The sequence below is a fragment of the Giraffa tippelskirchi genome, chromosome 13, assembly GCF_054371585.1.
Source record: "Giraffa tippelskirchi isolate mGirTip1 chromosome 13, T2T-mGirTip1v1.2.pri, whole genome shotgun sequence".
NCBI classification, from domain to species: domain Eukaryota; kingdom Metazoa; phylum Chordata; class Mammalia; order Artiodactyla; family Giraffidae; genus Giraffa; species Giraffa tippelskirchi.
In genome coordinates, this window is record NC_137287.1 from 33,773,830 (window position 1) to 33,844,938 (window position 71,109).

General features: G+C 47.3%; 1 protein-coding gene and 2 long non-coding RNA genes across 5 annotated transcripts in view; 2 read left to right on the forward strand and 1 right to left on the reverse strand.

The window, feature by feature from the left end:
- Positions 1-8,209: 8,209 nt before the first annotated feature.
- On the forward strand, positions 8,210-31,342 carry TMEM114 (transmembrane protein 114). Of its 3 annotated transcripts, none has more exons than XM_081559324.1 (4): positions 8,210-8,859; positions 9,150-9,230; positions 25,983-26,120; positions 27,733-31,342. In XM_081559324.1, the coding sequence occupies exons 1-4, from the start codon at positions 8,640-8,642 to the stop codon at positions 27,963-27,965; spliced, it is 672 nt and encodes a 223-aa protein (XP_081415450.1). In that variant the 5' UTR covers positions 8,210-8,639; the 3' UTR covers positions 27,966-31,342. The 3 variants fall into 3 exon arrangements, with proteins under 3 accessions (XP_081415450.1, XP_081415451.1, XP_081415452.1); XM_081559325.1 differs by lacking the exons at positions 25,983-26,120; positions 27,733-31,342 and adding exons at positions 10,281-10,378; positions 22,247-22,479; XM_081559326.1 differs by lacking the exon at positions 25,983-26,120.
- On the reverse strand, positions 21,946-24,979 carry LOC145533004 (uncharacterized). The gene is made up of 4 exons (XR_014073754.1): positions 24,930-24,979; positions 24,069-24,200; positions 23,766-23,912; positions 21,946-23,250 (listed from the first exon to the last, which is right to left on the reverse strand). It is a non-coding gene; the product is annotated as an uncharacterized LOC145533004 (long non-coding RNA).
- Positions 31,343-69,476: 38,134 nt separating the features above from the next.
- LOC145533005 (uncharacterized) overlaps positions 69,477-71,109 on the forward strand; it is a 3,038-nt gene continuing 1,405 nt past the window's right edge. The window contains exon 1 of the long non-coding RNA XR_014073755.1: positions 69,477-71,109. This exon is cut by the window's right edge and continues 4 nt beyond it. This is a non-coding gene — a long non-coding RNA (uncharacterized LOC145533005).

The following is a 71,109-nucleotide window of genomic DNA, read 5'->3' on the forward strand; positions in this document are numbered from 1 at the left end:
CTCAGCGGCATGTGGGATCTTCCTGAACGAGGGATTGAACCCATGTCCATGGCATTGCAAGGTGGATTCTTATCCACTCTACCACCCGGGAAAGTGAAAGTCACTCAGTATATAGTCCATGGAATTCTCCAGGCCAGAACACTGGAGTGGGTAGCCTTTCTCTTTTTCAGGGGATCTTCCCAACACAGGGATTGAACCCAGATCTCCCACATTGCAGGCGGACTCTTTACCAGCTGAGCCACCAGGGAAGCCCAAGAATACTGGAGTGGGTAGCCTATCCCTTCGGAGAAGGCAATGGCAACCCACTCCAGTACTCTTGCCTGGAAAATCTCATGGACGGAGGAGCCTGGTAGGCTGCAGTCCATGGGGTCGCGAAGAGTCGGACACAACTGAGCGACTTCACTTTCACTTTTCACTTTCATGCATTGGAGAAGGAAACGGCAACCCACCCCAGTGTTCTTGCCTGGAGAATCCCAGGGATGGCAGAGCCTGGTCGGCTGCCGTCTATGGTGTCACACAGAGTCGGACGCAACTGAAGCAACTTAGCAGCAGCAGCAGCCTATCCCTTCTCCAGCAGATCTTCCTGGCCCAGGAATTGAACTGGGGTCTCCTGCATTGCAGGTGGATTCTTTACCAGCTGAGCTACCACCAGGGAAGTCCCCTGCTTACTTTTTTTTTTTTTTTGGAAATTTTTATTTATTAGGTTGCACTGGTCTTAGTTGAATCACGTGGGATCTTCAGTCTTTGTTTCAGCATGTGGGGTCTAGTTGCCTGAACAGGGATGTAACCCTGTGTTGGGAAGGTGGAGTCTTAGCCGATGGACTGCCAGGGAAGTCCCTGAATGTGTTCACTTTATTATTATTATTTTTTTGAGATTTTTTGGTGTGTGGATCATTGTCTTTATTGAATAGGTGGATTCTTTACCAGCTGAGCTACCACCAGGGAAGTCCTCTGCTTACTTTCTTTTTGGAAACATTTATTTATTAGCTTGCACTGGGTCTTAGTTGAGTCACACAGGATCTTCAGTTAAGTCTTTATTGAATTTGTTACAATATTGCTTCTGTTTTATGGTTTGGGGTGTTTTTTTTGGCCATGAGGCGTGTGGGAATCTTAGCTTCTGGACCAGGGAATCGGACCTGCATCCCATGCTTTGGAAGGCGAAGCCTTGGACCGCCAGGGAAGTCCCGTCAGCTGAACTGTTGACACTTCTAGGTAACCTACTATTTCTGTCTCGATGATGAGGAACTGCAGAGGCAAGTGGCCTGGCCTGCCTGTGGACATCAGCTACCCAGTTTCTTTTGCCCATGTTGCATGTGTAGATGTTGGTCTGGGGAACAGGGTGGAAAGTATAGCCAGGTGTCCTGCAGTTCAGCCTTAGAATGCCTAAAATGTATTATTGCCTGGAAAATTCCTTTTGTTCAAGCCTGGGCAAGTCCGGCCTAGGCTTTTACCAATTTGTATATCTACTTGTGGTTTAGTTGCTAAGTTATGCCCAACTCTTTGCAACACCATGGATTATAACCTGCCAGCCTCCTCTGTCCATGGGATTTCCCAGCAAGAATACTGGAGAAGGTTGCTTATATACATGGGCTTCCCAGGTAGCACAGTGGTAAATAATCCACCTGCCAATGCAGGAGATGCAAGGGACTTGGGTTTGATCCCCTGGTCAGGAAGATCCCCTGGAGAAGGAAATGTTAACCCACTCTAGTATTCTTGCCTGGGAAATCCCATGGACAGAGGAGCCTGGTGGGCTACAGTCCATGGGGTTGCAAAGAGTCAGACATGACTGAGTGAGCACACAAGCACGCATGCGTGCACGGTGATGCCTTCCACATTGTAGCGATGCAGCATGTAAGCTGTTGCAGGAATAGATTCCCAGAAGAGCACTTGTGCTAGCCCCTTTTACAGATGAGGAAACTGAGGCTCAGAGGGGAAGCAACCAGTCCAGATCTCACAGCAGACTCGTGGTGGAGCTGGAATCCAGATGCACTGGCTCATGGTCCTAGCTCTTTCCCTACCATGTTGCTCCCAGAATGGTTTCTCTCTGGCTGAGGGATTTTTATTCCAGTTTGGGAAGAGATTCCCTAAAATGGAAAAGGGGCTGCTTAGCTGTCATCTCTTGGTATCATGCCAGATATGTGATGGGAAAATTAGACCAGTGCATTACTGATCCCTTTTCATTCAAAGTTAATTACATCATATAGGATATGAAGAGTGGCAGCCAGCCCCTCCAGAAGTTTCTAGTGGACAGATGGAGGCTTTACACTTAAACGGTTATGCACAGGTCAGGTCCATGAAGTCAAATGACTCCTAACAACATCATGACCTCATGAGACTTAATAGATAGAGGCCATTTCCTTCTAGTGTGGTGATCTTAATAACTGTACCAACATCTTGGCTATATGTCTAAAACCTCAAGTTGATTCCTTATGAGTTTGCCACACAAAATAAGCTCTGTGCTTGCAAGAAGAGACTTTTGGGAAGACTTTTCATTTATTGAATCAACAAATCTTTATTACACATCTACTGTGTATCATGCACTAACCTAAAAGCCAGTGATGTACTTGGGATAGGACCAATAGAATCTGTGTCTACAGAGGTTCACAAGGAATTCATCTGCAAACACAGACAATCCTGAGAGAGTGGCTTAAACAAATGGGGGCTTAGTTTTATCTTCAAATAAGAATTCCTGAGGGAGGCAGTTCAAGGATGGGGCAGCTTTTCAGTGATGCTATCAGAGCCAAAGATCTGTATCTTTTGTTTTTGCCACTCACTGGGAGGTTTAGCCTCATGGTTGCAAGATGGCTGTTGTGCTTCCAGACATTACATCTTTATCCCAAGTAGGTCAAAAGCCTTATCCTCCCAGGGCCTGGTCTTTTTTTGTTTCCCAACAGACTCTGCTTCTAAGTCATTGGTTAGGATTATGTCTGTCATGTGGCCACTACTGGCTAGAGGTACCTAGAAAAGTGAAGGGGGAGATGGGTCAGATTGGTGTTGGATGAGCCATCCTATAATATCTACCATCCTGCCTGAATGTCCAAAGGAGCAGATGGTAGAAAACAACTTCATTGCTCAATAACCGTTAATTACTATGGGAACAGTGTTGTTGCCAAGATATCAAGTGTTTTAGTGTGGGTTTCTTTTGAAGTAGACTCTGAGATAAGGATTTGAGACTAGCGATTTTATTGGGGGGGGGGATGATCCTAGGACACACTGGTATAAGAGTAGGGAATTAAGATAAAGAAGGAAGGCTATCAATTGAAGAGGTCGCTGCCTTGGGTGGCTGGGGTTCACTCCCACTGGGAAACTTTGGGGGACGGAGTAGAACAGGCCTCAGAGCTTTTCCCTCCCTGAAGGAGGGAGATAGCTGAGGCTGTTTATCCTCCAACTTCTTTCACGCTTGGTGTTCTGGGGGTCTTTGCTCTCCAGCAATTCCAGCCTTCTCACCTGGGGAGAGAAGTCCATACGTGGAAAGACACAGGTGTGTGTAGTGGATGCTGTAGCCGTGCATTAAGTGATTGAGAGCCTAAGGAGCTGTGATGGGCATTAACCATACCTGAATCATCATAAATCATCATATCCTGAGAGCTTTTAACCTAACTTGGGGATTACGTAAGCCCTTTCCAAAGAGGAGGTTTCCCTGGTGGCTCAGACGGTGAAGAATCTGCCTGCAACGCAGGAGACTTGGGTTCAGTCCCTGGGTCGGGAAGATCCCCTGAAGCAGGGAATGGCTACCCACTCCAGTATTCTTGCCTGGAGATTTCCATGGACAGAGAAGCCTGGCGGGCTACAATCCATGGGGTTGCAAATAATTGGACACGGCTGAGCAACTAACACTTTCACTTCCAAAGAGGTAATTTTTAAGTTGAGATATTTTAAAAAACTGGGGGTAGGAGTATTTCAGTTAAAGGGAACAGCATGTGTGAAGTCTCAGAGGCAGGAACAAACTTCATGTGTTTGAGGTCCAGGTGTGTGAGGCTGGTGAGGCAGGCAGGGCCTCAGGGCTACACACTTGCACAAATCCAGATCTCACTGATTAAAAAATATTGGCTTTCCTGTGACGCTCGACGCTTCATAATGAAAGGAAACCCTTCTTTCCAGCATCCTTTCTCCCTCCTCCCTTTCTGCCCTTCTCTTCCTTTTAAATATTTGTTCTTTGTGTGTCTGAAATGCACTCCTCCCTGCTTCTCAAAGTGTCTCCCACATCTTCTAATAATAATATGGGTGTGACTCTGCACAAAGTACTTTAAAAAAACAAAAACAGACTTTCGTTCAGTCATTTTTGGCTACACTGGGTTTTTGTTGCTTCATGGGCTTTCTCTAGTTGAGGCGACAGGGGCTACCCTCTAGCTGCGGTGCGCAGGTTTCTCATTGCAGTGTCTTCTCTCATTGCGGAGCACGGGATCTAGGGTGCTTGTAGTTGTGTTAGTTTCCCCGAGGCATATGAGATCTTCCCAGACCAGGGATTGAACCTGTGTCCCTTGCATTGGCAGGCGGATTCTTAACTGGAAGCCTGGTCACAAAGCGTTTTTACACCCACCATCATGACACCCTAGTAGTGCCCTCCTGGGATTGGTGGGTACGATTACCCGCTTTTTACAGCTGGGGGAAAAAAAAACCTGAAGCTCAGAGAGGCAACTTCTCAGGGCTCACACAGATGCTGATTTAAGACTCAAGACCAGCCTCCTGAACCCCTGTGCAAAGCCGTTCTCTACCAGCTTGGGGTTCAGTGTGTGGTTTTAATCCTAAAGGTGGTGCTTTGTTTGGTTTCTGCCTCGGGAGCCTTCCAGTTTTATCCTGCCTCTTCAGTTGACTGGCTGAGTAGTCATAGCATCCGTTGTTTGATGTGCACCGCCCCCCCGCCCCAGATTCACCGAAAAACATTACTTTCTGTTCATTTCACAGTGACTGAGCATGATTCAGGTCGATTCTATCAAAATCCTCAGGAAAAATAGAATGATCAAAGCCTACAAGGTTGTCTTTGCAATGGGGCATGGAAGAAGGTCTCCTTATGGAGATGAGGGACATGAGACCCAGTGAAGGAAAGTGCCCGTACCAAGTGGAGGGCCACCGCCCCTTCTCCTGGCTGTGGTCATAGCGCCTTGGTTGTCCTTTGGGGACACTCCAGTATTCTGGCCTGGAGAGTTGTCCATGGGGTTGCAAAGAGCTGGACACGACTGAGCGACTTTTACTGTCGTTTGGGGAGTCAGCTACGTTTACCAGAGAAAAGACAGGATGCTCAGTTAAATTGGAACTTCAGATTAAACAACAACAACAGTTTTATTTTCTTTTTAAAATAATTAATTAATGGTTTTGCTAAGTCTTTGTTGCTGCACACGGACTTTCTCTAATTGTGGTGAATGTGGCTACCCTCTGTTGCAGCGTGTGGGCTTCTCTTGTTGTGAAGCACAGGCTCCAGGGCGCGCAGGCTTCAGTAGTCGTGGCTCCCAGGCAGCTGCCCCACGGTGTGGGATCTTCCTGGCAGGGATCGAACCTGTGTCCCCTGTATTGGCAGGTGGATTCTTTACCGCTGGACCACCAGGGAAGTCCAACGACAATTTTAAAATATAAGTGTCTCCCACATACTGCATGGAGCATATTTATGCTAAAATTTTATTATTCATCTGAAATTCAAATGTAACTGCGTGTGTGTGTGTGTGCGTTCAGTCGTGTCTGACTCTTTGTGGCCCCATGGACTGCAACCCGCCAGGCTCCTCTGTCCGTGGGATTCTCCAGGAAGGAATACTACAGAGTGGGTTGTCATTTCCTGCTCCAGGGCATCTTCCTGACTCAGGGGTTGAACCCGCATCTCTTAAGTCTCCTGCATCGGCAGGCGGATTCTTTACCTCTAGAGTCCCTGGGAAGGCCTCAGATGTAACTGGGCACCCCTGTTTTTATTTGCTACATCTGGCAGCCAGGATGCCTCTTGACTCAAATGGTGAGGATGGGACCGATTCACCCTCCCTTGGTTTCGGGAGCAGGTGGGTGATTGATCCAGGCTTAGCCAGGTGGTGCCTTCTACTCCTGTCATTCCTAGAGACTGGGTCAGAGATGGGGGTCCTGGAAATCTGACTTGCACCACTGAGAAAGACATTTGTTCTTTTTGTTGTGCTTGCTAAGTGATGAAAAAAGTAGCTTCTGGGGTTCCAACCGATGAGAATCTGAATAAGAAAAAAGCCAGGAGAGGACAAACAACTGAGAGATATAGAGAAATGGAAAGAGAAGAGATTAAACCTTAAATACGTTATTAGGGGGTCCTGGGACCCACCTCATTGAACTGTACCTTCAGGTAGGTCCCAAATGTAGATGGAACAGTTGAGGACTGTTTGGATGATGGTGTAATTGAAGATAACGATAGCAACATGATAGAGTGGAAGGCGAAATCTTTAGTGGGGATGGTTAACTGCGTGCGTTCATGCTCAGTCATGTCCAACTCTGCGACCCCATGGACTGTGGCCCACCAGGCTCCTCTGTCCATGGAATTTTCCAAGCAAGAATACTGGAGTGGATTGCCACTTCCTTCTCCAGGGGATCCTCCTGACCTAGGGATCGAACCTACGTCTCATGCATCTCCTTCACTGGCAGGCGGATTCTTTACCACCATGCCAACTGGGATAACTAAGGAGATGGTTATAGGAGATACCAGTCTTACTTAGATGGTGGTTGAAGGGGTCACAGAGCAGAATGATGTGGTAAAATCAAGGGGAGGATGTGTTCTTGCTGGTGATGGCTCTGCTCAGGGTGCTGCTGCTGCTAATGGAGATGAGGACGCTAGTGATGAAGAGTAGGATGGCGTTGGTAAGAGAGGATTAAACAAGGAAAAGAGTAGTTGCCAGCCTTAGTCTATCACCACATCCTATCAAGCCAACCCCTCTCAATTAAGAAAATAATCTATTCACTTCTCCATCTACTCCCGGCTGCCACCACCATGGCATGAACATGCAAACATCTCTTGTGCTTCTATTGTTAAGTTGCTCCTAACTGGCTTCCTTGCTTCCTGTGCTGTCTCCCTACAGTCTCTGCTCCACAATAAAATCGGAAGGGAGAGCGAGATTTTAAAAAATGTAAATTACAACATTTCACTTACTCTTTTCAAAACTGACCAGGAGCCTAGACTAGAAACCAGACTCTCTTTTATTGATGGATAGTTGATTTACAATATGGTCTTTTAAAAATTTTATGTATCTTTAATCGGAGTCTAGTCGCTTTACAATTTTGCATTGGTTTCTACCATACATCAACATGAGTTAACCACAGGTATACATATGTGCCCTCTCTCTTGAACCTCTCTCCCACTTCGCATGCCATTCCACCCCTTTAGGTTGTCACAGAGCACAGGATTTGAGCTCCCTGCATCACAGAGCAAATTTCCACTGGCTTTCTAATTTTGCATTTGATAATGTACTAATATATGTTTCCATGCTACTCTCTCAATTCGTCCCACCCTCTCCTTCCCCCACTGTGTCCAAGTCTGTTCTCTATGTCTGTGTCTCCATTAAGTGTTAGTCACTCAGTCGTGTCCAACTCTTTGCCACCCCTATGGACGTTGCTGCCTTGCTAATAGGTTCATCAGTACCATCTTTGTAGATTCCATATACATGCATTAATATACCATATTTGTTTTTCTCCCTGACTTACTTCACTCTGTATTAATAGGCTCTAGGTTCATCCACCTCATTAGAACTGACTCAAATGCATCCCTTTTCATGGCTGAGTAATATTCCATCATATATATACACACACCACAACTTCTTTATCCATTCATCTGTTGCTTCCATGTACAATGTCTTCTTAATTTCTACTCTACAGCAAAATGATTCAGTTACACACACACACACACACACACATTCTTCTTTAAACATTCTTTTTCATTATGTTTTATCATAGGATACTGAATATAGTTCCCCGTACTATACAGTAGGACCTTGTTGGTTATCCATTAAAGAACTTTTATATAAAAAAAACTGATCTGTCTTTTTTCTCTGTAGCCAGCCTAGAAAAATCAACTGAAGGGGGAGATTTTGGAGAAAGGGTGGCTGAAGCTGGAGGGAGAGGCTATTGAGGATGACCTGCAAACAGGACAGGTGCTAGCTGACCTTCCTACTCCCCCGCCCCTAACGCACCCCTCCCCACCCTCGTCTGTGGGAAGACCGCCCTCCGCCCCCGCACCACCCTGCCCTTTTCTCTGTGCTGGGCGCCCCTGCGCTGTACACAGAGGAGGAGCGCGCGTCCACTGAGCCCAGAGCTGTGGGACGGGCGTCTGAGGGCAGACTCCCTGAGCTGGGGGTGGTTGGTGGGGTGGAGGTGGGGGGCTGGGAGGAACGGCAGAGGCCCGGCCGAGCGGGGAACAGCTGGGATGCGTGGAGAGTGAGGGAGCGGATAGGAGGGAGGAGAGTCTGGGAGCAATTGAGCGGGAGCGAAAGGGTGCGCTGGGCTGAGCGTGTTGATCGAGGTGGGGTTTTAGACCGGGATGGGGTCTGAGGCGGTGCAGGTCCCAGCGTGCAGGTGAGGGGCTGAGGGGCGGAGCCAGGGGTGGAGGGAGTGATCGAGGTCCCCAAGACCCAGTTCTGGCTCCCAGAACCGGGGCGCGCGAGCGGGCGCTGGGAGCCGCAGGCGGCGGGCTGGGTCCCGGCTCGGCGATGCGGGTGCACCTGGGCGCGCTGGCTGGCGCGGCGGCGCTGACCGGGGCACTCAGCTTCGTGCTCCTGGCGGCGGCCATCGGCACGGACTTCTGGTACATCATCGACACCGAGCGCCTGGAGCGGGGCAGCCCGGGGGCGCGGGGCCCGGTAGGGGCCGCCAACCGCAGCCAGCTCGAACCTCTGAGCTCGCACTCCGGCCTCTGGCGGACCTGCCGGGGTAAGGGGGCACCCGGGGAGCCCGGGCGGTGGCCGGACCTGTTGCTTGGCGCGCACTCGGCTCTCAAGCCCCGGAGCCCGCAAAACGCGAGGTCCGGGGCCGAACGGGAGGTGGGCCGGGGTCCTGAGGCTGCCATCGCCCCTCTAAAGAGGTGCCCCGCTCAGCCCACAGCTGCTCCGCGCCCCCACACTCCCCGGGTGGGACATCCAGGGGGGACGTGGGGGCGAAGGCGCGGGCCCGGTCTGAATCCCCGGGGGCCCTCAGTCCACCGATTCCTCTGCCCCACCCAGTCCAGAGCCCGTGCGCGCCGCTGATGAACCCCTTCTGGCAGGAGAACGTGACCGTCAGCGACTCAAGCCGACAACTTCTCAGTGAGTTCAGGGAGGGTGAGATGGGGGAATCCGGGGCTGGATGCCAGTTTGGGAGTTTTTATTCAAACAGTGGGCAGGGGCCCTGCGGAGGAGAGGGCGGCCGAAGTGGCCTCTGACACGGGCAGGAGCGGGGGAAGGGGTTTAGGAGAAGGAGGCAGGGCCCTCTGGCTCCATGCGTGAAGTTGTGTGGTTGGGGATTCATTCGACAAACGTTGGCTGCAGGCTTTCGGTGCGCTATGCATCGGGGTGCTGCGCTCCAAGCCCCAGGCCGAGCTCTCAGGGGGCGCAGGGGCTAGCCGGCGAGACCGAGGGGGAAGTGCGCAGTTCTATTTCAGAGTGGCAAGCAGCACGGGGGAGGGTGACTTGGAGCCCGAGGAGACACCTTAACCGGCCTGGGGAGCTGACTGGCACACCCCATGGTAAGCCCTCGCTGCATCCTCGCTGTTGAGGATAAGCGCTTGGCAGCACCAAGGATGCAGTAAATATTGACTGAAAGATCCAAGAGACGAAAACCAGGAGGCAAAGGGACAGCTCCCCATCCCCAGGGACCTTGTGTCTGTTGTTCCTGGCTTACTTCCCAGTGCCTGGCACGGTGCTCCGAAGTCAGAAAGGCAGCAGGATTTGAGGACAGAATTCGGGAAAGCGAAGGGGCTGAATAAACACTGGAGGGAGGAGGGAAGTTCAGAGTCGTAGTTCAGTTCACAGCCGGCCAGACCTGGAGCTGAACGCTTTTCATTTCGGCCTTCATTTAATCCCCACAGCCTTCCTACAAAGTTCTTGTCATCTCCATCTTAATCTTTACTTTTCCAAAGAGGAAACACATCTAGCGAGAGAGGTACCATAGAAAGGATATGATGAAGAAATGAGGACTGAGTTCCACAGACCTTGAAAAGTATGGGCAGCTTATGATTAGACTTACTGAGGGCTGGGGATGGGACTCTTAGAATAAAGACAAGTCCCTGGCATGGCCCAGTAGGGCTGCCAGGGTCCCTCTCCAGCTCCACTCTCCCCTTTGCTCTTTCCTCTCCGGCTGTGTTGGCCATGCACCAGTTCCTGGAAGGTGCCGTGTTTCCTCCTGCCACAGAGACTTTGAATATGCTGTTGCCTCCACTTGGAGTCTCCTGCTCCCATCCTGCCAGCTTGACTTGGTCAGTTCTTACTTACAGAACAGATTGTGTGACACTTTTAGAGTTAAAAGCTGACCCCCCTCACTAGACACCGAGCTCCAAGCCAGCAGGGACCATGTCTCTCTTGCCACAGCTGGAATCTCAGTATTTAGCACAGAGCCTGGGCTTCCCAGGTGGTGCTAGCGGTAAAGAACCCGCTTGCCAATGCAGGAGATGTGGGTTTGATCCCTGGGTGGGGAAGACCCCCTGAAGGAAGGCATGGCAACCCACTCCAGTACCCTTGGCTGGATGATCTCATGGGCAGAGGAGCTGGGCGGGCTACGTCCATAGGGTTGCAGAGCTGGACATGACTGAAGTGACTTAGCACACACAGCATTGGCACAGAGTAGCCCATGAGCCAAGGTTGGCTGAGCAGGTGTGAGAGTGAATGCAAACTATTTTTTAGAGGTGGAACTCAATCCATGTTTGTTGAATGAATAAATGAGTACATGAGTGAACCAGACTGCTTCTCTGAAGCCCACTGGTGTGCTGGAAAATGCTTAACAATTGGCTCTCTCGGGGAGGGGAGCATCTTGATTTGTGGCATTTGCCAATCTCTGTGGAGTAAATATTCCCACTGCGGTCAATTTCAAGCTGTCAACATGACGTCAACTGGCTCTGCATATTCCTGAAAACTTAACAGTTGACTGATTCAATGGACATGAATTGGAGCAAACTCCGGAAGATAGTGGAGGACAGAGGAGCCTGGTGTTCTCCAGTCCCTGGCATCACAAAGAGTCAGACAGGACTTAGCAACAGAACAACAGCTCATATAATCCATCTCCAGCACACCATGGGCTGCCCTGGTAGCTCAGTCGGTAAACAATGTGCCTGCAATGCAGGAGACCTGGGTTCGATTCCTGGGTCGGGAAGATCCCCTGGAGAAGGAAACGGCAGCCCACTCTAGTATTCTTGCCTGGAGAATTGCATGGACAGAGGAGCCCGGCAGGCTACAGTCCATGGAGTCACAAGAGTCAGACATGACTTAGCGACTAAACCACAACCAGCACACCACTGTGTGAAGTCCCACTGAAGGAAATATCCGCTAGATACTTGGAATATGAGGGGGGTGGGCGTGGAGGAAAGGAAGGGATCTTACGAACTCTGTCCTCAGCTCCAAGTTGCACCAGGAAGACCTCTGGGTGTCCTCAGAGCATTTCAAGCATCATCAGGAATTCCCGTTCAAAAACTCCTAATATGTGTTAGCTAGCAGGCTTCTGAATGGATCGCTCTGGTCCACAGAGAAGGCTGGAGAATGTAACCAGGAGATGCTGTATCAGGTACAACAGCCTTAAAACAAAGTTGGGTGTCTCTTTGCACGGTAAAATTGTGCCTATGCGGCTTATTTATTCAAAATTTAAAAATGTATTTATTCGGCTGTGCCCAGTCTTAGTTGTGATACACAGGATCTTGGATCTTCGTTGTGGCATGAAGGATCTAGTTCCCCGACCAGGGATTGAACCCCGGCTCCCTGCATTGGGAATGCAGAGTCTTAGCTGCTGGACCAGCAGGGAAGCCCCAGCTTATTTTTTGTTTATTTGTTTAATCAAGTAAACAAGAGGATTTTCCCATGGCGGGTGGTGGTGGTGGGGAAGAATAATCAAGAATTTTTGCCTGTAAACTGAGGGCTGGAAGTCAAAGCCCAGCTTAGACCTTTACCAGGACCCTCTGTGATTCTGGGGTTAGTGTCTTAACCTCTCTGAGCCTCAGCTTCCATATTTATCCAAACGAGATAACAAAACCCTAAAGGGGTGTGGGGTCAGGATTCCACGAACTAGCCGGATGAAAAAATGGACCTTTACCTGGCACCCCGCTTAAGGCCTGGGTGTTGCGTGATCTCCCTGTTGCATCAGATAATGATTTGATGTAAACATGCTGGACATGTACTAAGTGCTCAGTACACACAAGTCCTCTGTACCGTTCCTTCCAGCCTCTTTTAGACACAGTCACATCTGTGGCCCTTTGTGGGGCTGGATGCTGGCCTTCAGCCTACTTATCACATCAGTAGGTATGCTGGATGGCTAACCACAGTCAGCACTGGTATGGCCTCTTTGTGAAGCTTGATAATGCAGAAGCCCTAACATGGTCCAGGGTTTTGAGAAACAGGCAAAACCCACGTCCACAGTTTGTGCATCTGTTCACCCTCTGCCCCAGGTCTAACTCCCAGCTTCACTGCCAACTAGGCATGTTGTTGTTGTTCAGTCGCTCAGTTGTGTTGACTCTTTGCAACCCCATGGCCTGCAGCACGCCAGGCTTCCCTGTCCTTCACTATCTCCCAGAGTTGCTCAAACTCATGTCCATTGACTCGGTGATGCCATCCAACCATCTCATCCTGTCATCCCTTTTCCTTCCCTCAATCTTTCCCAGCATCAGGGTCTTGTCCAACGAGTCGGCTCTTCACATCAGGTGGTCAAGGTAGTGGAGCTTCATCTTCAGCATCAGTCCTTCCAATGAATAATCAGGGTTGATTTCCTTTAGAATTGACTGGTTTGATCTCCTTGCTGTCCAAGGGACTCTCAGGAGTCCTCTCCAGCACCACAATTTGAAAGCATCAATTCTTCAGTGCTCAGCCTTCTGTATGGTCCAGCTCTCACATCCGTACATGATGGCTTTGGGCAAATTCCTCTACCCCTCAGAGTCTCAGTTCCCTCATGGGCAAATGGAAGATAACTCCCATCTCTCCTTATTAGAACAGTCAAGGATGAAATGAGAGAGTGTATTTGAAGAGCCTCACGCAGTGTCTGGCCACAAGTGTACCCTGAGCATTAGCTGCCCTTACTACCATTGTATCATCAGAGAGGAGGCTGGCCCTTCAGACCTCGTGCTCACTGAAAATCACCCCCAGAGACAGCTTTTTCCCAGAATCTCTTTATCCCCAGAAAGAGTTTTGAATGTTGGCCAAGTTCTTTTATTACACGAAGAGGCCGTGTTCCTTTTTGGACCTGCAGAAGAGTCACAGAGGACAGAGGCGAAATGACAAGCAGCATGTTCTGTGAGTCAGCCTTCTAGACAGACCCACCTGAGGGTGTATGGCAAGAACCATTGATTTTTCTTTTTTTTTTTTTTTTTATAAATTTATTTATTTTAGTTGGGGGCCAATCACTTCACAACATTGCAATAGTTTTTGCCATACATTGACATGAATCAGCCATGGGTTTACATGTGTTCGCCCTCCTGGACCCCCCACCCACCTCCCTCCCCATCCCATCCTTCTGGATCCTCCCATTGCCCCAGCCCTGAGCCCTTGTCTCATGCATCGAACATGGAATGGTGTTCTGTTTCACATATGATAATATACATGTTTCATTGCTATTCTCCGAGAACGTCCCACCCTCACCTTCTCCCTCAGAGTCCATAAAATTGTTCCATGCATCTGTGTCTCTTATTCTGTCTCGCATATAGGGTTATCGTTACCGTCTTTCAAATTCCATATATATGCATTAGTATACTGTATTGTTGTTTTTCTTTCTGGCTTACTTCACTCTGTATAATGGGCTCCAGTTTCATCCATCTCAGTAGAACCGATTCAAATGTATTTTTTTTAATGGCTGAGTAATATTCCATTGTGTATATGTACCACAGCTTCCTTATCCATTCGTCTGCTGATGGACATCTAGGTTGCTTCCATGTCCTGGCTATTGTAAACAGTGCTGCAATGAACATTGGGGTACACACGTCTCTTTCAATTCTGGTTTCCTCGGTGTATATGCCCAGCAGTGGGATTGCTGGGTCATATGGCAGTTCTATTCCCAGTTTTTTAAGGAATCTCCACACTGTTCTCCATAGTGGCTGTACTAGTTTGCATTCCCACCAACAGTGTAAGAGGGTTCCCTTTTCTCCACACCCTCTCCAGCATTTATTGCTTGTAGACTTTTGGATAGCAGCCATTCTGACTGGTGTGAAATGATACCTCATTGTGGTTTTGATTTGCATTTCTCTAATAATGAGTGATGTTGAGCATCTTTTCATGTGTTTGTTAGCCATCTGTATGTCTTCTTTGGAGAAATGTCTGTTTAGTTCTTTGGCCCATTTTTTGATTGGGTCGTTTATTTTTCGGGAATTCAGCTGCAGAAGTTGCTTGTATATTTTTGATATTAATTGTTTGTCTGTTGCTTCATTTGCTATTATTTTCTCCCATTCTGAAGGCTGTCTTTTCACCTTGTTTATAGTTTCCTTTGTTGTGCAAAAGCTTTTAATTTTAATTAGGTCCCATTTGTTTATTTTTGCTTTTATTTCCAGTATTCTAGGAGGTGGGTCATGGAGGATCCTGCTGTGATTTATGTCGGAGAGTGTTTTGCCTATGTTTTCCTCTAGGAGTTTTATTGTTTCTGGTCTTACATTTAGATCTTTAATCCATTTTGAGTTTATTTTTGTGTACGGTGTTAGGAAATGTTCTAGTTTTATTCTTTTACAAGTGGTTGACCAGTTTTCCCAGCACCACTTGTTAAAGAGATTGTCTTTTCTCCATTGAATATTCTTGCCTCCTTTGTCGAAGATAAGGTGTCCATAGGTGCGTGGGTTTATCTCTGGGCTTTCTATTTTGTTCCATTGATCTATATTTCTATCTTTGTGCCAGTACCATACTGTCTTGATGACTGTGGCTTTGTAGTAGAGCCTGAAGTCAGGCAGGTTGATTCCTCCAGTTCCATTCTTCTTCCTCAAGATTGCTTTGGCTATTCGAGGTTTCTTATATTGATTTTTCCTCCAAGAAAACCCATGCGGGCAGCTTACTTCTGTGCCCAGTAAAAATCCGCCTTGCTTGGATAGTTTATCTTCTTGATTAGCTCTGGGGATGTCAAAGGTTTGGTTCCCTGGCTAGGGACTGGGATTCTTTTTGGCAAAGAGAGGCAGTCTTCAAATTCAGCACAGTTTATTATTATTACTTTTATATTTTAAAAATATTTTCTTGGCCCTGCTGCATGGCATGTGCTGCTTGGCCCTGCTGCACCTTGACCAGAGATTGAACCTTTGCCGTTTGCATTGTAAGCTCAGCGTCTTAACCACTGAACTGCCAGGGAAGTCCCAGCACAGTTTAGATAAAAGAGCCACAGTTTAGAGCCACCCAGGCTGGCCGTATCAGCCGTTTGAAAGTAAGTGATGGAAACTCAAATCATACTGTGCGTGCATGCTAAGTTGCTTCAGTGTCTGACTCTTTGTGACCCTATGGACTGTAGCCCACCAGGCTCCTCTGTCCATGGGATTCTCCAGGCAAGAATACTGGAGTGGGTTGCCATGTCCTCCTCCAGTGATCTTCCCGACCCAGGGGTCAAACCCGTATCTCCTGCGGTTCCTGCGTTGCAGGCCGATTCTTTATCCCTGAACCACCGGAAGCTCCCAAATCATACTAGCTGAAACAAACATGAAATTCCTGGCCCAGGGAACTGAAAAGCTCAAGACCCCTCAGGATCTAAAGAGTTAAACACAATTTCTTTCTTCTTCTCTCTGGGCTTTGCCTCTGTTTGGGTTCTGCTTTCAACTAAATCTCTCCAGTCTCAGCAACCAAAATAGAAGGAGACTGTTGCCCAATCATTCTGCAACTCCAGGTAGGTCTCTCATTGGATCAGATTGGATCACATGCCCAGGACTGAACCAATCAGTGTGGCCGAGGGCAAGAAGTGTGCTGATTGGCCAGGCTGAGTCATGTGCCTCTCTCAGCAAGATGGGGGGCGGGGTCAACCACATCTTAGATAAGGTCTCCCTTAACAGTTGTGTGACTTCTGGCCAGTCATCTGCTTCCATAAATGGGCTGTTTTATAAACAACAAGATCCTACTGTATAGCACAGGGAACTGTATTCAATATCCTGTGATAAACTATAATGGAAAAGAATATGAAAAAGGATGTATATATATATATATATGTATAACTGAGTCACTTTGCTGTACAGCAGTAATTAATGTAACATTGTAATTCAACTCTACTTCAATGAAAAATAAATTTAAAAAATAAATGGGCTGCTTTGAAATGAAATGAGATCATATAAGCAAAGCTTCCAGCATAGTTGTTGTTTTAGTCACTCAGGGATGGTAAAGAATCCAGCTTAGGTTACCTAAAACAGGAGGGGAGTTGTTGTTTCCTTCTCCTAAGTCGTGTTACCTCCCTAAGCCTCAGGCTTCTCATCTGTAAAATGGGGCTTTGTTGTTGTTATTCAGTGGCATAGTCGTGTCCAACTCTTTGCAGCCTCATGCACTGCAGCACACCAGGCTTCCCTGTCCCTCACCATCTCCCAGAGTTTGCTCAAACTCATGTCCATTGAGTCCATGATGCCATCCAACCATCTCGTTCTCTGTCATCCCCTTTTCCTCCTGCCCTAAAATGGGGCTAGTCATTGCAAACTCCTTTTTTTTTTTTTTTTACTTAATGTGGGGGATAAAACATGGTGAGACTGGCGGGGTGCTTGCCACATACAGCTTAGTGTCTAGTGCAGGAGGCAGATAATAAACACCTGGTGACCAGTGAATAAATAAACATAAAATGGCTTCAAATAGTAGTAGGTGTAACAAAGGAAATAGAACAGGGGCATGGAATAAAGGGAGGTGGGGACACCCTTTCTGTGGAGTGGTTGAAGAGCAGAAAAAATAACAGTCAGTGCTTACAGAGAAGGTGCTGTGTGCCAGACTCTGTCCTGAGGTCTTCACGTGTTTCAATCCATTTAATTTCCACAACAGTCCCATGAGGTAGGTGGTGCTGTTTATCCCCCTCACTTTTCAAATGAAGAAACCAAGGCACGGAGAGGTTGGATAAGTGACCAAAGTTTGCACGGTAACTGGTTGATCTGGAATTTGAACACAAGCAGTTTCTACTCTCTTAGAATGATGCTACACCGAGGGTAATTTCAGTATAATGTGAGTGTGCTGAGACCGGAAGAAAAATTCCTAGCCTGTTTCTTGGGTTCAGAGTCCCGCTCTTCTCCACTGCCCGCAGTAGGAGGTCAACACTTGAGAACTAAGATTACCAGGTAGAATTAATATAATATAATAATAGAATTAATATAATATAATAATGTTGACAGGTCATTTTTTCATTAGGAGCAAATAGGTACCCAGGTGCAAGAGATTTTTTCGATTCAGAAATGCTTTGTTGCAAACCCAGAGAAAAGCCAAGATGTTCATGCCAAGAATAACTGCGTGAACGATCCATTATCGCACTGTTCAAATAATAGCTTTATGGGCAGAGCAGGCTTCCAGAATGCTTGCAAGGTCAGAAAGCCCTGGGGTAGTTAACGAAGTAATAGACTTTCTGTTATAGAGAGCAGAGAGGTGTGTGCGTGCTCAGTCATGTCCGACTCTTTGTAACCTATGGACTGTAGCCCACCAAGCTCCTCTGTCCATGGGATTCTCCAGGCAAGTATACTCGAGTGGGTTGCCATGCCCTTCTCCAGGGAATTTTCCCAACCCAAGGGTCTAACCTGTGTCTCCTGCATTGCAGGCAGATATATATATATATTTTTAACCACTGAGCCATCAGTTCAGCTCAGTTCAATTGCTCAGTCGTGTCCAACTCTTTGCGACCCCATGAATTGCAGCACTCCAGGCCTCCCTGTCCATCACCAACTCCCGAAACTCACCCAAACCCATGTCCATGGAGTCCATGATGCCATCCAACCATCTCATCCTCTATCATCCCCTTCTCCTCCTGCCCCCAATCCTTCCCAGCATTAGGGTCTTTTCTAATGAGTCAACTCTTCTCATGAGGTGGCCAAAGTATTGGAGTTTCAGCTTCAACATCAGTCCTTCCAGTGAACACCCAGGACTGATCGCCTTTAGGATGGACTGGTTGGAACTTCTTGCAGTCCAAGGGACTCTCAAGAGTCTTCTCCAACACCACAGTTCAAAAGCATCAATTCTTTGGTGCTCAGCTTTCTTCACTGTCCGACTCTCACACCCATACATAACCACTGGAAAAACCATAGCCTTGACTAGACAGACCTTTGTTGGCAAAGTAATGTCTCTGCTTTTAAATATGCTATCTAGGTTGGTCATAACTTTCCTTCCGAGGAGTAAGCGTCTTTTAATTTCATGGCTGCAGTCACCATCAGCAGTGATTCTGGAGCCCCCAAAAATAAAGTCTGACACTGTTTCCACTGTTTCCCCATCTATTTCCCATGAAGTGATGGGACCAGATGCCACGACCTTAGTTTTCTGAACGTTGAGCTTTAAGCCAACTTTGTCACTCTCCTCTTTCACTTTCATCAAGAGGCTCTTCAGTTCTTCTTCACTTTCTGCCATAAAGGTGGTGTCATCTGCATATCTGAGATTATTGATATTTCTCCTGGCAATCTTGATTCCAGCTTGCATTTCTTCCAGCCCAGCGTTTTTCATGATGTACTCTGCATATAAGTTAAATAAGCAGGGTGACAATATACAGCCTTGACATACTCCTTTTCCTATTTGGAACCAGTCTGTTGTTCCATGTCCAGTCCTAACTGTTGCTTCCTGACCTGCATACAGGTTTCTCAAGAGACAGGTCAGATGGTCTGGTATTCCCATCTCTTTCAGGATTTTCCACAGTTTATTGTGATCCACACAGTCAAAGGATTTGGCATAGTCAATAAAGCAGAAATGATGTTTTTCTGGAACTCTTGCTTTTTTGATGATCCAGCGGATGTTGGCAATTTGATCTCTGGTTCCTCTGCCTTTTCTAAAACCAGCTTGAACATCTGGAAGTTCACAGTTCATGTATTGCTGAAGCCTGGCTTGGAGAATTTTGAGCATTACTTTACTAGTGTGTGAGATGAGTGCAATTGTGTGGTAGTTTGAGCATTCTTTGGCATTGCCTTTCTTTGGGATTGGAATGAAAACTGACCTTTTCCAGTCCTGTGGCCACTGCTGAGTTTTCCAGATTTGCTGGCATATCGAGTGCAGCACTTTCACAGCATCACCTTTGAGGATTTGAAATAGCTCAACTGGAATTCCATCACCTCCACTAGCTTTGTTCGTAGTGATGCTTTCTAAGGCCCACTTGACTTCACATTCCAGGATGTCTGGCTCTAGGTGAGTGATCACACCATCGTGATTATCTGTGTCGTGAAGATCTTTTTTATACAGTTCTTCTGTGTATTCTTGCCACCTCTTCTTAATATCTTCTGCTTCTGTTAGTTCCGACTTCCCTAGTGGCTCAGATGGTAAAGTGTCTGCCTACAATGTGGGAGACCCGGGTTCAATCCCTGGGTTGGGAAGATCCCCTGGAGAAGGAAATGGCAGCCCACTCCAGAATTCTTGCCTGGAAAATCCCATGGACAGAGGAGCCTGGTGGGCTACACTCTCCATGGGGTCGCGAAGAGTCGGACACGACTGAGTGACTTCACTTTCATTTTCTGTTAGGTCCATCCCATTTCTGTCCTTTATCAAGCCCATCTTTGCATGAAATGTTCCCTTGGTATCTCTAATTTTCTTGAAGAGATCTCTAGTCTTTTCTATTCTGTTGTTTTCCTCTATTTCTTTGCATTGATCACTGAGGAAGGCTTTCTTATCTCTCCTTGCTATTCTTTGGAACTCTGCATTCAGATGGGAATACCTTTCCTTTTCTCCTTTGCTTTTCGCTTCTCTTCTTTTCCCAGCTATTTGTAAGGCCTCCTCAGACAGCCATTTTGCTTTTTTGCACTTCTTTTCCATGGAGATGGTCTTGATTCCTGTCTCCTGTACAATGTCATGAACCTCTGTCCATAGTTCATCAGGCACTCTGTCTATCAGATCTAGTCCCTTAAGTCTATTTGTCACTTCCACGGTATAATCATAAGGGATTTGATTTAGGTCATACCTGAATGGTCTAGTGGTTTTCCCTACTTTCTTCAATTTAAGGCTGAATTTGGCAATAAAGATTTCATGATCTGAGCCACAGTCTGCTCCCGGTCTTGTTTTTGCTGACTGTATAGAGCTTCTCCATCTTTGGCTGCAAAGAATATAATCAATCTGATTTTGGCGTTGACCATCTGGTGATGTCCATGTGTAGAGTCTTCTCTTGTGTTGTTGGAAGAGGGTGTTTGCTATGACCAGTGCGTTCTCCTGGCAAAACTCTATTAGCCTTTGCCCTGCTTCATTCTGTACTCCAAGGCCAAATTTGCCTGTTATGCCAGGTGTTTCCTGACTTCCTACTTTTGCATTCCAGTCCCCTATAATGAAAAGGACATCTTTTTTGGGTGTTAGTTCTAGAAGGTCTTGTAGGTCTTCATAGAACCGTTCAAGTTCAGCTTCTTCAGCGTTACTGGTCGGGGGATAGACTTGGATTACCGTGATGTTGAATGGTTTGCCTTGGAAACGAACAGAGTTCATTCTGTCGTTTTTGAGATTGCATCCAAGTACTGCATTTCAGACTCTTTTGTTGACCATGATGGCTACTCCATTTCTTCTAAGGGATTCCTGCCCACAGTAGTAGATATAATGGTCATCTGAGTTAAATTCACCCATTCCAGTCCATCTTAGTTCACTGATTACTAGAATGTCAACGTTCACTCTTGCCATCTCCTGTTTGACCACTTCCAGTTTGCCTTGATTCATGAACCTAACATTCCAGGTTCCTATGCAATATTGCTTTTTACAGCATTGGACTTTGCTTCTATCACCAATCACATCCACAGCTGGGTATTGTTTTTGCTTTGGCTCCATCCCATCATTCTTTCTGGAGTTATTTCTCCACTGATCTCCAGTAGCATATTGGGCACCTACTGACCTGGGAAGTTCATGTTTCAGTGTCCTATCTTTTTGCCTTTTCATACTGTTCATGGGGTTCTCAAGGCAAGAATACTGAAGTGGTTTGCCATGCCCTTCTCCAGTGGACCACATTCTGTCAGACCTCTCCACCATGACCCATCCGTCTTGGGTGGCCCCACACAGCATGGCTTAGTTTCATTGAGATAGACAAGGCTGTGGTCCATGTGATCAAACAGAGAAGCTAAAAGAGCAGAGAGGTATCATTCTGCAACAACGTCAGAAGTGCTAGCAAAAGAAGAAAGTCTCAGGAACCATTTCCCAAAGGGGAAAATGTCACTATCTTTAGTTTCAAACCTTGTCAGTGTGACTTGGAGACTCCACGAGATCCTCAGAGATATTCAATCCTATTATACCTGGTAAGGAAGTGGATTTTTATATTTTTTGTGAATTTTCGAATCTGTTGTCACCAGAATGTGGCTCCTTGGAGTACCAGGACTGCATCTTTGTTGTCTTCCTGATCTCCAACACGATTATTATTATTATTTTTAATAATTTTATTTATTTATGGTTCTTCTGGGTCTTCAGAGCTGTTCAGGGCTTTGGTCCAGTTTTGGCACAAGGGCTTATTGTGGTGGCTTCTCTTGTTGTGGAGCACGGGCTCTAGGGTGCTCAGGCTTCAACAGTTGAGGCTCCCAGGCTCTAGAGCACAGGCTCAATAGTTGTGCATGGGCTTAGTTGCTCTGAGGCATGTGGGATCTTCCTGGACCAGGGATCAAGCCCGTGTCTCTTGCATTGGCAGGTAGACTCTTTACCACTGAGTCACCAGGGAAGTCCATTAGTAATTCTAGATGGTAATCTTAGGTCTCCTGTGTTGTGCTCCTACTGTAAACACTGTAGTGGATTGGGTTCATCGATTCTTTCATTTTTGCCATGCAGTATGTGGGATCTTATTTCCTAGACCAGGGATCAAACTCAGGCTCCTGCATTGGAAGTGTGGGGTCTTAACCACTGGACCACTGGGAAAGTCCCAACGCTGTAGTGGATTGAAGGGTATCACCCTCCAGAAAAATATGTCCATGTCCTAACAGATTCCAGTACCCGGGAATGGAACCTCATTTGGAAAAAGTATCTTTGCCAATATAATTAAGGCTCTCAAGATCATTGTGGACTAACCTATATCCTATGACATGTGTCCTCATAAGAAAAGGAGAATTGCAGAGGAGAGAAAAGGTCATAGGAAGATGGAAGTGGACATCAGAAGGATGCCACCACCAGCCAAGGAACTCCAGGCCTTGCCAGCAACCACTAGAAGTTGGAAGAGGCAGGAGGAGTCTTCCCTGGAGCCTTCTGGAGGGACCAAGTTCCTGCTGACACCTTGATTTTGGACTTAGAGCCTCCAGCACTGTGAGAGAATAAATTCCTCCTGCTTTTAAGACATCTGCTGTTGTTGCTCAGTTGCTAAGTCATGTCTGACTCTTTTCGACCCCATGGACTGCAGCATGCCAGGCTCCTCTGTCCTTCACTATCTCTCAGAGTTTTCTGAAACTCATATCCATTAAGTCGGTGATGCTATCTAACCATCTCATCCCTTGCCACCCCCTTCTCCTTTTGCCTTCAATCTTTCCCAGCATCAGGGTCTGTTTCAACGAGTCAGCTCTTTGCATCAGGTTGCCAAAGTATTGGAGCTTCAGCTTCAGTCCTTCCAATGAATATTCAGGGTTGATTTCCTTTAGGATTGACTGGTTGTATCTCCTCGCTGTCCAAGCGACTCTGAAGAGTTTTCTCCAGTACCCTAGTTTGAAAGCATCGATTCTTCAGTGCTCAGCCTTCTCTATGGTCCAACTCTCACATCCATACATGACACCTAGTTTGTAGTAATTTATGATGTCAGCTCTAGGAAATTAAAACAGCCATCTCAGCTATAGAAGTGGCCTCCTTGTTTTTTTCCACATCATCACGCTCATGTCCTTTGTGACACTTGGTCTGTCATCATCCCCTTTATTTTCCTGAGAGTCTGTCTCCTTCCTGGACTGTGATCTCCGTAAGGCCAGAGATCTTGTCCCCTGCTGATCCCTAGGCTCTATGGGGCCCACAGACATTTGTTTCAGAGTGAGATGTACCTACCTGGAGACAGGGAACTTTCCAAGTAGAACAGAACTCAGAATCAATATTTATGTCCCCAGACAGCAGTCCTGAAAATCAAAAACTAACAAAAGACCAAGACACATTAACAAAAAAGTACTAAACCAAATTTCAGCAGGAAATGTTACAACTCTCCCGGGGGGAGCCCTGTTCTCGTCCAGATATTTAATTGAACATGTACAGGAACTCAGCCGGCAGCGTGTCTGGGGAGCTCACACGTGGGGCTGCGGGGATGAACTAACTCTGGGAAACCTCATTAATTTCTAAATGAGAAATGATTTCATTTCTCAGCCAGTGTCTGCAGTGCCATGCAGCAGACAGGTCTTAACAGAACCAGGTTTTCACACCAGCTGTTATGTTTTCTTGCCAAGATCTTTCCTTAAGAAAGAAAGGGAGGAAAAGAGAGAGGGAGCAAAGGAGGAAAGGCCCCAGGTCCCCATCCCCTGGAATCACGTTTTGTCGTGTGACAGCCCCAGGAAGGAGATGAGCCTTGTTTCCTTGACTCGCCAAGGCTGGTGACAATTAGGGGCTTGCAGACCAAGGGGTGTGATCACAGGGGAAAGCAGACCGGATGATTACCTTCATCATCTTCATGGTTGGTGGGGTCATGGTTTGTTTACTGCGGGCTCTATGGGCCTCTCCATTTCCTCCACGCATATTGTCCTTATGGTAATAGAGCGAACCGCATCTCATGACCTCCAGTTGAAGGACGTGAAAACGGAGCTTCTGAGGAATGAAGCAACTCACAAAAGACATGCCGTTTGGGGACAGAGAACGGGGAGGGGATGGATGCTGGTGGCACTTTTCCGAGTGGTTCTTTGTCTGGCTTCCCCCTCCTCTCTTGGGCTCAGTCCCCGCCTTCCCCTCCCCCACGCACACTACCTGTCACTCTTCAGCCTGCAGTGGCTGGGAAGGGGGGTGGGGGCATGGCTGGGGCAGACCCTTCCGGATGTGAACTCCTGCATCCTCTCTGGCGGTGTTCCCTGCTGGTCCAACCCTCACATCCGCACATGCCTACTGGAAAGACCATAGCCTTGACTAGACGGACCTTTGTCAGCAAACTGATGTCTCTGCTTTTTAATATGCTGTCTAGGTTGGTCATAGCTTTTCTTCCAAGGAGCAAGCGTCTTTTAAGTTCACGGCTGCAGTCACCGTCTGCAGTGATCTTGGAGCCCAAGAAAATGAAGTCTGGACGTGAACTTGGGAGCCTTCTTTCAACCCACTACACCCCTCTGCTGGCTCCTCTCAATATAGCGACCAGAGGGACCTGTAGAAACTGAAGTTAAACTCCTTGTCTCTTGTGCCTCAAGACTGTCTGGGGGCCTCCATCTCATTCAGTGCTGCTCTTAGTCGCTCAGTCCTGTCCGGCTCTTTGCGCCCCCACGGACTGTAGCCCACCAGGCTCCTCTGTCCATGGGGATTCTCCAGGCAAGAATATTGGAGTGGGTGGCCATGCCCTCCTCCAGGGGATCTTCCCGACCCAGGGATCGAACCCAGGTCTCCTGCATTGCAGGCGGATCCTTTACTGTCTGAGTCACCAGGGAAGCCCTCTCATTCGGAGAGAAATTAAAAATCTTCCCCACGGCTCCGGAGCCCCGAGCCCCACGTGAGCTGCTGTGAACTCTCTCCGCTCCCCATGTCCTCACTCTCACTCCCCCCAGCCACTCTCGCTGGCTCTCCCGGAGGAAGCCCCACTGGGCACACCCCCTCCCATCTCTGACTCCCCCCCTGCTCCATCCTCACCTGTGGTCCCTCAGTTCTTGCCTCTCCTGCACGGCTGCCTCCCTCGCCTCCTTCAGGTCTTTGCTCTCTTGTCACTTCAGCAGTAGAGCCACTGCCCCGCCCCCTTCTCAGCATTGTTCACGCCCTCCCCTGTGCGTTTGTCACGATTTCTCAACTTCGTCACTTACTTGTTCACTGCTGACCCCACACGGCAGGAGTCTTGGTGAATTTGCCTATGAATCTGCCAATCTAGGGACAGAGCCTGGCACCCAGCAGGTACTGAATACACATGTGCTGAGTGAATAAGCGAACGAACAAGGACAATACTTATAGGGTGCATGGGATTTAAATGAGATGATACTTAGGCAGCACAAAGCCTGGCATAACTGAGCTTTGATAACTGTGGCTATTAATCATTTTAATGGCTTCTCGGGTGGCGCTAGTGGTAAAGAACCCACCTGTCAGTGCAGGAGACATAAGAGATGAAGCTTCGATCCTTGGGTTAGGAGATGCCCCGGAGGAGGGCATGGCAACTCACTCCAGCATTCTTGCCTGGAGAATTCCATGGACAGAGGAGCCTGGTGGGATACAGTCCATAGGGTTGCAAAGAGTCGGACATGACTGAAGCGACTTAGCACAGCACGTTAATCATATTATTATCATGACTATTTTTTATAATTTTGCTTATTTACATAGGCTGTGCTGGATCTTTGTTGCTGCTCGGACTTTTCTCTAGTTGTGGGTCCAGGGCTTCTCTTGTTTCAGAGCGCGGGCTTCAGTAGTGGCAACTCCCAGGCTCCAGAGCACAGGCTCAATAGTTGTAGTGCAAGGGCTTAGTTGCTCTGAGGCATGTGGAATCCTCTCAGATAGGGACCAAACCTGTGTCTCCTGCATTAGCAGGCAGATTGTTTACCCCTAAGCCACTAGGAAGCCCATATCATCATCATTATCAGCAGTCATAGTGGCGATTTCCCTGCCTCCCCCCAGCGTTTGGGTGCTGGTCACAGGAAGTTCTCAGTAGGTGTTTGTTGACTGACTGAAGGATGTTAGTAACCTCCTTCTGTCTCCCCTAAGCCATGCACGGGACGTTCGTGATTCTGCTGCCGCTCAGCCTGATCCTCATGGTTTTTGGGGGCATGACGGGCTTTCTGAGCTTCCTCCTTCGAGCTTCCTGCCTCCTTGTGCTCACGGGGACCCTCTTCCTCTTTGGAGGTAGGTGCCCTCCTGGCATGGGGCCCCGGGTGCCGGGAGGGGCCGCGCATGATCCCCCAGAAGGAAGGAGGGTCGGGGAGGCCCCATCGCCTCTGGGGCTTGGTTTGCCCCTCTGTGATCTCCTAGCTGGAAGGGGTGAATGGGTTTCCTGCCCAGGGTCCCTGGGTCTGAGGTCCCAGGAGAGAAGCCTGGGGGTGAGATCAGGTCCTGAGAATCATCTTCACTGTTTCACAAAAGAAGCCGAGTCTCAAGAGCTTCAGGGTCAGGGTCCTGGGCTGGTGGGAGATCCTCCCTCTCATGCACACCTGCCATCCTGACAGACATTGCTTTGCTTTGATTGATTAAAATCAGGCAAGTTAGGCAATGGCTGGGTTTCAAAGATGGGATCTAGCACTTGGCTGGTCGTTTTATAGCCTCCTGCTTATTTCCTTATTTATTGGCCAGGCAGCGTGGCTTGTGGGGTCTTCGTTCCCTGACTAAGGATTGAATCTGAGCCTTGGCAGTGGAAGTGCGGAGTCCTAACCACTGAGCCACTAGGGAATTTTCCTGGGTCATTTGAAATGGTCCTTAAAAAAGAACAAGAACAGGGACTTCCCTGGTGGTCTAGCGGCTAAGACTTCATGCTCTCCATGCAGGGGACCTGCCTTCTGTCCCTGCTCAGGGAACTAGACCCCACATGCTGCAACTAAAAACCCTGCACAGTCACATAAACAACACAAAATAAAAAACAAGAACAGGGATGACACACTCACTCGGAATCCATGGAGGGAACATCAAAAGTAGTGCCTGTAGGTGAGAATACCATATGGCTCCCTTCCATCCACTGTAATATTATTAAGAATATCGGCATTAATAGTTTGCCCAGGGATGAATTCTCCAAATGGTGCCTCCCCAGGAGAAGTCTCCTGATGGAGAAATTCTCTGATTTGCCATGAACCAGGCAATGAGCACTTGACACGTGGCAGGTGCCAATGTGGAACTGAGATGTACATTGAAGTTAAAGTGCTTAAACAGCCACCCAGGGCTGGTGACTACGAGACTGGACAGTGGGCCCTAATCACATAGGGACGGGGACATGCCATGTGCAGGGTGCTGTTCTGGGTGCTGGGGAATCCAGGGCGGACCCCCTGGGACTCACACTGGGGCAGATGGACATTAGCTGGTTCACAAATAGATGCAACATTCCAGTTCTGACCTGGGCAGTGACGGAGCGCTGTGAGGTGCTGTGAAACCATGGGAGGGGGTGGTTTGGCCAGCTCAGGGGTGGGAGGGAGGGCATCCAGGAATTAACACTAGCTGAGGTGGATGGGGGCTTCCCAGGGGGCTCAGAGGTAAAGAATCAGCCTGCCAATCTAGGGGAGACACAGGTTCCATCCCTGGGTTGGGAAGATCCCCTGGAGGAGGACATGGCAACCCAATCCAGTATTCTTGCCTGGAACATCCCCTGGACAGAGGGGACACACACACACACACACACACACACACGTAAGATGGATGGGGAGGAGTTACCAGTGGCAGGAGGGGAGAGGACAGAGGACGGGGCAGCAGCAGGAAGGAGGGGTGGTGCTGGGTGTGTGGTGGGTTCATCAGCTCTCCTCTGTCCCCACTGCAGCGCTGGTGACCCTCGCCGGCATCAGCGTCTACATTGCCTACTCGGCCGCCGCCTTCCAGGAGGCACTGTGTCTCCTGAAGGAGAAGACCCTGCTGGACCAGGTGGACATCCGCTTTGGCTGGTCCCTGGCCCTGGGATGGGTCAGCTGCGTCGCTGAGCTGCTCACCGGGGCCACCTTCCTGGCGGCGGCCCGCGTGCTCAGCCTGAGACGGCGGCTGGACCAGGCCATCTGAATGGGGGGCTCTGGCTCAAGGGCGGAGGGGCCGGTGCTCACGGACACCATCCTGGCGGGCTGCGGCTTCCTCTTGGTCCGAGGCCACCACCAGAGAGCCGTTGTGGGCTGAGCTCCGCATCTGGCTGTCATGTTAGTGCTGCTTGGCGTGGGGGATGCTGTTTTCAGGCACCTGTGTGTCTGTGGACTGGAGGAGCCCGAACCCATGAGACCATAAAAGCGCCCCCTTCATCACTCAGCCTCTGTGCACTTCCTTTGGCTTCACTGCATCCTCACACCTGCCCTTTGGATGAGTCTCTCTTCTCTGTTAAGGAAATGGAGGACCAGAGAGGTTAGGTAAGTGTTGGAAAAACACGCAGCAAGCTAGAGGCATATTCTCCTACATTGCAGCTTTTCTGGGTGGTTCAGGCTGACTGGCTGCGACCTGGATCCTGCGTGTGGAGGTTGCTGCATCTCAGACCCTGGGCTTCAGGCTTCCCTGTGACCTGGAACCAGGCAGGAGGCCCCGTGGGAAACCGGGCGGGGGGTGGGGTGGGGAGGGAAGACCGCAGAGACATGAGCTCCTCAACAGCCAGGTGGTGGACGTGTCCTGCCTCACCTACCCCGGCCAGGCTCATGCTCACCTGGTCCCATCCTGAGTCTTCAGCAGAACAGGCTTCATTGGTACGATGATTCTCCTGCCTGCAATTCGGGAGACCTGGGTTCCATCCCTGAGTCAGGAAGATCCCCTGGAGGAGGACATGGCAACTCACTCCAGTATTCTTGCCTGGAGAATCCCATGGACAGAGGAGCCTGGCGGGCTACAGTCCATGGGGTCGCAAAGAGTCAGACACGACTAAAGTGACTTAGCACGTGTGCACACATGCACACACACACACAGTCTCCTCTAAAGCAATGGGGATTGTGGACTGCTTCTGCAAGCGTGGGAGGTCTGCTGTCACAGGCCAAGTCTTGGGGGCATATGACAGCTCTTCTTCTGTGAAATAACAACACCCCATAGCAGTTCTGTGACTGGAGGTGGAAGGCGTTTTCTTGGCGTGGCCCCAGTGGGCCTGGCTGGGGGTCTGTGCCCACCTCCGTGGCCCCATTGGCACTGAACGCTCTTCAGAGAAGACTTGGCTCCTTTGGGGTGAAAATCACTGTAGTTTGGCTTTTTGTTGTGTGGCAGGGAGGTTCAGTCTAGAATAGGGAGCTGAGAGGTCCTCGAGGAGTTGGTCAATGGCTAGGGCGATCTCTGGGGACTAATCATAAATAACTCTTCCTCCCTCCTCCAGAAAATTCCATCCCTCTTTCCTCCTGATATTCTGGCCCATGGGGACGGGGGCCCCCAGAGTGGCTGAGTGGCTGAACTCCCCTGGGGCAGTGCTGCTCACATGTCAGTGCACCGGAGTCCAGGCCCACTTGGCCGGGGTCTCTGAGTTGGTGGGTCTGGGTGGGGCTCATTTCTAAGCAGTTTCCAGGTGATGCAGACACTCCTGGGCTGGGACCACCCTTGGTATCACACTGACCTGGGGAGTTTGTTAGATGTCATTGCTGGCTGTCACCTTGCTGCCCATTAGAATCACGAGGGCATCTTAAACCCCTGATGCTAGGGCTGAACCTCTGCTCTGATGATCTCCAGGGGGGCAGCCCAAGCGTTGATAATTGTTAAGACCTCTTCTGATGACTCAGCATCAGCTAAGGTTGAGAACCTGCTCCTGTAAGATTCTGAGTCATGAGATGTGCAGAGGGCCTGGGGAGCTGCAGGTTTAAGAAACTCCCCAGGAGGGACTTCCCTGGGGGTCCAGTGGGTAAGACTCTGTGCTTCCAATGCAGGGGGTGCGGGTTCGATCCCTGATCTCAGAACTAAGATCCCACCTGCTGCATGGCATGGCTAAAAACAAAATAAAATACCTGTTAAGGAAACTCCTCAGGAAGGGCTGATGGTTCAGGTTTGGGGACCACTGGTGTGAACGTAAGATGAGAACATTAAGAGCAACTGCGTAACGTCATCATCCTCACCATGACATCACCCTACCATGATGTTATTACTTTTGCCATGACGTCACTGCCCTCACTATGACGTCCTACCCCTCCCCAGAGCATGGCCATCATCATGAAGTCATCATCCTTAGTCGGGCATGGTCATCATCATGGCTGACATCCATTGAGTCATTGCTTACTATGCACCTGCATTGTCCAGTGAACCCATCAATCAGTCATTCAACAAACCTCCAAGGACCGGGTGTTTATGCTAGGAACTAGGGGTGCTGACCCCACCAGAGCGAGCCCTTGTTTCCTGAGTTGCCACACTGTTGAGGACAGAGGCAGGTGAAATATATGGCTGTTGGTGATGACTATGGAGATGTGCAAAGTGCGTACAGGTCAGAACTGAGGTACAGATGGACTAAGCTAAGAAGAGAGTGAAGGTCACTCAGTCGTGTCCAACTCTTTGCGACCTCATGGACTATACAGTCCATGGAATTCTCCAGGCCAGAATACTGGAGTGGGTAGCCTTTCTCTTCACCGGGGGATCGTCCCGACCCAGGGATCGAACCCAGGTCTCCCTAGCCACCACGGAAACCCAAGAATACAGGAGTGGGTAGCCTATCCCTTCTCCAGCGGATCTTCCCAACCCAGGAATTGAACTGGGATCTCATGCATTGCAGGCGGATTCTTTATCAGCTGAGCTACCAGGGAAACCCCCAAGCTAAGGAGAGAAAAGGGGTACAATTGAGACTGAAATTCACATCTACCTGATTCCAGAGCACTTCTGGATTCAAAACATTGCTGCTGCTTCCCTTTCTGTCTAGTCTTAAAAAGTGCAAATAAAGTGGATTGGTCAAAAGGCCCCGTGGCAGTGGGTGAGTGCATTTTGAAAAATCAGTTTCTAGTCTGGGGAGAAAGAGGAAAAAGTTTTCACAAAGCGAGAGCAAACTGTGATGGTGAGAGGGCGGTCTCTGCTTCCACCTGCTGGTCACACCGGGAAACTGCACCAGAGGCTGGATTTGATGTTCAAATTAGACCAAGGACATTTGTTCTCAGGCTTTCAGTGGGTTCAACACTGCAGGGCAGGGGTTCTTAACTGGGGGAGATTCGCCACTCCCTCCCCACCTGGGGCCTTTGGGGGTGTCTGGAGACGTTTCTGGTTGTCATTACTGGGGACGGGTGCTACTGGCCTCCAGTGGGTGGAGGTCAGGGCCTCTATTCAACTTCCACAGGGCAAGGGACGCCCCCCAAAAAAGAAAGATCTAGTCCCACCTGTCAAAGCTCTGAGTGTGAGAAACCCAGCTATGGGAACTAAAAGGAATAATGACAAAGAGAGAGCACGTGTGTTCTCAAGGAACTGACTACATAGTTGTAACGAATCTCATTCATTCAATAAATACTTACCAAACACCTGTTGTGTGCCGAAAACTGTGCTGGGGTCTGAGAACATGTCCATGGGCATGGATGACAAGATCCCTGCCGTTACATGGAAACTGATGGCGCATGTGTGAACCAGCGGCACATATGAGAAACTCACATGGTGAAGAAAACAGGGTCATGAGATGGAAGGTGCTGGGAGGGGCTACTGTAGGAAAGACAGGAAGGGCCTCTGGGAGGAGGTGGCATTTGTGCAGAGACCCAAATGAGGAGCCCTTCATGTGGGGAAACAGCCAACCAGGCAGGTATCAGCACGTGCAAAAGCCCTGAGGTGGGAATAGGCTTAGGTGTTTGAGGGAGGGAGGGAAGGCGTGTTGGGGGATGGTGGTAGCAGGTGAAGTTAGGGAGGTGAGAAGGAGGCAGAGGAAGTGGGTTGGGGGTTCCCCCTGGTCCATGGTAAGGACGTTCTTCATGGTTGAGCTGTGTTTGGGATTCTGTCCTATCCCATTGCATTCCATTTCATTCCATCCCTATTTTGAATATATTTTCAGTGTTTTGGCCACATGGTGTAGCATGCAGGGTCTTAGTTCCCTGACCAGGGATCGAACCCATGCCCCCTGCAGTGGAAGCGCAGAATCTTAACCGCTGGACCACCAGGGAAGCCCCTCCATTGCTGTCTGGGGAGCAGTGGGACACCTCCAGAGACGGGGCAGAGGTGCCTCGGCTCTAACACAGTGGTTCTCACCACAGGCTTCACATTAGCATCATTCAGGGACTTCAAAATAAAACCGAACTTCTAACAGCTGAGCCCAAAGGAATCCAAACTTCGAAAGTGGGCCCAGGCACTGGTATTTTAAAAAAAAAGTTCCCCAAGTGACTGTGCTGTGCAGGGGTGGGGTAAGAATCCCTGCGGAAGCTCCTTTGGTCTGGGGGGTGGAGAGCAGACGGAGGAGGGCTTCTCCCGTCATCTGGGGTGAGATGAGGGTGTTCGGACCAGGGGGAGGTGGGGCTTGGACTCAGGGTGGGCTTTGGGGGTTGAGGGGAGGGGGCTTTTTACTCAGAAAAGTAAATAGGACAAGAAGGGGAGGAAGTGGTTGCCTCCCCTTTGCAGAGGGAGCTCTTCCTGGACCTGTGTCCTTCGGTCCAGACCTGGCTGGACCCCCTGATGTGGACGGTCCATGAAACTGACCCACTCCCCACTCAGAGAGGATGGCTCTTCCTGGCGACGAAAGTTCATTCATTCATTCATCCATTCATTCGTTGGCTCACTGTCCACCCTCCATCCATCCATCCAAAGACATGTTCATCATTTATCAATATATAGTGATTCACTCATATTCTTCATTCACTTCTTCACTCATTTATGAAGTGAAAGTGAAAGTGTTAGTTGCTCAGTTGTGTCCGCCTCTGTGCGACCCCATGGACTGTAGCCCTCCAGGCTCCAATGTCCTTGGGATTCTCCAGGCAAGAACACTGGAGTGGGTTGCCATGCCCTCCTCCAGGGGATCTTCCCGACCCAGGGATCAAACCTGAATCTCTTACATCTCTTGCATTGGCAGGCAGATTCTTTACCACTAGTGCCACCTGGGAAGCCTATGCTTTCCCAAATATTTACACCTGGGACCACCCCCCGCCCTTGGAGTATCTGGAGGATAGGGGAAGGGAGAGGGAGAGAGAAGGACAGAATGACAGAGGGACACATACACACAGACACAAGAGGCTCAGAGAAACATATCAATACCATTAAAGAGATAAAGACAGACGTAGTGACAGAGAGGGGGCTTCCCAGGTGGTGCAGTGGTAAAGAACCTGCCTGCCAATGCAGGAGATGTAAGAGACGAAGGTTCATCCCCGGGTTGGGAAGATCCCCTTGAGAAGGAAATGGCACCCCACTCCAGTATTCTTGCCTGGGAAATCCCAAGGACAGAGGAGCCTGGCGGGCTACAGTCCATGGGGTCACACAGAGTCAGACACAACTGAGCAAGCAGGCATGGAGAGAGAGACAGAGAGGAGTGGACTGAAGGCAGAGGCAGACAGAGAAGGAAGGAGCCAAGTCCAGACAGAAAGAAGAGGGAGAAACAGGAAGAGACTGAGGGAGGTTCAGAAAAAGGCAGAAAGCCCAGCTGAGACTGGGGAGCTGTGAAATGTCAGGCCTGAGAAAGGCCAGGAACAGCCGATGCACCTCTTCCAGCTCATGGGTGTGGTTCTGGGGAAGTCCCTGTTTCCCTCTGGGCCTCAGTCTTCTTGTCTGTAAAATGGGCACACGAATCATCCTCCCCAAGCCCGTTTCATCCAGCTCAATCCCACAAGCTCCTCCTGAGAGCCATTTCATGCCAAGTCCTCAGCCATACACTGGGAACGCACCAGTCAGCCAAATAGGTTGTCACGAGGTCCTGTGAAACCCTAGGTGTAGATGTGACTTTTGGGTCAAAGAAGTTCCACCTAGGGGAATGGCGTCCCCTATCCTACTGGCTGTCTGGTGGCCGTTACCCCGTCACCCTCTCTCACAAGCGGGGGCCCAGCCAGGGGACAAGAGGCTCTGTAAGTGGGGCTGAGGCTAGGGGGAGAAATCGAGAGACTGGGAGGTTCGGGGAGCGAGAGGCTGGGGTCTGTGCTTGGGCCACCGTGCTCCTGGGAACGCGTTCTTTTGCTTCCCAGACGGGTGACTTGGGAAAGTCCCTTCTCGTGTTTGGGTCTCGATTTCTCACCTCCCTGGTGGGTTTGAGCTTTTCTCAGGATGACTGGCTAGTGCAGAGGGAGCACATCATCTCCCGGCTGCTCAGATGTCCCCGATGGTCCGTAGCAGGCATCTCCCGTGGGCTCAATCACGGGTCATCTGCTCTGGCCTCTTCTGGAAGCTTCCTGGGAGCACTGTCGAGGGTGGGTCACCTAGCAGACGTGACTGTCTTACACCTAGGAGCACTTGAGAGTTTCCTAAGCTCCTGGCTCCCATCTGACCCCCACTGCTGTTCTGCAAGGGGCGGTGGTGGGGGCGGGGGTAGTCCTCTGTGGTTCCCACCATTGGATGCACACCTGCAGAGGCTCAGTGAGGCCAAGGACACTCCAAGGTCATGAGCTGGAACCGAGACCCAGACCCGGTACTCTGATCACTCAACCGAGCCATGGGCTTCTGCCTCCGCCTCCACCCTCCTTGTGGTCTGAGGACGGCCCCCCGTCCAGGGCACCTGATGTAGCTGTCCCTTGAGATCCTGCCCTTTCATCAGCAACCAGGTTAAGTTGCCTGTGTTCCCACCACAGCTTGGGGAGCAGACCTCTCCCCGTCAGGAGGACATGGGGATTTTCTCAGAACATTGGCATTTGTTCCATGTTCCTTTCTATTTCCTCAATTAGAAATGCTTAATTTAATGGAATACTTGGAGCCCCAGAGGAGGAACAAGCCTGGGATGACTAATAAAATATTTATGCTCTGGGAGAGCTGAGTCCCCCGTCCCCTGCCTCCCAGTTCCTTTGTGGGGCTTGCTCCCTCCTGCGACTCCCTGGGTTGTTGAGTCCTTGCCTGGAAGCAGCAGCCTGGGGGAGCCCGAGAGGCGAGCTGAGGCCTACCTGTGATGCCTGGAGCCAGCTGTCGGTTTTCCTCCTCACCGAGGACGTGGTCCTGATTCTGCACCATGGAACCAGCTGGTGTCAGTCCTAGACAATCTGATGTCCACACCTGACCTTCACCTTTCACCCGTGAGGCCCTTAGAGGTGAGGTGTGTGTTCAGGTAGTCACCTACCTACAAAGGGACTGCTGTGGGTTCAAGGGCTTTCCAAGTGGCTCAGTGGTAAGGAGCCTTCCACCAATGCAGGAGATGCAGGTTCGATCCCTGGGTCGGGAAGTTCCCCTGGAGGAGAAGATGGCAACCCACTCCAGTATTCTTGCCTAGGCAATCCCATGGACCGAGGAGCCAAATGAGCATTTGTTGGACACAAACGAGCCCACACATGCACGCGCACATATGGGTTCAAGGGTATACTCCAAAACTTGTAATTCTAGTATCCGTGAACATGACCTTATTTGGAAAGAGAGTCTTTGCAAATGTAATTAGTTAAGACGAGGTCACAATGTATCAGGGTAAATCCAACAACTGGTGTCTTATAAGAAGCCATGCGTGCGTGTGCTAAGTCACTTCAGTCATCTCCGACGCTATGTGACCCTATGGACTGTAGCCCACCAGGTCCATGGGATTCTCCAGGCAAGTATACTGGAGTGGGTTGCCATTTCCTTCTCCAGGGGATCTTCCCAACCTGAGGCTCAAACCCGAGTCTCTTTTGTCTCCTGCGTTGGCAGGCATAAGAAGCCATAGGAAGCCACAGACACACAGAGAGGAGACCAGGTGAAGACAGAGGGATGCTGCCAAAGCCAAGGAACACCTGGAGCTTCCAGAGACTAGAAGAGGCAGGAAGGATCCTGCCCTGGAGTCTTCAGATGGAGCATGGCCCTCTTGACCCTTGATCTTATTTTTTTTTTTCGTCAAAAAAATTTTTTTTGGTCATGCCACTCAGCTTGAGGGATCTTAGTTCCCTGATCAAGGACTGAAACTGGGCCCCGGCAGTGAAAGCAGGACTGCCAGGGAAGTCCCCTGGTACCTTGATTTTAGACTTCTGGCCTCTAGAACTGTGAGAGAATAAATTTCTGTTGTTTTTAGCTGCCCAGTTTCGGGTCCTTTGTCATGGTGGTCTTGGGAAATGAATGCAGGCACTATAACCTGGGTTGTTCTAAAAATCAGAATAGGGACTTCCCTGGTGGTCCAGTGGCTAAGACTCTGCACTTTCAATGCAGGGGGCCTGGGGTTCGGTCCCTGGTTGCGGAACTAGATCCCACGTGCTGCAACTAGAGATTTACATGCTGCAGCTAAGGCCTGGTGTAGCCAAATCATTACTTTAAAAAACACATCAGAATAGTAACTGCAGCTACACTAGTGAGTGCTTGTCAAGTGCTGAGCGTACTTTCTCTTCTTCTGTCTGAAGGCACCTGTGAGGCAGGTGCTGTTTTTCTCTCTTCCGTGATAAGCAGACTGAGGCTAAAGTGAAGTCGCTCAGTCGTGTCCGACTCTTTTTGACCCCATGGACTGTAGCCCACCAGGCTCCTCGGTCCATGGGATTTTCCAGGCAAGAGTACTGGAGTGGGTAGCCATTTCCTTCTCCAGGGGATCTTTCTGACCCAGGGGTCCAACCTAGGTCTTCCATGTTGCAGGCAGATGCTTTACCGTCTAAGCCACCAGGGAAGGTAGACTGAGGCTTCCGGAGGGGAAATGATGGCCCAAGCGTGCACCTCTGGTGAGAGCTGGGTCTGGGACACGGGTCGAGCACGGCTGACCAGCTGCCTGTTTCTTTGTTGCTTCATAACACATCACCCCAAAAGCAGCATCTAAACCCAGCAGCCATCATTTTTTTTTTTTTAATCTCTTGTGGTCTTTGAGCAGGGGCTACTCTCTAGTCTCAGGCTTAGTTGCCCTTTGGCATGTGGGATCTTCCTGGACCAAAGATCAAACCTGTGTCCCCTGCATCAGCAGATGAATTCTTAACCACTGGGCCGCCAGGGAAGTTTCTTTTTTTTTTAATGTTTAAAATTTTTCATTTATTTTATTATTATTTTTTGGCCGCACTGCACCACTTGTGGAATCTTCCTTCCCTGACTGGGGATTGAACATGGGCCCTCAGAAGTGGGAACATGAAGCGCTAACCACTGTACAACCAGGGAGTCTAATTTACTTAATCTCACTGCTTCAGTGTTTCCACTTCCAAGATCTCAATTACCCCCACTCCCCCTACGCCCTGCTCTAGTCCACAGCAAAGCCCAGTGACTGATCTGAGTCCTTAGCAAGAAAGAAGGCTAGAGGGAAAGGCAGAGACCAGATTGTGGAAGCCACAGAGAGGAACCCAGAGGTCAAGGGGGAGGTTTCTTAGAAATTGTGGTACAATATCTACAGAGTAAAGTTTAAACATTTTAAAATGCACAATTCAGTGGCGTTTAGCACCTCCACAATGTTATACAAGCATCACCATTTCATTCTAAAACATTATCACTCCAAAAGGAAATGCTGTACTAAATGGGGATTTTTCTGGAGGAGGTGATACTTTTATTTTTTATATTTTGGCTGAGTCGTGGGGCATGTGGGAACTCTTCCCCAACCAGGGATCGAACCCGTGCTTGCTGCATTGGAAACACAGAGTCTTCACCCCTGAACCTCCAGGGAAGTCCCAGAGGTGACACTTTCAGGCTCGAGAAGGATCTCTCTGCTCATTGCGTGGGTGATGGGCAGGAGCGGGTGGTGGTGAAGCTGCGGGGATCGAGGCCAGCAGAGGGGCTGGTGCGGTGCAGGGAGCATGGGGGCTCAGGTGGCTGGACGTGATAGGAAGGCAAGAAGAATTCAGAGCTGGCATTTAGGTGATGGGGTTACCGAAGTGGGTGGGTGCCCGACGTGCTCAGATGATAGCAGTTTCCCAGATGAGATAGTAATGTGAGTGGAACTGGCATTTCCAGAACTGGAAAATGCTGGAAAGCCAGCTGACTGGTGATGCTGGGGGAGGGGTGCAAACTATGACTTCGCTTTGAAGGACACAGAGAACTTGGGGGACACGCAAGTGGACCCACCCAGGAGGCAGCTGAGAATCCTTTTGTTTTTAATTATGCATTGCTTTGAAAGGGCTTCCCAGGCGGTGCAGTAGTAAGGAATCCACCCGCCAGGACTCCCCTGCTGGTGCAGTAGCTAAGATACTGAGCTCTCAATGCCAGGGGGCCCGGGTTCAATCCCTGGTCAGGAAACTAGATCCCACATACCACAGGTAAGAGTTTGCATGACACAGCTAAAGATCCCGTGTGCCGCAAGGAAGACCCGGCACAGCCAAATAAATACTAAATATTAAAAAAAAAAGAAAAAAAATTCACCTGCCAACGCAGGAGATTCCAGAGATGCGGATTCTATCCCTGGGTCGGGAAGATCCCCTGGTAACCCACTCCAGTCTTCTTGCCTGGAGAATCCCAGGGACAGAGAAGCCTGGCAGGCTACAGTCCATGGGGTCGCAAAGAGTCAGACACGACAGCACACACACATGCACATTGCTTTCCAGATTATTATTTTTGGCTGTGTTGTGCTGCCTGTGGAATCTTAGTTCCTGGCCGTCCCCCCTGCATTGGGAGTGCAGAGTCCCAACCACTGGATTGCCAGGGAATTCCTGGGAATACTTCTCAGCACAGAGGGTCAGATCAGCTGGGACTTCCCAGCCTCAGCCCTAGTGATGTCTGAGGTCAGGTCACTGTGTGTTGTGGGGGCCACCCTGTGCATTGATGGGGTGCCCGATCTCTGGACTCTACCCAGTTCAGTTCAGTCGCTCAGTCGTGTCGAACTCTTTGCGACCCCATGGACTGCAGCACACCAGGCTTCCCTGTCCATTACCAACTCCTGGAGCTTACTCAAACTCATGTCCATTGAGTCAGTGATGCCATCTAACCATCTCATCCTCTGTCGCCACCTTCTCCTCCCACGTTCAATCTTTCCCAGCATCAAGGTCTTTTCAAAAAGTTCTTCGCATCAGGTGCCCAAAGTATTGGAGTTTCAGCTTCAGCATCAGTCCTTCCAATGAATATTCAGGACTGATTTCCTTTAGAATGGACTCGTTGGATCTCCTTGCAGTCCAAGGGACTCTCAAGAGTCTTCTCCAACACCACAGTTCAAAAGCATCAATTCTTGGGTCCTCAGCTTTCTTCACCATCCAACTCTCACATCCATACATGGCTACTGCAAAAACCATAGCTTTGACTAGATGGACTTTTGTTGGCAAAGAAATGTCTCTGCTTTTTAATACACTGTCTAGGACTCTACCCAGGAGATGTCAATTACACCCTTTTACCAGGTGTGATGATCACAAATGTCTCCAGACATTGCCAGATGTCCCCTGTGGGTGAGGGGCATGCTCCGGGTGAGAACTACTCAGTCCAATGCTTTGGAGAGTCTGTATCTAGAGGGTGGTGTAAACCTTTAGACTCTTTGAGATGCTCAGAGGGTCAGTGTGGTGTGAGAGCGGAGAGGCCTGCTGTGTCTGTGCCCCATCTCCAATGGGGCACAACTAGCAGAGGCCACCAGACTCATCAAGAAGGAGGGACCGGGGGGAAGAAGGAGGAACAAGCCCAGAAGGCAGATCAGGGTGTGGTCTGCTACCCCCACCTCCCTCTGTTCACCTGCCGTGAGCATCACCTTTCTGCTTGGACTCTGTGGCCAGGGAGGGGCCACAGAGTGTGATGGGCCAGTGGCTTAAGCCTCTCGTGTCTCCACTTCCTCGACAGAGCTCCCAGCGGTACCTGCCTTTGAGATAGTTGTGGCGATTACAGGCATCTCCGCTGCACAGAGCTTCAGAACGGGCTTCACATTTGAAAGTGTAAACCAGGGTTGCTGTTCTTAGTATTCTGCTCATTTCCAGACCCTGGACTTTGCCTCAGTTCACGGATTTAATTAACTCCATGATTCATACATTCAGCAAATATGTCCAGGAGGCTTACTCCGCACTCCCCCTGGGAGCAGTGAGTAGGAGGGAGGCAGACCCTGGCCTGCAGAAAGCCGGGGCTTGGGGTAGGGTGGGGGAGAGAGATATTAATCAAATGTCACACACGTAATTACAGATGGAGACAAGTGCTGTGATGAAGGGCAAGAGGAGAAGCCGGGATGCAGATGCCTTCTTGGTTTAGCCGTGGGCAGCTTCTGCAGGCAACTTGGCAACATCTGTTTGCAGGGCCCGACCCTCCACCAAGGGACCAAGTCAAGAATGGAAACCCTCTTCAATGCATCTCTCATTGTCCTGGAGAAAGGATTCCTTCAAAGCAGTCTTAGGACCTGATATTTATACTGAAAGGGGCTTCAGTCTCTTCAAGCTCAGCTTTGATTGAGACACCAAGGACTCAAAATGTGGATGAGACTGTAGAGAAATAAGGGCAGTGTTAAAGATGTTCCTTAAGCCTCCTGGCTTTTCTGGAGAAAACCACCTGCTTGTTCGGGTTGATTTTAGCATTGATGGTGGGGACAGGGGACACACACACATACACACATCTTCCATAAAGCATCATCCTGGCAGGGGGGATACCACCTGGCATGATGGAAAATACTCCTGGTTAAAGGCTGGGAGATTTGGACCCTGGTTCAGCCTTGACCTCCAAACCTGAAGGATGACCTGGAGCTCAGGCCACTCCTCTCCTGGACACTAAACCTCCAATCATTTCTGTTCTAGGGTCCAGGTCTCAGGGTAGAGATCACGGTGAGGAGAGTGAGGCTTGGTGGAGGTGCTGAGTCAGATCCAGTCTTCATTTAAATATGTTGCTATTCTGTTCACCATGGGTGTTTAGAGGCTTAAAAGAGCAGTGCACCCAATCTTCATTGCAGCACTGTTTTCAATAGCCAAGACATGGAAGCAACCTAAATGTCCACTGACAGAGAAAAGGATAAAGAAGGTATGGTACATATATGCAATGGAATATTACTCTGCCATTAAAAAGAATGAAATAATGTCATTTGCAGCAACATAGATGGACTTAGATATTATCATACTGAGTGAAGTAAGTCAGACAGAGAAGTAGAAATATCATATGACATCCCTTATATAAGTGGAATCTCAAAAGAAATGATACAAATGAACTTACGAAACAGAAAGAGGCTCATAAACAGAGAACGAACTTATGGGGGAAGTTTGGATGGGGGAAGGGGTAGTTAAGGAGTTTGGGATGGACATATACACACTTATATTTAAAATGGATAACCAACAAGAACCTACTGTGTAGCACAGGGAACTCTGCTCAATGTTCTGTGCCAGTCTGGAAGGAAGGGAGTTTGGAGGAGAATGGATACGTGTATATGTACAGCTGAGTCCCTTTGCTATCTACCTGAAACTATCACAACGTTGTGAATTGGCTATAGTCCAATACAAAATAAAAAGTTTAAAGTTTTTAAAAAAATCAGGACACAGCTGCATTATTTATCCAGATGAGCGAGTCATTGAGGTGGGCTTAGATTTTGCACTCAGGGCCCTTGGCTCGCTGCCTCACCCTAGTTCTGATCCTCGTGGGCTCCGGCTGGACCTACCCTTTATTTTGAGGGTATTTGGTTTGAAAATATTCTTCCTATTTGTAGAGCATCCTATGGCTTCCAAAGCTCGTTCACTTCTGGGATCTCTTTCAAGATTTTGGGTGTCCCAGAAAACACCCAGGGTGGGGGGTGTTGTTCACCCATTCACAGATGAAGAAACTTCTCCAGAGAAAAGAAATCGTGTGTTCAGGGACACAAACTAGGCTCTCAAGTATGGCATCTAGGGTCAGATTCTAGTTCAAGGGGATTTTTCTGCTCCATTCCCTGGACAGCTTGACAGGTACAGTCGAATGGGTCTAGTCAGATGACTTTAAGAATTTATTATTACTTTTTTATTCACAACAATAGTATGTGTTCATTATAGAAAATTTGAAAAATACACATAAGCAACAGAAAGTGAATAAAAGCCTCCTATAGTTCACCACTCAGCGATGACATATATTAATATTTTGACGTATTTCTTAAAAAAATATTTATTGAGTTTTTTTATAATATTGCTCCTGTCATTTATGTTCTATTTTTTGGGCACCTTTGAGTAAATAAATAAAAGATGCCCCCTCCAGGTAGGGGTGAATGGCTTAGCACTTGGAACCAGAAAACATCCTTTTACGAGCCAGCCCAGCAGCAGGGCACAGTCTGATGAGCATGTGTAATTTGGATTTCTTCCCCACCTTGGTTCCTTGGGGAGGAGGGAGGTGCTTTTGTGCAGTGCTCAACCTGCCCCATCGTAAGTGTTGGCCCTGAGCACAAAAGCATTCTCGAACAACATACATATTTCTGAATCATTTCTGAAGAAATTAGCATTAATCAAAAATTCATGCAAATTATAGAACTACTATTGAGATAAGTACGGCAATGAACCTAAACACTTTGACTCCAGAATTCTTTTTAAAATCTCTTTTCCAAATGAGTTGTCCATTTCTGTCACCTTGGTATCTAGCAAAATACTTGACAGAGAGGAAATGCTGTGTTTGTAAAACTGAATGGAAGTGTATAGTGTGGTGGCTCTAAAAGCAGATTCTCTGAAAGTGTGAAATCTAATTCCTTTTCTCTTAAAAAAAATTTTTTTAAAAAAAGTTTTGGTTGCTGTGCTGGATCTGAATTGCAGTATGTGTGCTTTCTCTAGCTGTGATGCGGGCTTAGTTGCTCTGCAGCATATGGGGTCTTAGCTTCCGGACCAGGGATCAAACGTTGATCCCCAACATGAGGTGGATGCTTAACCACGGGACCACTGGGGTCCCCTTCTTCTCTTAAATACTGGCTAGCCTCGTGACTTGCCCCAACCATCAGGCACCAGAAGTACTGTTGCACGACTTCTGAGGCTCGGTCATAAAAGACAGTGCATTTTCTGCCTGGTTTCCCCCTCTCCCGGCTTCTCTGTGCCCTTGAAACTGAGCTGCCATGTTGTGAGGAAGGCCAAGCAGTGGAGGGACCATGTGCAGTGATCCAGCTCTGGTCCCCGCTGCGGTCCTGGCAACAGCCAGCTCAACCCCTGGACGTGTGACGGAGTGACCGTTCAGAGGACTCCAAATCCCATCCTCCAAGCTGTACCACCAGCTGAGGCTGAGTGGAGCAGTGACTAGTTCTCTGCACTGAGCCCTGTTGAATTGTAGACACATGGGCAAAACACATGCGGTCGTGGTGATGGATCACTCTGTTTTGGGGTGGTTTGTTAGGCAGCACTAGACACGTAAAACAGTCCTGGTCCTGCTCAGTCACTCAGCTGTGTCTGACTCTTTGTGACCCTATGGACTGTAGCCCACTAGGCTCCTCTGTCTGTGGGATTGTCCAGGCAAGAATACTGGAGTCGGTTGCCATTTCCTCCTCCAGGGGATCTTCCTGATCCAGGGGTCAAACCCACACCTCCCTTGTCTCCTGCATTGCAGGCGGATGCTTCACTGCTGAGCCACTGGGGAAGCTGCATAGAACAGTACTCCGTGGAATATTATGTTTACAGCAGAGACTGTCAGTGTCCACTTGTCTCCTTTTGTCTGTCACCACTTCCCTTCTGGACTGATGGTTTTCTATATCTGGTATCCATGACCCTCTCTTTGTCCTCAGATGTCTGCTTGCCTAATACCTGGATTAGGCTGTAAGCTTAGGGGAATTAGGACCCCTGGGAGCATCTCTCAAACTACAACAGGGGTGGGGCTTGTAGATACTCCAGCTTCCTTGTCTTCAAGTGGGACATCTTCGGTTTGCCTAATGACAGAAAGACATTGATGGAACCGCCAGTGAGGCAACTGCAAAAATTTGTTCTCAGAAGAGAAAGAAGATGAAACTAGGGTACTAGCTTTTATTTTTTATTTTTAAAGAAATATTTATTTATTTGGCTGTGCCAGGCCTTAATTGCAGGACACGGCATCTTGGATCTTTCCTTGTGGCCTGCGGGTTCTTTTAGTGGCAGCATGCGGGATCTAGTTCCCTGATGAGGGACTGAATCCAGGCCCCCTGAACTGGGAGCACAGAGTCTTAGTCATGGGACCACCAAGGAAGTCCTAGAATAGTAACTTGTAAATTTGATTAGCAAAGTGCTGTGCTGTTTGAGGATCCCTTTCCTGCCTTTGTCTTGTAGGCTGCTTGGAGCACATCTGTAGGTCCAGAACAAGTTATTTCTGTCTATAGGAGAGATAACCACTTGTTGGCAAGTGGTGATGCGACTGTGTGAATCCCCACCTCCTGATTCTTTAAACTCAACAGCCTCTTTAGTGCTCCTGAATGAGTCTCTGGCCGCAAGTACCCACAGAAGGGACCACCTGTTGCTGGATTTTCCCAGGACTCCAATTTCAAAGTAGTATGAAACAATGCCCATTAAATCATAAGTCTTGGTTGGGAATGCGGAATCTGTGAGCCAAAGTCCGGGAGTCAGCTGAGTGCTCCTCAGGCCGGAGGGAGGCCCCAACTGTGGTCAGGAGGCCCTCAGTCTCTTGACATTTTGGTCATGGCCTCTCAGCCCAGCAAAGGGCCAGCAACAAAGGAGATGATGAGATGGAAAAAAACCTGGTGGGAGGCAGGAAGCTTGGCTGGATTAGCGAGTGACCAGAGCGAAGTCATCAAAGGGCCCGGATGAAACGATGGAGATCAGTCAGGGAGTGTGAAACACAGGCAGCGTAAGTGATGAGAGACAGAGAGGGAGGGATCAAAGGCGCTTTGGACTCACAGCAAAGCTGGCTGAGAGCTGCGTCAGCCTTGACCCGGGGCTGCAGGAAGGGCAGGGCCTGGTGCCGACCCAGCGAGGATTCCCCTTCAAGTCTCAGAGTTGGAGAACTCCAGAGAAGCCTGAGATATTGGCCATCATCTTTTGCTGTGGCTTTTACTTTGTATTTTTAAATAATTATAGATTCATAGGAAGTTGCAAAAATAGTGCACAGAGACCCGTGAACCTCAGGGGTGACACCCTATTATGGGGGTGCAATGTTAAGCTTGGGAAGTTGACATTGGTGCAATGCAAGGAGTACAGGCTTCATTTCTGCCTGTGTGTGTGTGTGAAAGTGTTAGTCACGCAGTCCTGTCCAACTCTTTGTGACCCCATGGACTGTAGCCCACCAGGCTCCTCTGTCCATGGAATTCTCCAGGTAAGAATACCAGAGTAGGTTGCCATTCCCTTCTCCAGATCTTTCTGATCCAGGGATTGAACCTGGGTCTCCTGCATTGGAGGCAGATTCTTTACTGTCTGAGCCACCAGGAAAGCCCCTGATGTGTAATTCTATGCAGTTTCCTCCTACATATAGATTCCTGCACCCCTACTATAATTTAGATGCAGAACTTTCCCACAGTCACAAATGAACACCCTTGTGCTACATTTTTTGAGTTGCATACCCACCACTGCCCCATGTTGGTCCCATTTTCCATCGCCAGAGTTTTGTCATTTATGGACGATGACCTGAGTGGAGTCATACAGTATGTCACTTCTTTTTAAAAAATATGTATTTATTTGGCTGTGCCAGGTCTTATTTGTGGCACTCGGGATCTTAACTTGCAGCAAGTGGGATCTAGTTCCCGGATCAGGATGGAACCTGGGCCCCCTGCTTTGGGAGTTCGGAGTCTTAACCACTGGACCACCAGGGAAGTCCCTGTGCATTCTTAACATGAGTGAAAATTGACATTTTTTTATTTTTAAATTAGGAGGTGCTTTATTTAACACTAGTCCCTCTTCTATGTAAAATGTAAATATTTTACATTATCATATCCATTAATTAAAATAAAGCTACCATCATCCATACATGTGTGTATATGCTTTGCACACGTATCGATACAGTGAATCTTAGCTAACTTCCCTCCGGCCGGGGAGAAAAGTCAAAGATGCATGTAAGATTTCATCTCTGCTGAGAAAAATTTGCTCTTGATGGTGAAAAAATTCATGGTTTTTAACTCTCTAAAGAACTATAGTCCATAAATGTACAGTGTATCTATGCTATTAAAATTTCACAGGTTGGGTAGCAATTAACAAAAGAGGTCTAAAAGACTCTTTGGGGGAGGTGATGGCGAATAATAGGTCATGAAGAGCTGTTGTGGATCTTCTTGTGCCCGAGGGGCTGGCATTTGGGATTTGCTGACTTCAACTGCAGGATGCCATAAAGTGTCACCTGGAACTTGAAGCGTGTGTGTCATAACTGTCATTGGCATCTGCTGTGGGCCAGGCTACTAAGTCCTTCAGATCCACCATCTCTCTCTGAGAGGCAGATGTTCACGTTGCAACATCTTATAAATGAGGAAGTGGAGGGTGGAGTGGTGAGGTGCTTGCACCCTCAGGATCTTGCCTTTGCTAAGCGCTGAGGCTTGGCTCAAACTTGGGGGCATCTGACCTTACTGGGAGATCAGGGTTAAAATGGCAACCCAGCCCAGTATTGTTTCCTGGAGAATCCCGTGGACAGAGGAACTTGGCGTGCCACAGTCCATGGAGTCGCAGAGTCAGACACGACTGAGCACGCACGCAGATGCTGTTATATGCAGGGTTTTCTAGGGGGTCTTACTTGCAGCATCTCTGAGAGTGTGGAGTGTGCATTTCCCATTCTCATGAAATTTAAAAAGTTTTCCCAAATGTTCCGGCCGGAGTCTCATTCCTGGGATTCCAATCACCAAGTCTGGAATCACTTCCATGGCCCCAGCAAGGCAGGATGTTGGAGGTCAAAAGAGCAAGCCACGCTCCCACCAAAGGAAAGATGGGCCTCCCACACCCAGGAATTAAGAGGGAATTCTCAGCTGTGTATATGCCCCTGGCTTCCTATTGAAATTCTACCCTTCTAATTAAATAACCATGACTGTGGCCTGGGGCTCCACGCAGCTTCACTCAAGACCCTAAGAAGACAATGGGAAAGCCTGGGGAGACAATTCCCTTTCTGATCAGGAATGAAAGATTGGCTCTCCAAGGACAATGGGCATACACTTCAGGACAAGGAAAGGTGCCCTGGAGACAGGGTTCATCTAGAGTTCTTGCTCTGTCTCCTTAAAGAAACCCTGGTTGACTTACCCTATTCTTTCTCAGTCTTCATCCACCACACAGCTGCTAAGATGGTGCTTTTAACTCACCGATCATACTTGTCTCAGCTCAAAATTCCTAGAGAGCTTCCCTCTGCCAACAGTCATAGTTGCCATCCCCGAGGCCGCATGATCTTTTAACATAAATTACAAAGAAGGGCCCGAGAACACATGTGCACAGCCACCATTGTACGTAGTCTGGAAAAATACCCTAATGGGTCTTACGAGTGTAACTCTTTTCATGAAATGCTCTTTAGAGACACCACCCCACCCCTAAGAGCTTCCCTGGTGGCTCAGATGGTAAAGAATCTGCCTGCAATGCAGGAGACCCAGGTTCCATCCTAGAGTCGGGAAGATTACCTGCAGAAGAGAATGGCTCTCTGCTCCAGTATTCTTTGCCTGCAGAATTCCATGGACGCAGGAGCCTGGCAGGTTACAGTCCATGGGGTTGCAAACAGTCAGACACGTCTTAGTGACTAACACTTTTCCCCAAGGTTCAGTTGGCTGTGGCTTTCCTCTGGCTCCTCCAGCTAACAGAGGAAATAAACAAAGACCAACCAAATGAGAACAAGAAAAGGCTATTTATTCAGAGCTTGGCAAAACACAAGTGATGGTGGCTGACTCCCTTGTGTTTTGGCAGAGGCTCAAAGGCAGGCAGAGGAGAGGGAAAGCTTTGAAAGAGAAAAACAGGGAGGCTTCAGATGTGCCCTGATTGGAGGCTGTTGGCATGGGGAGGTTGGGGATGGGCTACTTAGCAATGAGGCACTGGGACTTCTCTGGTCATCCAGTGGCTAAGACTCCAGGCTCCCAATGCAGGGGGCCTGGGATTCAATCCCTGGTCAGGAATGTAGGTCCCATATGCCCCAACTAAGATCCTGAGTTCTGCAGCTAAGGCCTGGTGCAGCCAAATAAATAAATATTTTAAAAAATTCTTTAAAAAGTGGGGCATCTTATGTGGATGGTTAGAGGTGTATCTAACTTTCTCTGGTTAGTCCCATGTTGCCAGAATGGACAATAATTAGGGAAGATGCCAGTTATTAATCAAGTCCTGATCATTTGAGGCCAATTATTACAAAGTTTTGCCTTCCTGGTCTGGTTGCTAGAGATAGTGGTCCAACTTCCTACAGTCTGACCTACAGAACGTACGTACTTAGCAGGCTGGCTTTCTGGCCAGATTAGTGTAGATAATGGAATAGTTTCCAGGGCTGGTTGCTGTAGACTATGGCTCAGAATTCTATTTATTTTATTTTTAATTTTTATTATAGGCTTTTTTTTCTTTTTTTGGCCCCATCGTTTGGCACGTGGGATCTTAGTACCCTCACCGGGGATTGAACCTGTGCTCCCTGCTTTGGAAGCACAGAATCTTAACAACTGGACCATTGACGAAACTCCATTATTGGAGTATAGTTGATTTACAATATTAGTTTTCAGGTATACAGCAAAGTGAATGAGTTATGCATATACATATATCCGCTCTCTTTTTCTTTAAGATTCTTTTCCCATATAGATCATCAGAGAGTGCTGAATAGAGTAGAATTCTCTTTTAGATATGGTCTGGTCATTGTCTGTTTGTGTCTTCAGTTTCTCATAATGAATATATAAACATAGAGTGATCACAGGAAAAGTTTGGCTCTTAATAGATATATATGTTTACATATACTGACTGGTGACAGAGGTAATACAATTGGAAGCATTTATTTACTTAGTTTGAAATGAGTTATTGAAGAAGAAAAGTTAAAATTTTACATAATCCCCTGCTCGTTCTACCTCTGTAACTCAGCTTGCTCCTTGCAAAGTCTAGATCACGTAGGTCACGTACTCTCAGAAAGTGGGGACTTACAATACTAGGAAGTGGAACTTATCTCACTCACCCTTGTCCTGCTCTTTGCAAATGCCCAGCCCCTGCAAACCTGCTTGATCATGCCTGTCCATGTAAAGGTTAGGCATCCCCCTCCCCATCTTAACCGCTGTTCCCACGAGTGAAACCCCTTAGTTTAAACCCAGCAATCTGTATTTTTAAAAATTAATTAATTAATTTTATATGCTAAAAAAACTTTAAATTTTAAAAAAAATTTTTTTTACAAATTAAAAAAACTTTTAACTTTTTATTTTATATTGGGGTGTAGCTGTTTTGGTTTCCCTGGGGGTTCACTTGGTAAAAGAATCTGCCTCTAATGCAGGAGACCTGGGTTCGATCCCTGGGTTGGGAAGATCCCTTGGAGAAGGGAATGACAACTCGCTCCATTCTTGCCTGGACAGAGGAGCCATGGACATAGAGTGATCACAGGACAGAGGAGCCTGGTGGGCTACAGTCTGTGGGGTCACAAAGACTGAGCGACTAACACTTTCACTTTCTTTCTCTTGTTGTAGAGCGTGGGCTCTAAGCCTCGAGAGCTTAAGTAGTTGTGGTGCATGGGCTTAGTTGCCCTGAGGCATATGGGACCTTCTCGGACCAGAGATTGAACCCGTGTCCCCTGCACTGGCAGATTCTTAATCACTAGACCACCAGGGAAGTTTGGGCAATCTGTGCTTTAACCAGCCCTCTGGTAATACTGATGAGCATGAAAGTTGGAGGACCAGTGATTTAGATGAACACATCAGAGTGCTATTTGACAACAGATTATCCAGAAAGAACATTAAAGAAAGCGGAAAGCAATTATAAAGAAGAGAAAAGATGCAGAGAGGGCCTAATTAAATAAAAGAGAGAAGCATCTGATAAAAGCAGTCCACAAGTGGGTACCACATAGAGAGACATAACGCAGAGATCATAGTACTACAATGCTGAGCCTCACCATGTAAGATGTTAGGGAGAAGGGTTACTGAGTGGAATAGACCCAGTCATATTTTATTTATAGCTACAAGGAGAACAGCGTATGTTTTGCTGGGTGCAGCTATTTTTCAAATGTCTGTAGATTTGATTGGGCTGATCAAAGTACAAATTAATTTAAATGCATCACTGAGCTTACCATAACTTTTGCTGTGATATGTTTTCTCAGACAATTTGCATTGAAACTACTGCCGTGAAATTTCTGAACATTGAAACAGAGTCCTGGTATGCAAAGCAGTTATTATAGGCCAGTGGCCCGTAGGATAGAATCTAAACTCAGCAGCAGGGTCTGCCTCTGTGTGTTTCATGATTTAGCCTTCCTTGTCTTAACAGGCTGGTTGTCTACTGACTCCTACATCCCATATGTGGTCCTCCTGTAATATCTCTGCACTTTCTTGAAGCAAACTGATGAACTCCTATGTATCCTTTAAGACCCCACTCAACATCACCCCCTCCAGGAAGCCCCTCCCAACTTCCCCAGGAAGCCTCACGTTTTGCTTTCTTTACTCGCGTAGTACCCAGGACACGCCTCCATCATGACAGGTTCCTGCACTGTGCTGTAATCATGACTGCTTCCCAGGAGACAAAGAATTCCTTCAGTGAGGAGACCTGTGTGTTTTTCCTTTTTATATGCACAGAAAATGAGAGTGAAAGTGTTAGTCACTCAGTCCTGTCCGACTCTTTGCAACAGCATGGACTGTAGTCTGCCAGGCACCTCTGTCCATGGGATTCTCCAGTCAAGAATACTGGAGTGGGTTGCCATGCCCTTCTCCAGAGTATCTTCCCAATCCAGGTCTCCCACATTGCAGGTGAATTCTTTACCAGCATATGTTGTTGTTGCTGTTTAGTCGCTAAGTCATGTCAGACTCTTTGCAACCCCATGAACTGTAGCCTGCCAGGCTTCTCTGTCCATGGAATTCTCCAGGCAAGAATACTGGAGTGGGTTGACATTTCCTTCTCCAGGGGATCTTGCCAACCCAGGGATTAAACCCACATCTCCTGCTTTAGCAGGCAGAATCTTTACTGCTGAGCCAACAGGGAAGCCCTTAGTAGGATATTTCTCAGTCATAAAAAGTGAAATAATACCATTTGCAGCAGCATGGATGGACCTAGAGATTGTCATATTAAGTGAAGTAAGTTAGACAAAGACATATACCATATGACATCACTTATATATGAAATCTACAGTACAACACAAATGAACATTGAAACAGCAAAAGACTCACAGGCATAGAGAACAGACTTGTGATTGCCAAGTTGGAGGAGGGTGGGGAGGGGTCAATTAGGAGTTTGGAGTTAGCAGATGCAAAGTATTACATATAAGATAGATAAACAACAAGGTCCTACTATATAGCACAGGGAACTATATTCAATATTCTGTGATAAACCAGAATGGAAAATAATATGAAAAAGAATGTATATTTACATATAAACTGAATCCCTTTGCTAAAGAGCAGAAATTAACACAACATCACAAACCAACTATCCTTCAATAGAATAATTTAAAAAGATGCAGAAATGCAGTAGTTTGCTCTGTAGTTAAACTCCACCAGCCCTAACTTCCTTTGCTCTGAGGCCAACCGCTTTGAAAACACTGAAGCCTGAACCAACATCAATTATGCTGAAAGGGGAGAAAATTAATTAAAAGTTTTCGAAGGGCTCTATTCCGTCTTCTCTATTTTCATGTTATCAGCAACACTGCTTTTTCTTCTGCCTGGGAGTTATTACAGTATAACATTTTCATGTTGCTTGTAGGGTAATTATGTCAAATACATGGGAGATGATAAGCGGCAGTTTGTATTATTCTGTGATTAATCTCCATACATTCTGGCATTTCAATCTGGCCTCAGAAGACGAGGTTTGCTCAACTTGGGCATAGAAGGAGGATGTGGGGAAAAGTTGAGGAGGACTGGAGAGCTGAGACTGAGGTGGTTCTGCTGGGAAATATCCCAATTTTCCCAAGCACCCACGCCCTGCCAGCCCAGGTTTCAGACTTCATGCTCTGGCCAAGGCTTGTTCAGCTTAGTGCTTCTGAGAGCATGGTCTTCAAATGACCTTCATTAGACCCTGTGGAATGTTTGTGTCTAAGGCACACTCCTGGTCCCCACCCCCCCAACCCAGGGAATCGGCATTTATAAGACCCTGGCCCAGGAATCTGCATTTTCAGCTGCCCCGCTTTCCCCAAATCATTCTTGTATACTTAAAGTTTTCCAACAGCTAATTCGGGACACAGTGAATTGACTCCATTTGTTGCTTTTTTTTTTTTTCTGTTTTTTTTTTAAATTTTTATTTTTTAACAAATTTATTTATTTTAGTTGTGGGCTAATTACTCTACAATATTGTAGTGGTTTTTGCCATACATTGACATGAATCAGCCATGGGTTTACATGTGTTCCCCATCCTGAACCCCCCTCCCACCTCCCTTCCCATCCCATCCCTCTGGGTCATCCCATTGCCCCCAGCCCTGAGCATTTGTCTCATGCATTGAACCTGGAATGGTGTTCTGTTTCACATATGATAATATACATGTTTCAATGCTATTCTCCCAGAACGTCCCACCCTCACCTTCTTCCTCAGAGTCCATAAGACTGTTCTATGCATCTGTGTCTCTTATTCTGTCTCGCATATAGGGTTATCATTGCCATCTTTCAAATTCCGTATATATGCATTAGTATACTGTATTGATGTTTTTCTTTCTGGCTTACTTCACTCTGTATAATGGGCTCCAGTTTCATCCATCTCAATAGAACTGATTCAGATGTATTCTTTTTAATGGCTGAGTAATATGAGGAAACCAGAATTGAAAGAGACGCATGTACCCCAATGTTCATCGCAGCACTGTTTACAATAGCCAGGACATGGAAGCAACCTAGATGTCCATCAGCAGACGAATGGATAAGGAAGCTGTGGTACATATACACAATGGAATGTTGCTTTTTTTTAATTGAATTTTTTAAAAATTTATTTATTATTTTATTTATTTTTGGCTGCTCTGAGTCTTGGTTGCTGCTAGCGGACTTACTTTAGTTGCGGTGAGTGGAGGTCACTGTTCGTTGCATTGTGGCGGCTTCTCTTGTTGCAGCTCATGAACTCTACAGGGCCGGCTCTGTGTCTGTAGTGTACAGGCTTAGTTGCCCCGTGGCATGTGGTCACTTCCAAGACCAGGAATTGAACCTGTGTCCCCTGCATTGGCAGGTGGATTCTTAACCAGGGAAGTCCTTGACTCACTTGTTTGTAAACCCCAGATCAAATATGAAAGTTTTCCAAGATGGTATTGAAGGCGGGGGCCAACTTTCGGATTAAAAGCTAGCTTGGATGGGGACTTCCCTGGTGGTCCAGTGGCTAGTACTCTGTGCTCTCCATGCAAGGGGTCCAAGTTCTATTCCTGGGGTCAGGGAATTAGATCCCACACGCCAGAGCTAAAGATACCAAATGCCGCAACTAAAGACGCACTAAATGCGTGTTAAGTTGCTTCAGTCGTGTCCAACTCTGTGAGACTGTATAGACTGTAGCCTGCAAGGCTCCGCTGTCCATGGGATTCTCCAGGCAAGAATACAGGAGTGGGTCACCGTGCCCTCCTCCAGAGGATCTTCCTGACCCAGGGATCGAACCCCTGTCTCCTGTGTCTCCTGCCTTACAGGTGGATTCTTTACTACTGAGCCATCAGGGAAGCCCAAAGCATGTCTTATAAGACTTCAAAAAAGAGAAGACAAAATATTAGCAGAGGTTCTGGATGAAAAGTTTGGGAATGGGCCCTCAAGTTGGAACAGAGTCTGGAGCAGGGGCACTGAGGTGGAGGAGGTGGGAGGGGGCCGGCTTCCCATCCTCACGGACAAGGGATTCCCAGTCCCCAAGTGGAATCCTTCTGCCAGGTTAACATTAGTAAACTCCAGTAACCCCTACCCTGACGGAAATATTGTGGCCTGCGTTGGGTTCTCTCTGATCTATGATTTATTGCTGGAGAGTATGAAATTTTCATTAAAACAGACTGCTGTTTCTCATTCATTTGTCACATTTTTAATTTATATTATAAAACATTAATAAAACCGACACAATTTTTTTTTTTTTTTGAAATGTCAAGGATATTTCAGAGGAGGGACCAGAGTAGAACGGGTCTCCTGTTGTTAGCAGAGGGAAGAATTGGTTCAAGAAATCATCTTCTGGTGACACTAAGTTTTCCCTCCCTGAACCCCACACTCAGCTTAATAAGATCTCTTGTCTCTTAAAGGATGGGATTGTTTACAAAGTCCTCTCATTTTCTTTATCTTGAGATATTTTCTAATATGGCCTGGAACGGTCTTGGTTTATGTCTGTGTTCTTGGCGTTATTGATAATGATTGCTGTTCCTATTTGGGTGACAAATTATATGGCTTTCTGAGTCCAAGACTGCAAGGGCTTTTGCACTAGACATAACTGGTTCAAGTTCTTGGTACACCACAGCACTTTTTTCCCCCATGGAGTGTAAATTTTGATTTTTAATTTTTTTTAAATTATTTTAAACTTTCCATTTTATATTGGGCTATAGCCAATGAACAATGTTTTGATAGTTTCAGGTGGACAGCAAAAGGACTCAGCCATTAATATATTATTACATGTATCCATTCTCCCCCTAAACTCACCTCTCATATTGGCTGCCATATAGCATTGAACAGAGTCTCCTGTGCTACACAGTAGGACCTTATTGATTATCCGTTTTAAATATAGCAGTGTGTACATGTCCATCCCAAACTCCCTAACTATCCCTCCTCCCATCCTTCCCCTCCAGCAACTGTAAGTTCATTCTCTAAGTCTGTGAGTCTGCTTCTGTTTCATAGCTGGGTTCATTGTGTCGTCTTGTAGATTCCACATGTGTGTGTGTGTGTGTGTATGTGTGTGTGTACATATACGTGATATCATACAGTATTTGTCTTTCTCTGTCTGACTTACTTCACTCAGCCTGATAATCTCTAAGTCCATCTGTGTTGCTGCAAATGGCATTATCTCATTCTTTTTATGGCTGAGTAATATTCCATTATATGTTTGTATCATAGCTTTATCCATTCATCTGTCGTTGGGCACTTTATGTTCTTTATTACATGTTTTGGCTATTGTAAAGAGTGTGGCAATGAACACTGGAGCACAACACCTCTCTTTGGCCTGGTTCCTCACTGGTAGAGAGCAAATAATAGTAACACTACTTTTATGCTATTAGGAGTTTAGATGAGTGACATGGCTGGCACAGTGTTTGGCATACAGCAAATGACTAATATATGATCACTGCCATCATAACTGTGGTCATTACTGTCGTTAGACTCTGCAGCGGCCTGGCCCATACTCATCTTCTGGACTCACCTCCCCACTGCACTTCCCTTGGCAGCCTCTCTCCAGCAACTTGGGACTTCTTTGGTTCTTTGTGCCCGTCAAGTTGCCTCAGGCCACAGGGACCTTGCACTAGCTGCCTCCCTGTTCCACCTGAATAATTCTTAGTTATCCTTCAGATCTCAGCTCAAACATCACTCCCAGGGAAGCCTTCCCTGATTCCTCCTGTGAGATCAAATCCCCTGTTATCAGCTCCTGCAGCATCGTACACCTCTCTCGTGTAGAACTTGATACTGGAGCACTTTTCCATTCAGTTTGCTGATCCTTTCGTTCATGCTCGTTTCTCTAACCAGACTGTAAGCACCAAGGGGGCGGGAACTGTGTCCCCTTTGCTTGTCACTGGTTCCCGGTACCCAGTGCAATGATGAGGCATCCCAAGTGGTCAGTAAGAAGTGTGTGACTTTTATGCAATGGAATATTACTCAGCCATCAAAAAGAATGAAACAATGCCATTTGCAGCAACATGAACGGACTTAGAGATTATCATACAAAATGAAGTAAGACAGCCAAAGAAAGACAAATATGTGATCACTTTTATATGTGGAATCTAAATAAAATGATGCAAATGAACTTTACATGCAAAACAGAAAAGAAATGTGGTTACCAGAGGGGAAAGGGGAGAAGGATAAATTAGGAGTTTGGGATTAACATATCCACACGACATATATATAAAAGAGATAACCAGCAAGGTTCTACTGTATAGCACCCCCAGCATCACCCCATCCTCTTCCCCAGCCAAGCCCCCACCTCTCGTCCCCTCCTCCCCGCCTCCCCTAGCATCCCACAAGGGAAGACTCCTGATTCTCGTGTCTTCCAGATACTGTCCTGAAACTCTGGACCGCCTGAGCAAAAATGGCTCAGTTATCTCAAACATTTGTTCACCCCCCTATATTGTTCACAGATGACACTCAGATGGTGACAAAACCTCCAAGTTTAAAGAGAATGGAAGTAACTGTGGAAAAAATAGCAACTCACAAATAAGGTATTTTCGTAATCAACATGTTTATCTACCCAAGCATTAAATTATTCAATAAATATTTATTGAGCCCTTCATTATATTCTAGGTACTTGGTTGGGGACTGGGGATACAGTGACTGGGGATATATTTTTAAGTCACAAATACATAAGGTATAAATGGTATAATTTAAGTATAGCACGAATTTCTCTATTATATTAAAATGATATATATTGCTGCTTTTACATACTTATTTTGAATAATTACAGTCAACAACAACAGAATCATATTTTGAAGATGGTAGAAGTTGATGAGAATTTTTAAAAATGGAGAATAGGTAGAAATAGAAAAAAAAAGTTTATTTTTCTTTTCCATTATGGCTTACTAGAGGGTATTGAATGTAGTTCCTCCCTGGAGAAGGAAATGGCAACCCACTCCAGTATGCTTGCCTGGAGAATCCCATGGACAGGGGAGCCTGGCAGGTTACAGTCTAATGGGGTCACAAAGAGTTGGACATGACTGAGCGACTGGACACAAATGTAGTTCCCTGTGCTGTACAGTCGGACCTTGTTGTTTATCCATTTTATATATAATAGTTTGCATCTGCTAAACCCAAACACTCGATCCATCCCTCCCTCCTCACCTGTTCCCCTTGGCAACCATAAGTCTGTTCTTTATGCCTGTGAGTCTATTTCATATTAATAGATAAGCTCATTTGTGCCATCTAAAATGTTATATTTTTATACACTGAGTGGTCAGTAAGCACTGGGTGGATTTTAGGAGGGTTACAAACATCTAGTCTATAGCGTTCCACTCCTGGCCCCCCAAATTCATGTCTTTCTCATACACAAAATACATTCATTACATCCTGCTGCTGCTGCTAAATCGCTTCAGTTGTATCTGACTCCTAATAGACCCCAAACCTTAACTCATACACAGTGAAGTGTATAAAACATGGAAAACACAACCCACACGTGTCTTGTCTAGGTTAATACAATCATATAGCCCCAAATTCAGTAGAAAGAATCATGTCTGTAATGAGTGGTCTCTCTCCAGCCTCAGGTCCCTGCCCACTGGGTCTTCTCCCAGAAACAACCCAGCTCCACCAGCCCTTTAGGTTCTCCAGAGCAGGTATCTTTATATATTCTTCCTACTCCACCTTACTATTTCTTTCTTTTTATTTTTACACAAATGGGAGCAAAGTAAACACTGTTCTAACCTTGTTTTTTACACTTAACAACCGATCTTAAAGATTGTTCCCTGTAAGTACACAAAAAAGCTTTCATGTTCTTTTTACTGCTACTTTTTGATAGCCATGGGGATGTCAATGGTGAATTATTAATAGTAAACCAGTACAATGGAAAACTTCTGCAGGGCTTTGCTGTCATGAAAAGAAGTTCCTGGCATAGAATAGAACTGGTGGGAAAAAAAAGATTATATTTGAGCACCTATATTACCATGTTTACGTAAAATATAGTGTGCGTTAGTTGCTCAGTCGTGTCCAACTCTTTGTGCAAGGACTGTAACCTGCCAGGCTCCTCTGTTCATGGAATTCTCCAGGCAAGAATACTGGAGTGCATTGCCATTCTGTTTTCCAGAGGATCTTCCCAACCCAGGGATCGAACCCAGGTCTCCCAAATTGCAGGCAGATTCTTAATCATCTGAGCCACCAGGAAAACCCCGGATACATATGGATACATATGGATATCTATATAAATTGGGAAGAATGTTCATTAAAACATTAAAATCAATGTTTTAGTCCATTTGTGTTGCTCTACCAAAAATACTATAGGCTGAGTGGAGTATGAAAATGAAAGTGTTAGTCGCTCAGTCGTGTCCAACACTGTGACCCCATAGACTGTAGCCCGCCAGGCTCTTCTGTCCATGGGATTTTCCTTGCAAGAATACTGGAGTGGGTTGCTATTTCCTTCTTCAGGAGATCTTCCCGACCCAGGATTGAACCCAGGTCTCCTGCACTGCAGGCAGATTCTTTACCATCTGAGCCACCAGGTGGGTATAAACAACAGAAATTTCTTTCTCATAGATCTAGAGGCTGGAAGTCCAAGGTCAAGGTACCAGCAGATTTCATGTCTGGTGGGGGTCTGCTTCCTGGTTCATAGACAGTTATCTTCTCTGAGTCCTCCCATGGCAGAAGGGGACAAGGAGCTCTCTGGGGACTTTTTTATCAAAGTACTAATTGCATTCAAGAAGGCCCCACCCTCATGATCTAATCACCTCCCAAAGGCCCCACCTCCACCTACCATCAACCCAGGAGTTAGAATTTCAGCATATGAATTTGTGGTACCCATCAGGACTCAGGGAGTCTCCTGGGCACAAAGCCTTTCTGTGTCCCCTATTTTTTTGATTTACAGGAAGCAGCCTTCATTCAGCCTCCATGGCCTTCCTTGAGTTCCAATGGGCAGATTCAAGCAGTTGTTAATTAGGGAAGGGAGGGGATGTGAGACTAGGGAGAAATGGTTAAGAGCCTTGGGGCAAGGTAGGTCCTATTTCCCCATTGACTGATACAGACAGCAATATCTTTAAGATGTATTGCAGATGCTGAAACCCCCTCCAGTTAGGAGAAGTTGACGATTAATGATGGTATGACTGCCCACAAACATGTAGACCCTGGACCAACAGTTGGACCTGAAGGTTGATGATGCTGACTCCTACTTACCTCACCACCAACTCATGAGAAGATGTCCATGACATGATCATGCCCTCTTTGAATCATTACTATAAAACTTCTCACTATCTTCTCCAAGTTGGGAGACACAGTTTTGAGGGCATGAGCCCACCACGTCCCCTTTTGCCTGGCAAAGTAATAAAGCTTCCCTTTTCTACTTCACCCAAAACTGTCTCTGAGATTCGATTCCACCCTGGAGTACAGAGAAGCTGAGCTTTTGGTGTCATTTGGTGGTGGTGGTGGTGGGGCTATAAACATGTAGTCTATGGCATTCCACTCCTGATCCTCCTGATTCATGTCTTTCTCACCTGCAAAACATATTCATTACATCCCAACAGCTCCCAAATCTTAACTCCTCCCAGCATCAACTTTCAAGTCTAAAATCCTAAATCTCCTCTAAACATCACCTCAATCAGAGATGGGAGAGACACCAGGTCTGAGTAATCCTGAGACAAATTGCTCTCTAGTGTGAACCATGTAAAATCCAACAAATGAGGAGCTTCTAAAACACAATGGTGGGTGAGTAATAGTCCATTGTATATGTGTACCATATCTTCTTTAGGATATACTAAACAATAGCAACAACAAAAACCTTAGACATGTGGCCATTAACAGGAGAATGGTTCAATTATTTTTAGTATAATCATACCGTGGAATACTCTACAGCAATAAAAAAGAACAAATTATTGAGACATGACAGCATGGCAAACCTGTATCATTTTATTTAACTACGAGAAGGGGCAAAACTAATCCATGGTGCTAGAACTTGGCAATGCCAAAGAATGTTCAAACTACTGCACAATTGCGCTCATCTCACATGCTAGCAAAGTAATGCTCAAAATTCTCCAAGCCAGGCTTCAACAGTACATGAACCGAGAACTTCCAGATGTTCAAGCTGGATTTAGAAAAGGCAGAGGAACCAGAGATCAAATTGCCAACATCTGTTGGATCACAGAAAAAGCAAGAGAGTTCCAGAAAAACATCTATTTCTGCTTTATTGACAATGCCAAAGCCTTTGACTGTGTGGATCACAACAAACTGGAAAATCCTTAAAGAGATGGGAATATCAGACAACCTAACCTGCCTTCTGAGAAATCTGTATGCAGGTAAAGAAGCAACAGTTAGAACCAGACATGGAACAATAGACTGGTTCCAAATTGGGAAGGGAGTACGTCAAGGCTGTATATTGTCACCCTGCTTATTTAACATTTGTGCAGAACTCATCATGAGAAATTCTGGGACAAGTGTGGGACAGACATTTCTATTCCCAAAGGGAGAAATGGAAAATAAGAGAAAAAGCAAAAACAGATTCCAAGGGAGTCCAAACTATGAGACAAACTCCATGAGAACTTAAGGCTGGAGAATAATCCTCTTTGGTTCAAGGATCTGTCCTTCAAGCTTACTGGGGCTTTGATCCCACCCTCCAGACACACTGCACTGCCCTTTACTACAGGCTGAGGATGGAAGACACAGACCAGAAATTGTGGTGGTCCTTGGAACCTCAGCTGTAAGCCCACCTCCTCCCTGAGTGCTGGGCATATCGTAAGTCCCTTAGACATGTAGCAGATAAAAGGAAAAGTGTCTGTACACAAAGAAGCAAGAATGGCTTTGTCAGAGAGATCTTCAAATCCACTCTCATTTGTTTTAGAGCCTCATTTGCAGACATCAACATTTCAGCTGATTGTAGTAATAAATTAGCTGTGACCTCCCCATCGTTAGCCATGGTTCTCCAGTGCTGAGATGCTTCTGTCCAAATCAACTTGCTCACTTGACAGATGAGGATGTATATTCCCTCTACTGCTTCTCTAGCAGAAGACAAGCCTTGGTGAATTGTCATTGTTCAGTTGCTAAGTCATGTCCAACTCTTTGTTACTTCATGGACTGCAGCACACCAGGCTTCCCTGTCCTTCACCATCTCCTGGAGTTTGCTCAAACTCATGTCCATTGAGTCAGTGATGCCATCCAACCATCTCATCCTCTGTCGCCCCCTTCTCCTCCTGCTCCCAATCTTTCCCAGCATCAGGGTCTTTTCCAATGAGTCAGCTCCTTGCCTCAGGTGCCCAACGTAAAATTTGTGAATTGAGTCAAGTTCAAATTAGTATATGAAGAACTTTCAAAACAGGCAGCCCCTGGCGGGTGTGGTGAAAAATAATAAAATGGGTTCTTAGAGATGACAGAGTTGGGATCCAGGGTCTTATTCCAAGTTTTCTGTGTCATTTAAAAATTTTTTATTTACTTAATTTTGACTATGCCAGGTCTTCGTTGCTGCGTGTGGGTTACTCTCCAGTTGTGCCATGTGGGATTCTCCTTTGGTGGCTTCTCTCCATGTTGCAGAACGTGGGCTCCAGGCTGCAGGCTCAGTAGTCATGGTGTACAGGCTTAGTTGCCTCGAGGCCTGCAGGATCTTCCCGGACCAAGGACCGAACCCATGTCCCCTGGGTGGGCAGATAGATTCTTAACCACTGGATCAGCAGGGAAGTTCCTAACCCCTTTATCTTATTTTTCTGTTTTTGCTTTCCACTTTATTTGGAGGACCAGGAAGACCTGTTTGGGGAAGGGACTTGTCCAAGATCAAAGTCTGACTATTCCTCACTCACAGACTTTCTATGGCAGCATAATCCACACCCCCACACCCCCTCACCTCCCAGCAAGAAGCACACAAAAGATTGGCAGGGCTGTCTACACAAGGAACCTTCTGTATCTTCACCTTGATTTGACTTGATGAGAATTCTGCAGGAACCCAAATTTGCAGGTGATGTCTCTATGATGAACGATTCGGTGCCCTGCTGCATTCATCACAGAACTCATAAGAGCAGTGCCTACAGTTTGGAAATCCTTTTTCCTTGACAAATGATATATTTCATTTTTTTCCCATGATATTCTCGCATTATTTCAATATTATTAATACTCGGCAAATATATTAAAAAAGTAATAAACTGGCAATTATGATTGTGCTATGGACCCCAAACTGCAATTATTCATTACATTTCAATTATTAACTTCACTTCAAATGTCTTTCAGCAAAGATTGCCAAAAGAAAAAAAAGTCCCCATGAAACTTGGTTCCCTAGATTTTGGAAACCCATGTTTCACTCTGACTTGATGTTTCTCTGATTTATCTGCCATCTCAGGGCTGGAGGAATCAAAATAATAGCAAAAATCTTCCTCTCTACTTAATAAACAGTAACCATCCACACCTTATATTTATAGAGAGCTTTTTTTTTTTTTACCCTTTCTAGCGTCTTAGTGGGCTTTCCTGGTGGGTCAGTGGTAAAGAATCCACCTGCCAATGCAGAAAACACGGCTTTGATCCCTGGGTCAGGAATATCCCCTGGAGAAGGAAGTGGTAATCCACTCCAGTATTCTTGCCTGGAGAATCCCATGAACAGAGGAGCCTGGTGGGTTACAGTCCGTGGGGTCGCAAAGGGTTGGACACAACTTAGCAACTAAACAACAACAAAGTGCCTTAGTATCCATTCCTGCATTTCATTTGAAAACAGTGATAACGAAAAGTGTGGGTCCAATATGATTGCTGACATACCGACTGGGGACACTGAGGTATGGAGAAGCATAGGGATTAAGGAGAGCAGACACCTGGATGCTGAGACTTCCGACTGCCTAGTTCTGCTCTGACAACATCTGAGCACAGCCTCAGTTTCAAGATGACTCCTGAATGAGGATGAAGTCAGTCTCTGAAGATGATGAAGATGGTGATAATGATGGGAACAGCTGGAGTTGTATTTGGTCTTAAGTACTGGCAGATGTTGCCCTCTAATCTTCCCAAGAACTCCTCAGGGAAGAGGCAATTGTAACCCTGTTTTATGGGAAGATTAGGAGATTTGCCCAAAGCCCCATGGCTGCTATCTAGGTAGTACACCCATTACAATGGCACCCCAACCAACACTGGCAGTGATGACGGTTGCATGGATCCAGTGTAACTAAGACGATGGTTACATGGATCCAGTGTAACTATGACGACGGTTACATGGATCCGATGAGACCAGGTGCCAAGCACAGTACTCAGCCTGTTGCAAGTGCCATTCTGTTCAGTCCTCACCACAACCTCAAAGAACAGATTTTCCTCTCACCTCATTTTGATAAATTAGGATCCTGCGACTTAGAGAAGACTAGAGAATTTGCTCAAGGTCAGTAACAATCACCACCTTGCCCACCTTGCCCACCTGAGCCTCTTCCTCCAACACCTCCACCAAGGGCTTACACATTTTATTTCTCCTCTCCCAGAGGAAAAGTAGTGATGGATGAACGTCTACCAATGTGGATGCCTCTGGAGAGACCCTCTTTGAAGAATTTGGTTCAAGATTTGCCCTCAGAGGTGTCCTACCGTCTCTCGCATTTTCCCTGCAGGATAAGTGATGGCCATAAAGGACATGATGAATTTCATTTTCTCAAAATAAGCAAATTGTATTAAATTTTAATGGTGGTCATTATAGGCTGGTTTGTCTCTGGCACTTAAGTGAGTCCTTCAGTTCCCTTTGAAAAGAGTTCCATTTGTTCAGATTAATTGTCTGCAATTTTGTCCGGCACGTCCTCATCCCGGTCATTGGCACTGCGAAGCCTGGTCCCCTTCTGGACAGAGCTCAGTGATGTAGCACCTCGGCCTTTAAAATATGCCCAATAAATATTTTAGATTTGCTGACATCTCACGACAAGGCTGCAGAGTGTGCAGAGATGGGAGGAGGAGGAAGTTGAGCGAATTTTGGAATGAGAGTCACTCCTGGCTTCACACTGAGGGGCTGGGTACCAGGTGGGTGCAGCGGCTGTCCCGGCCAGATGCCATCATAGCAGGGATCACGCTGGGTTTCCAAAATGTTTGACTGCGTCCTTCTCAATAGTGGCATCACCCTCCCAGGTGCACAGAGGAGATATTTTGTACCCCCATTCATTCAACCATTCAATTTTCCATGAAGCATCCCAGTGGCATCTTTAGAGCTAAGGACCAGATCATGCCACTAACCTACTTAATACATTCCAGAGTTTCTTGTCACATTTAGGATAAATTCCTAACTCCTGACCAGGGGCCTAGGAGGCCCTACATAATCCACTTCCAGTGCTACCCTGACCGCCTTGCCTACTCGTTGTTCCTCGCTCACAATACTCCATCCATTTGGGCCTTTGCTCCTCTTTTATGACCACACAGAGCTTGTTTCTGCCTCAGGACTTTGCATTTGCTACTCCCTCTTTTCAATGCTTTGCCTCCGCATCTTCCCGTGGCTGCCTCTCCTTGGTCCAGATCTCAGCTTAAATGTTCCCTCCACTGTCAGAGAGAATAAGCCTGAGCACCTAATCTAAATAGCCCATCCCCACCCCTCTCCATCTCGTTACCTTATTTTATCAGCTCTTGCTGTTTAGTCGCTCAGTCATGTCCGACTCTCTGAGACCCTCATGGACTGTAACCTGCCAGGTTCCTCTGTCCATGGGATTTTCCCACCAAGAACACTGGAGCAGGTTGCCATTTCCTCCTCCAGGGGATCTTCCCGATTCAGAAATCAAACTTGCATTTCCTGCGGGAGAACCTGAGTCTTTTGCATTGACAGGAAGACTCTTTAAACTGAGCCACCTGGGAAGCCCATTTTATCAGCTCTTAACACTATTTGAGCTTGTTGGTTTCATTCATTTATGTGTGCTTTGTTGTTTGTCGCCTGTTTCTTCCACTCTAATGGAAGCCCCACAGAGGTAGGAACTTGATCGATGTTGTTCATCACTGTATCTTCACTGCCTTGAAGGTAGCCCGTCACACTGTCAGTGTTCAGAGCACATCTGTTGAATGAATGGGGGTTATTTTTCAAGCACGTATGATGTGTAGGTTGGGTGCTGGGAATACAGCTTTGAATGACACTCATGTGGTTCCTTTTGGTTGTTATTGTAGTTGCTAAATTGTGTCCCACTCACGACCCTATGGACTGTAGACCACCAGGCTCCTCTGTCCATGGGATTCTCCAGGTAAGAATACTGGAGTGGGTAGCCATTCCCTTCTCCAAGGGATCTTCCCAACCCAGGGATCGAACCTGCGTCTTCTGCATTGCAGGCAGATTCTTTACCATCTGAGCCAGGCAAGTCTCAGATGGGGTTTCTTCACTTGGGAAGTTGAAATAAGCTTGCGCTTGAGAGGCTCTTCTAGCTCTATTTTCTTAGTGTGCAGACTCCTCCAGGGTCCACTCCTTAAGTAAACCTGCATGGCTGCCCCTGGTGATGATTCTCAGAGCTGTTCCCAACTTGGCCCTAAAAAGCAGTACTTGAGATCTTGACTGAACCACTTCTTTTCCCAGTGTCCTAAAGAGGGAGTTGGAATGGGATAAGTTATGTGTTGTGGTTTTAGGCATTAATGAATATGAGAAACTAAATTATTGGATTTTGCAATGCAAATTACATTTTGCACACAAATTCTTCATTTCTGAATGCTAAGGACTCATAAAGAATGTCAATGGTTTATGAATTAGACCATTAGCATGCAATTTGTGATTCAAACAGCACACCAGCACCGTGTAATAAGTAACTATATAAAGAGTCGTGTTGTCTACAGTTTTAAAATATTTTACTTGATGCCTTAGAAAGTTCTCAAAGGACTCCAGAGGTCTATCCTTCTTTTCTCCCTTCCCTCTTCCTCTCCCTGCCTCCCTCCCTTCCCTCCTTCCCTTCTTCTTTCTTTCTTCCTTCCTCCTTCTCTCCTTTCCTTCCCCCCTCCTCCCATTTTCTGCTTCTCTCCCTCCCTCCCATCCTTCATCTCCTGTTTGACTCTCCTCCCCTTCCTTCCTTATCTCTTACCTTCCTTCCCTTCCTTCCTTCCTCCCTCCTTCCCTTCTTGTCTCCTTTCTCCTCCCCCCCCCACCCCGCATCATTGTCCTTCTATCGGTCAGCTACATCAGCCATTATTCCTACCTTTCCCAGATCGGATTGCAGGAGCCGAAGATGAATCTAGATGAACCCTTCCTTGTTTTGAGGATGGAAACTCTGAAGCCCAGAAAGTGAATGGGTCACATCCAAGATCCTACCTGAGTAGAACCAGCTGGCATCAGGTCACTGACATGTAACACTCACCCCTCCATCAACTCTTTCATGCTAGGGCGCAGTTGACTCACCTCTGACACTTTCCTTGAGAGTGTTTTCATGGAGGGAGAGAGATTAGGGCCCTGGTTTGCAGGTGGGATTAGAGGGTGGGAAAGAAGTGAGGGCCCTGAGAGAAGAAATGTAACAGGGAAAAGTGAATGCAATCTCATCCATTTCAGCAAATGCGAATTTCATCAACTCTAGAGTTTGTCCATTGGGATGACTGATCTCAAGGTGGTTAGGACCAACAAGTGGAATTGAGGTGAAGTTTCAGTTCAGTTGGAGGTATAAGGTCTCACAATCAGATGATCAGTCAAGGAATGAACAACCAGGTAAAATGGGAAGTGTGCCATTACTTAGGGAAGTTCAAGTTGAATGCAGACATGAATTCACGGGAATCCAAGAGCCTAAAGTTCCTCTGCTTCCATAGTAGTCAACCTTGGTTGCACCTCAGCCGGGGGGAGCTTTTAAAGATCTTCATGTCCAAGCGACATGGAGCATCGATTAAATCAGGATTTCTGGGGGCTGGGATCTGGAGCATCAGTACTTTTTAAAACTTGCCCTTTACAAATTCTAATGTCCAGACACAGTTCTTCAGAAGCTCTGGTGTAGCCCAGAAGTTCTAAAATTTTAGTGTGCATGAGAACCACTGCAGAAGTTGATTGTAAATATTGGTTTCTGGGCTCCACTTCCCAGATATTCTGATTCCGTTCCTCCATGGCCCGTTGTCCAGCCACCATTTCTTTTCCAGATCCAAGGTGATGGGTTGATGTCCATGTGACAGGGATGTCCACCTGAAAACTGGGTTCACTTCTCTGTGGGTGTCGAGTCAAAAGACACAACCAGCCAAAGCTGGGAAAAAAGAAAAGATTGATCACTTGCAGCAAGTAAGGAGGACATTGGGGATCTTTCCCAAAGCATTATCTTCCTGAATGGCAAAATTGGGGAATTTTTAAGCTACAGATGCTACAGTGGTAAAGAATTGTCTGTCAATGCAGGAGACGCAGGAGACTCTGTTTCGATCCCTGGGTCAGGAAGATCCCTTGGATAAGGGAATGGCCACACACTCCAATATTGTTGCCTGTAAAAATCCCATGGACAGAGGTGCCTGCTGGGTTACAGTCTATGGGGTCACAAAGAGTTGAACGTGACTGAAGCAGGAGCACACACACATAAGCTAAGGGTACATGCATATTCATGAAGGGGCTTGGGCAGAGGAAAATTCAGCATAGAATTAGGGTGAAGGTTGACAGAATCCAAGCTTTAGTTGATTGAAGTCATGAAGATCAGAAAAGGTCAACATCATCAGCTCTTAGGTCCTGATCAACCTGGAGTCTCAGCCTGTAGTTACTTCCACCTGGGTAGGGGCCTTAGTTCTTACGGAACCCAAAGATTTGTATTGGATTGTAATGTATTTCCCTTGAGAAGGAACTAGGACACTTTTGTATCTGGGAACTATTGTTTCTTAATTGCTTTTTCTTTGTTCCTGAATCCTTTTGTTCCCTTAAGATCATTAATTACTGAGACCTGTTCAAGGGCAAGCATTGACACCAGGCTTAGATCACAAAATGGTTTAGGTCAAAAATGGCTTGTCTTGGGGCTTCCCTGGTGATCCAGTGGTTAGGACTTCCCACTCTCAGTGCCAAGGGCCCAGGTTCAATCCCTGGTTGGGGAACTAAGATCTCATAAGCCACATGGCAAAAAAAAAAAAAGGGTTCTCTTATGTCAAGAAAGCCGCACCCGGTTCTCTTTCTTCCTGAACCCCTCCCACCCCATCTGCCTATAAGAGCTCTCACTTGAGTCCCACGGACAAAGATGGCTTTGGGAGTCCTTCTCAGAATTGGTGTGGGACAACATTTAGCTTCAGGGATATGCACGTGACCATTGCCTTGACTAAGAAGTTAGTGATACAAGAAAACAAAACAACAGCTACTTCTTTCAAGTAGCATTTCTTCTCTTCCCAGTTTGAAGGAATCTTTGTCCTTGCTTCTCACCCCAGTCATCTTCCAGGTAGCAAAGATGCTGCAGAGGCTGCTCTTTTTCCCTACCTGTTCTCCAAAGTGCCCATCTAAGTGGCACCCTTGTCTACCCTGCAGGTTCCCCTTAGCCTTCCAGACATCCTTGCCTGGGTAGACCCTCAAAATCAGCTATCTTTTGCTAGGTCCTAATGAGCGAAGCACCTTTAAGTCTGCTGGGGATGCCTGCAAGCAGCTATTTTCCAGAAGGATGGCAAGCCCAAGCACGATTCCAAGGACCAGAGGCGACATAAACTGCCCACACCCTCCTCCTACTCATTTGATGGAGATGAACTTGATGAAGGAGGGTCTTTAGAAGCTCACACACTTCAAGACCCCCTTGCTAGCTCCATGAGTGATGGCCACACGGCAAACAGCTCACCTTGGGAGATAAAATATTTAGAAGCTACCATAGCACCCCCCGCCCTGTGCTTTATCAAGAAGAAGGTTCATGCATTTTTAAATTATTTTGTAAATCATGTTGAAGGCTGACAATGCAGATTTACCACTTGGGCTGCGATTTAAATACCAGGTTATCCCCTCATTATGTTAACAGAACCAGGAGCAGCGAAGTCACTCCCCTCTGATCTGCGGAAGTCTGTCCTGCTCCCCTAGAAGCGTCATTCTTCTGCTCCAGCTTCCTTCTGAGGCGCTCCCCATGGTGTGAGAGGTGGGGGAGGCGATGATTAGATGCTTTGAGAGTACTCGTTGGGTTTGGAGGAGCAGGTCAGAAAGGGGAAGCTGCTGCTGCTGCTGCTAAGTTGCTTCAGTCGTGTCCGACTCTGAGCGACCCCATAGACGGCAGCCCACCAGGCTCCCCTGTCCCTGGGGTTCTCCAGGCAAGAACACTGGAGTGGGTTGGAAAGGGGCAGCAGGGCCTATTAACTAGAACAGCATGGAGGCATCTGCAGAGAAGGCGAGGACAGTGGGTGGAAGCCAGGTGCATCTGCCTTATCAGAAATTAAGGATTCCTCCAAGAGAGAAGGTTTTTCCAGGTAGTGCTAATGGTAAAAGAAAACCCTGCCGGCCAATGGGGGAAATGTAGTGAGACATGGGTTTGATCCCTGAGTCGGGAAGATCCCCTGGAAGAGAGCATGGCAACCCGCTCCAGAATTCTTGCCTGGAGAATCCTACGGACAGAGGAACCTGGCGGGTTGCAGTCCACGGGGTCATAGAGTTGGACATGACTGAAGAGACTTAGCACACAGGCAGCCAGCAACAGAGAAAGTGAGAGTGTGTATATGTGCATGCATTTTGGGTGAGCAAATTCATATCAGAATCTATCAGGAAACAAGCAGCTTGCAGATCTCATGGAGGTGATGGGGAGGGGAAAATAATGACTTCCTAAAAAAAAATAGCTCACAGACTGACCCCCCACCCCCACCCTTTATAGGGAAAAGGAAGGGTAATGGGGTGAATTTGGAGTCAGATCTTGCTTATTAGCTGTTTACTGCTGTGTGACTTTAAGCAAGTTAACCTCTCTGGGCATAGCTTCCTTTTCCGGCAAAGTGGGGCAAAAACAGTACCTCCCTTAATGGTCTCATGTGAGGATTCAAAGACAACACAGGAGAGGGAATTAGTGCATGCTCAGAGTAAAGAGCTCAGTGTGGATTGGCTAAAGTCAGAAAAATCTCATGACCAAAAAAAAAAAAGTTTTATCATAGACCAGGCATCTTGTTTGGGATTTACATACATTTTCTCATTTTGTGCTAACAACGAAATCATGGGGAAGTATCCACTGTGTTAGGGGAAGCACGCTGACGGACACCGCCCACCCTGGCCAGGCACTGTAGTGACCATTTGTGTGAGTTATTTTACGACAGGAGATCCCAGTAAGGAACATGGAACTAACAAGCCACCACCAACCCGAAGAGCTCGGGAAAGGTCAAAAGGAGATGCCATGTGTCCTACCACCTCCCAGAATCCTTCTTGCTGGCATCTATCTTGGCTGAGCAATGCATGCACTATCAGGAGGGACCCTGAGTCAGAATGATTGGCCAAAGACAACTCAGAAATGAATCCCACCACCATAAAACCCGAGACTGCAAGCCACGTAGCAGAGAAGTTCTCCTGGTTTCCCTTACCCTACTGCTCTCCACCTGGGGGCCCCTTCCCAATAAAGTCTCTTGCTTTGTCAGCAGGAGTGTCTCCTTGGACAGTTCACTTCCAAGTGTTAGACAAGAGCCTGCTCTGGGGCCCTGGAAGGGGTTCTTCTTCCTGCAACAATTCCATGCCCATTTCACAGGTGAGGGGACTGAGGCTTGGATAAGACTTGAGCCCTGAATCACACAGGCACTGACAGGCAGAGTTGGGATTTGAATTTAGGTCTCCCTGACATCTAAACTTAACAAGAACAGAGTAGCCAATGACACAGACTTCTTATTAAGCCATTTGGTAAGAGGTCTCCACTTTATGTCAGGTGCTGAGCATACAGACCAAGAGAAGACCTTTTCTGCTTTTGGTTTCATGGGTTTGAAAGCTGCAAAAACCTTTGAGATGAACAGTGAGTGATGAATATTTATTAAATACCATTTGTGAACTTGCTATGAGTTAAACAGGGATTCCCTGGTAACTCAGATGGTAGAGAGTCTGCCTGCAGTGCTGGAGACCCAGGTTTGATCTCTGGGTCGGGAACATCCCCTGAAGAAGGAAATGGCAACCCACTCCAGTATTCTTGTCTGGAAAATCCCATGGATGGAGGAACCTGACAGGCTACAGTCCATGGGGTCGCAAAGAGTCAGACATGACTGAGCGACTTCGCTTCACTTCACTCCACTTAAGAGTTAAACACAGTGCTGGCTTTTGTATTGTGCCATTTGTATCATGCAAGGTGAGCTGGTTCGGCCCCAGGGCCTTTGCACTTGCTAGAATGCTCTTCCTCATGATCTGAACACCCCGGGTCGATCTCACCCTCTCATGTCCCCTCCTCCGAGAAGCTACCCTAGTAAAAGCAGTGCTCCTGCCTGCCTCCTTCCTTCCCCAAGTTGGCACAATCTGTAATCATTGTGTTCAGTGATTTATCTCCTGCTTCTTGTCTCTCTTCCTCTGGGAGAATGTAAACTACTCTGTCTTTTCCCTGCTGCAGCCACAGCCCTGGAGACATTGTCTGGCACGAGGCAGGTGCTCAATAAATATTGTTGAATGGATTGAATGGATGAGTGAAGGAATCGATAAAGCTGTTTCATCTTCCAGAGTCCCGGTTTTCTTCTCCATAGAATGGAGGTGGCTATACCTGCATCACAGGGTCGATTTGGGGACACGGAGGGCTGAGATGTAATGCATTCTCATGATATCAAGAGGAAAGGAAAACTGCACCCCAAGGTCGTGCATGGAAAGGCACCCAG

Coding starts and splice junctions, on each gene's coding strand:
- TMEM114 (XM_081559324.1), top strand. CDS start 8,640: ATGCGGGTGCACCTGGGCGCGCTGGCTGGCGCGGCGGCGCTGACCGGG. Junction 8,860..9,149: donor CCTCTGGCGGACCTGCCGGG/GTAAGGGGGCAC, acceptor TGCCCCACCCAG/TCCAGAGCCCGTGCGCGCCG. Junction 26,121..27,732: donor GACCCTCTTCCTCTTTGGAG/GTAGGTGCCCTC, acceptor TCCCCACTGCAG/CGCTGGTGACCCTCGCCGGC.